Genomic DNA, 72089 nt, shown 5'->3' with positions numbered 1-72089 from the left:
CCTTAAAATGAGTTCCGCATATCATCCGCAAATGGATAGTCAATCAGAGGTTGTGAATAAATGTCTTGAGATGTATTTGCGTTGTTTTGTCTCTGATTTCCCTAATCAATGCGTTTCTTATCTACCTTGGGCTGAATTTTGGTACAATACAGCTTTTCACACTTCCATTGGCATGACCCCATTCAGGGTACTATATGGTCGAGATCCTCTAAGCATCATCCCTCTGTTTGTTAACGATGGTACTCCTTTGGAGATTAGAACTCAGCTCCAATAGCGTGATTTGTTACTTTCCAAACTTAAAAACAATCTTCTCAAGGCCCAAAATCGCATGAAACTATACGCTGATTGCCACTGTACTGCATTTGAGTTTAATGTTGGTGATTTTGTCTTTGTAAAGCTTCAGCCATATTGTCAACATTCCATTCGATTAATGTGCAATCAAAAACTGGGGATGCGTTATTTTGGTCCCTTTAAAGTTTTGTCTCGAATTGGTACAGTTGCTTATCATCTCGAGCTTCCCTCTCATGCCAAAATACATTCTATTTTTCATGTCTCATTGTTGAAGCCTTGTCGAGGTGATCCTACTACTCAAGTCATTTCGATGCCACTAACGGTTCCAGTTGACCTTGCAGACAAGGTCCTACTTGAAGGGGAGGGTAATGTTATGATGGAGGATAGTGGACAACATAATGCGGTTAGCCAGAACAAATGTGTCATTCGGGTTCCTTTGCGGTTTAGGGACATTTAGTAATAATATAGGTGTAGTTAGGAAGAGGTGAGGGGGTGAACAGTTTAGTTTTTCTCTCTGTTGTAGTTTCTCTTTCTCTCTCTGTTACTTTCTAAATCTATACTGCACTTTCTTGTATTTTTCTGGTGTAATTCCTCTCAAACAAGGCTGAAATTTATAATTGAATATAACTAATTGGAGGAATTCTTCCCTTCCCTGTTGATCAAACATTCAATTCTGTCAACAAAATTTGATTTAACAGGAATCGTTACATGCATCCTACTTGTTGTTGTTTAAAGGCTTGACCCTTATATAGTAGCTTTAGAAAAGATGACCATTGTAGCAACGTTGGATTTAAATGTACAGATTTCTTCACAACTTGCTTTATTTGTCTTCCTTACTAATCCTAGAGATTACTGTTGACGCATTTAATGCAAGCATTAAATGCTTATCAGGATGCGTGTACCTCTTATCTGATCTAGGCAACTACATATCACAATTTCCTTCTATATTTCTAAGTGTGGTAATGTAGTGTCAGCACAAAGCAATCTCTACAGTATCTTTTCCATATAATCCGAGATTTTTTCTTTATTTCTTGACACAATGATTTGACATTTCCTTTTTGCGAATTTTCATTTTCTTCAAGGAAACTTTTTCATTCGATTTGTTAAGGAATATAGTATTAATGCTTATTAAAGAAAAACCTAACATTTTAATGAGAAAATAAATGTATCATTAATACAAATCATGCACTTCGTCGTCTGGTACACTTCATCTGAAATAATTTATTGGAAAAAATTGTTTGTTATCATAAAAACTCATAGCTTCTCGTTGTTTGTTATCATAAAGGCTCATAGCTTCTTGAGGGATTCAAGATTATCTTTTGATTTAACAAAATCCCTTTTTGACAAACTCCTTGATTTTACAATTTGAGTAATTGATGGTATAATAAAGTAATGATAAGCTTTAATTGTGATTTTTAACAATTGGTTTGGAGTTTTGGGGTTTTGAGTTTGATTGTGCAATTTTCACATGGTTTGTAGGTTCCTCACAAACTGGTATCATGTTAGGAATTGTTTAATGTTGTTCATGTGAGGTTTGGCCATTTGTGGCCTTCATATGAATTTTAGTCTTGAATGTTATCTTTCCCATGTGGTTAGAATCACTCAAAAAGAAGGTTTAGAACACAATTTATAATCAAAATTGTGAGTGGAGGTCAAACTATTATATTTAGGCAAAAACTTTGCAGTTTGGTAATTTTTAAAATTAGTATATGGTAGAATTAACTCTTGAGATAAACATAGAAATTGTAGATAATTGTCTTAACTTTCTAAAAAAAATTAAGATCAATTTAATAGCATGTATATCTCTAGATATCGTATTTGGACAACCCAAGATTATACAAGATTTAGTTATAGAAATGCAGTTGAGAATGGTGATAAAGAATGGCTTTACCCTTGAAGTGTTCGATCTTATGAATGATTTAAGGTACTATATCAATGTTTAGCAAAGAGAAATCATGAGAAATAACAATTGTAAATAATTTATAATATGAGTTGATTGTTAATAACTTAAGGTATTTTGGTGATAGTGATGCTTAAGGAATTAGTGTGTGGAATCAGTAACGTTGTTAGACTAGTTAAGTTATCATTGCAAATGTTTAGTTTGATGATGATTTCTTAGTGGCTATGGTTGAGGTATTAACATATGATTAGATGATTTAATAATAAGCCTATCTTGAGGTGTATCGAATAAAGTTGTGTAATTGTTGTGGTTGAACTTGAACATATGACTCTTATACTAATTGATATGGATAATTGAGTATGATATGTTGAGTATATATTTATGTTAATGTAAGACATGATTAATGTAAAGGATGTAAATTGGTATTGGTGTTGGCGAATCCTTGTGTGTGAATCCTATGATGACATCATTATGAATATGCATAAAGATAACATAACATTGCATTGAGTCTTGTGTGACATGCATCATATGTACACAAATTGGAAAATTAATACATATTATATTATATTATATATATATATATATATATATATATATATATATATATATATATGTAAGTATGTATGTATATGATTAGCGTCACATGTATATGCAAATCATAATTTGTGTCCATTTCATTTCATGTGTGAATGTGTATTGTGTAATGAGTCATATGAAAAGTGATATGATGAATCGTAGTTGATCTAATTATACCTTGTTAATAATTTAATTGTATTCATAGATGATGATATCTTGTCTTAGGATGACATCATTGTGAATATGCATAGAGATAAACAACATTGCATTAAGTCTTGTGTAACATGCATCATATGTACACAAATTGGAAAATCAATATTTATTATATATATATATATATATATATATATATGTATATGATTAGCGTCACATGCATATGCAAATTGTAGTCTATGTTCATTGCATTTCGTGTGTGAATGTGTATTGAGTAATAAGTGATGTGACAAGTGATCTAATTATACCTTGGTGTTAATAATTTAATTGTATGTATATATGATGATGATATTTTTTTGATGTGTGTTTGGCTAATTGACCTTATTCTACACCGTAAGTTAGAATGAAATGTTTCTCACTTCCCGTTTCCTTTGCTGTCATTGTTATGTATGTTGTTGCAGATGAGATTTATCATGATGTTGATGCTATTGGTAATGAGGCTTAGACCTTGTGTGAGAGTGTTCTAATAGGATGTGATATTAAGGCGTAGTTAGGATTTGTCATTTATGTTGTTTAGTCATATCTTGTTATAGTGTTGGACTTATTTTGTAATGCCTTTATTTAGAGACTATTACAGGAGTAGTGACATGTTTATTTGTTATGTGATATCCTCTTCCAGACTTGATACTATTTAGTTAGTTATTTATGCATGAACTTGGTTTTCAATTAAAACATTTATTTGTTATGTTTATTGTGACATGTAGGGTAGAAGGTGTCACAACTATTAAACCATTCAATAAATTTATATAAAACAAATATTTTGTTGATCCAACCATTGAATTTCAACTTTTTATTACTTTTAAAATATATGTCAAATTTTGTTAAAATCGAGCAATAATAAGAAAACAATCAAATTATTCATATTTTAGTATATTTTGAAATGTATAAGTTACGTCGATTTTGATCTATATAAATGTTTTATCAAAAAGAATTAGATTAATATAAAAGTTTGTAAATATGATCTATAAAAAAATAAATAAAAAAACTTTCAATCGAATGGTAACTTTTGAAAAAAAAAATCAATTAAAAGTTATTGAACAATGCAATAATTGGTAATGGTGTAATTTGATTCCTCTCATATATGTGTGTGGAGGGATCAAATTACACTAATGTAACTTTTACAACTATTACATCATTCAATAATATAAAAAAAAAATTTGTTTGTATACCAAATTTTGTTAAAATTGAACAACAATGAGAGGACAATCAAATTGTTTATATTTTAATATATTTTAAAGTGTATATATTATATCGATTTTCATCTATATAAAAACTTTATCAAACAATTTTAGATTAATATAAAATTTCTTTATATGAAATAGGAAAAAGAATCTTTTAATCTAATAGTAAGTTCTAAAAATAACTAATTAATTGAAAGTTATTGAGCGATATAATAACTGATAAAAGTTGCATCGATGTAATTTGATCCTTCCTTATGTGTGTGTTTGTGTGTGGAAAGGCCCTATATATGTGTGCCGAAATCCCCTATATGTGTGTGAAGAGAGATCAAATTATATCGGTATAACATTTACAATTGTTAAATCGTTTAACAACTTTCAATTTGGTGAACTTTTTGTAAAACCCATTGTAAACTTCACTTCACTTACAACATATATACAAAATTTTATGTTAATTGAAAATTAATAAATACCTTATTTATATAGATCAAAATTAACGTAATATATTTTTTTGAAAATATACTAAAATATAAATAGTTTGATTACATTCTTATTGTTATTCAATTTTAACAAAATTTGACATACACATTCTAGGCAATACAAAGATTCAATTTACCAGTGTGTTTTTAGAAATAATAATTGAATTAAAAGTTATTGAATGTTGTAATAGTTGTAAAAGTTACACCGATATAATTTGAACCCTTCATAGATATGTGTGTATGTGTGTGTGTGTGTGTGTGTGTATATATATATATATATATATAAAGGGGGATTCACTTATTCTAAGAGTAACACTACAAGAAAAATGCTGATTTTCGACGGAAACAAGTAAATTTTTGACATTTTTTTTCGATGGATTTAAATCCATCAGAAAAAGTGATGTCGAAAAAAAAATCCGTCAAAAATAATTTAATCCGTCAAAAATTTCCAACGGCAAATTTCGTCGAAAATTTCTGACAGAAATATCTGTCAAAAAATTCTGTCAGAAATTTCTGACAAAAAATTCTGTCAAAAATTTCCAACGAAAATATCCGTTTGAAAATTTTGACGAAATTTTCCGTCAAAAATTATAATTTTTTAATTTTAATAAATTTATTAATGTAACAAGCCTCATATTTGGCCTCTCAAGAGTTCTATTTCACGACATTTTACTGTTTAGCGTGTTTAATCCTTACTTGCGCAATTTCTGGGAAACTTCCTGGAAGGTCACCCATCCCTGTCAAGCATGCTAAACAGGTCAAGCACGCTTAACTGTGAAGTTCTGATGAGTAAGCTACCAAAATATATATATATGTTATCAGTATAACTTGTACAAATTAATTCATTTTAAGTCATCCTCAAATATACAATCTCATACTTTTACTATAATAATAATATATAATAAATTTATAATACTAATAATAATAATAATAATAATAATATATTTAATTATTCTTTATTTATATGTACTTACTTTTATAATTAACATCTACTTATTTCTATTTAAAATTATAATTTAAATTATTTAATTTTATAATTTATAATGATAATATAATTTATAAAATTATAAATATTTATTTATTACATATTTATAAATTAAATTTTAACATTTTAAATAAATTATTAATTAAATTAATATATTTATTTACCTTAAATCAAACATATAAAATTCAAAAAATATATTTATCCTTGTATTATTTTCTAATTATCAACCATTAATAAAATATTAACTTAAAATCTTATCTAATTATATCATAATATTCTCATATCAAATTTAAAACCAGATATTAGTTATACAAAAATATTAAGATCATATAGTAAATTGTCAATAAGATTTTAGTTAAATAATTTCAAATAATTAATGTTTCAATTATATTATTAATTAGCAAATAATTTATTTCAAATCTAATTATTTTTTTATATTAATTATTAGTAAAATTTAATAACTTTTAATTTAACAATTAATTGGATCGATGAAATTCAACACACACCATGAGTTATTGAGCGGAATAACTTTACCAAAAGTTATTTTGTCAGTTATCTTAAATCAAACATAATAAATTCAAAAGTATTTATCCTTGTTTTGTTTTTTAATTATCAACCATTAATAAAATACTAACTTAAAATCTTATCTAATTATATTATAATATTTTCATATCAAATATAAAACCAGTTCTTACATTTTCGAGAAATATAAATTTGTCTGAAATATTCCATCAATAATATAGCTTTTCCAACAAAATTTTTCTCATTGAAAATATAAATTTTCCAACAGATTTAATTTTTTTTATAAGAAATCATCTTTGATTAATATAACATTTTGTATATATGATTTAAGAGTAAAGAATTTTCAATTTAACGGTTGGATTTACAAAATTCACATTTAATATAAAGTTATTAAGCAGTGTAATACTTAGTAAAATTTACACCGGTATAATTATAACCCCCCTCATATATATATATATATATATATATATATATATATATATATATATATATATATATATATATATATATATATATATATATATTAAATGTGACTTTTACTAAGTATTACACCGCTCAATAACTTTATATTAAATGTGAATTTGGTAAATTCAACCGTTAGATTGAAAGTTCATATCTATTAGATTATATATACAAAATTTTATAATAATCCACGATGATTTGATACTTCATTTTTATAAAACAAAATTAATGTAATATATTCATTTCAAAATACACTAAAATATGAACACTTTGATTACCTTCCAGTTGTTGTTCCATTTTAACAAAATTTGATATACACGTATAAAGTGATATGAACTTTCAATTTAACGGTTGGATTTACAAAATTCACATTTAATATAAAGTTATTGAGCGGCGTAATACTTAGTAAAGTTACACCGGTATATTTATAACCCCCTATATTATATATATATGTATGTAATTTTAAGTTTATTAATTCTAGAAAATAAAAAAAAAATTCTTCTAAAATATAAAACTACTATTTATGTTAAATAAACTAATATATGCACTAATTATTTAATAGAAAACTCACGAAATACACAAATATGAAAATATTCACACTTGAACTTGCTTACTATAATTTTAAAGACAATATACTAACATCTCTAAGTAGTTTATAAATATTTAAAAATAAATATTATTTATTTAAAGTAATTGTTAAGATCGAAATTATTAATTTTAGAAGGTTTAAATATATTTTAGTCCCTATAAGATGGGTGATTTTAATTTTGGTCTTTGTAAGAATTAAAAATAAGAAATTTTTGACGGATTTATATTTCCGTCGAAAATTTCTGACAGAAAATTTTCGTCAAAAATTTTTCATAAAAAATTTGCATTTTTCTTGTAGTGTAAGTCTACTTAGACTTACTCCACTCAATAATTTATGTTTTATATCAAATTTTAACGATCCAATTATTAAATTAGAAGTTTAATGCATAGATCAAATCTATAAAATTTTTAAAAACTTGAAAACTATTTAATACTCAATTTCATTAAGTCAAATTGACAAATAATCGTAAAAGTATTTTATACATAGATTTAAATATATATAAAAAAATATCATATGATTTTCAAAAAATGTCAAAAAAAAATATAAACATCAACCACAACCTACTTAATCAACTTATAATATCAAATAATATCAAAGTTATTACATAAAATATTGATAGATGATATCAAAGTTGTTACATAAAATATTAATAAATAATACAAAATTAAAACTAATTATCATAATTTACAACTAATATCTACAAAATTTAGTCAATGGTATAAATGTATGATCACATAAATAACATTTGAGAATCTACAAAATAAAAATAAAAAATAAAAAAATTATACTAGGTGGTTAACTTGTGAGCCAACTCGATTCATTGCGGGAAAATTAGGAAAAAACAATTAATACATTTTTTGGTCTCATATACAAGTAAAAAAAATTCTCTAATTAAGAAAGTTACATCATTTAGTTTTGCTAATACCATTCAAAAATACTTATTTGCCTAAATTACCCTTTATTGGAACTTGATATTGATAAATATTAAAAGAAAAAAAAAAGAACATTGGAAGTTCAATCTCAGTTAATTGAAGGGATATTTTAGGGAAGCTAGCATTATATGAAGTGAAATTAATTGATATTTTTTTATACTTGAGATTAACAAATACATTTTTTTTGCTTATACAAGAACATAAATTATTTTTATACTCTTTTCAAATGTTAAAATTGAAGTCATTTTGGGAGGATTGAATTAATTGATAATATTAAATTTGTCCTATATTTATATTTTTCCAAAATTACTCTTAACATTGATGAGACTTTTATCCATTAATTACTTATTGAAAATAAATGACTTTAGTTAAGAGTATTTATGTAAAATTTAATAATTACTTCAAGAGACACTTAAGATTGATTTTAATAAAATGTTATAGTTTCAATGGATATAATTTTAAATGAATATTTTATATATAAAAAAAGACCTTTAATGGGAGAACCTCATGCCATTAGACCACATATTGCATAAGAATCACAATCCACAATTTTTTCCTTCCTCCAATTATATAGACACTTTCAATGGTGTGAAGGTCCATCATGTATCACCCCATTTTTAAAAATACTATTATTATTATTATTGTTATTATTATATAGTATTTAGTCAATATTATTTTATTATTATAAGGAAATATTATTTTGTACGTTTTAAATAATCATTTTATATGTATTAAATAAGTATTTTTATTAGTATTTTTAAATAATTATTTACATGTTATAAAGGATAATTTGGGAGTTGATAAATTATATATTTTATTTTAAAATTTAAAAGGTTGATTTATAAGATATTTTAATATTGAAATTATATTATTATATTTTGGGTCAGAAATATATTATTATTATTATAGAGGAAAAATATTTTATATTGTATATGTACTTATTTTATTTAATTATTTTGGGAAAAAAGAAATGGGTCAGAAAAGAAGGAAGATTGTAACAGCCCAATTTTCATAGAATGTACTAGGGCCCAGAAGCTCAATAATGGTAATTTAGTAATTCGCAGGGGTGTTTTAGTAGCCCAGAACGAGCCGTTCCCAAATCGGAACGAGCCGTTCCAAATGACTAAAACGAGAGTGATTTTGTATCCCAGAACGGGCCGTTCCCAAACTAGAACGGGCCGTTCCAAAATACAAAAATCAGCAACAAATTTTAGATGGGAACGGGGCATTCCCAAATTGAGAACAGGCCATTCCAGAGTTGAGAACGGACCGTTCCAAATTATGACCGTTGTGAGTATTAAATGCACCCCAGAACGGGTCGTTCTGGTTTGAGAATTGGTCGCTCTGGATGTGGTTTTTAGTCGTGAGTTAAGGGTCCAGAACGGGTCGTTCCGGATTTGGAACGGGCCGTTCCGACGAAGCCAGATGCCTATAAATAGAGCGCTTTGCCACTCCCAAAAAAGCACACCTCTCATTTTCTGATTTCTTTTCTTCTACTCTCTCTTCTTTCCCTCTACTTTTTACTTCAGATCGAGGGGAACAAAGCGAGGGAGACCAACCAGATCTTGTGTAGGTTCAGCTTCTACATATCAAGGTACGGGGGAAAAAGGAATTATTTATATGTAGAGTTACATGAGGGAATTGGGTAGAGGAAGAACCCTTAAGATTATGAGTAATTTTATAATTATTTCTATTTGGAGAATTATTGATTTTATGTGATTCTGTATGAATTTAGGATTATGAATATATATTTTATTTGTAAAAATGATGCTCTGGGAGAGAGAACGAAATTATAGAAAAGTGCCTGTAAGTTAGGTTTTGGAAAAATTGGATTATTTCTATTTGAGAAATTGATGATCCCATTAGATTCTATATGTGTTGAGGATTAGAAATATATATTTAATTTGTAAGAATGATGATCTGAGAGGGAGAACGAAACTGTAGAAAAGTGCCTGTGAGCTAGGTCTTGGAACAATTGGGGGTTTTACTGTTTGTGTTAAAATTATATTAAATTGATAATTCCATTGATTATTATATTAATTTATGAATGTTATTATTGTATTGATTGATAAGAATTGATGATCTAGATGTGAATTTCTTGAGGGGTGTGTAAACCCTTATTTTGTTGGACTTATCTGTTGTGTATGTGATATGGAATTGTGTATGTGATATGGAATTGTGTATGTGATATGGAATTGAGCTATAAGATGAGATGTGATGAATGTGAATATGATTATGATTGTGGTTCCTCACACTAATGACTAAGGATGGCACGACCCTTGGGTAAGTGATGCTACAAGGAGGGCGTGACCCTGGCATGGTGTGAGATGAGTAAGGCAATTAACACGTATCACTTATGTCAAATATGGCAATCCTGGCATAGGGTTAATTGCGAGAGATTGTGTGGATTGTGATGTGATTGTGGTTCCTCACATCAATGACTAGGGATGGCACGGCCCCTGGGTAAGTGATGCTACAGCGAGGACGTGACCCTGGCATGGTGTGGGATGAGTGAGGCAATTAACCCGTATCACTTGTGTCAGTTGTGGCGTGGCCTTAACATAGTGTTAATTGTAAGATTTGTGTGAATTGTGATGGATTGATGTAATTGTGAATTGAAATGTGAAGACGATGAATGATTGATAAATTATGATATATATATATATATATATATATATATATGTTTGTAAATATTTCATTATGTAATGAGTTATGAAGAGATTATGTTGTGGTGTGTTTGTATGTGCTTTACATATAGATATTTTCTTTTCTCACCGTATAACTTGTGGATGTTTTAGGTGAGGAAGATCCGGCTATGAGTGACATCTAGAATGTCAACCATTGAGTTGTGGGTGTCCTCTGATATTGTGACATTGGGGCAGAGAATTCTAGGCTAAATTTGTATATGTATTTAGAGTTATACCTTCTCTTTTGAAAGCAATTTGTAAACTCTCAAGTTTTACTTTCTAAATTTCATTTTTAATTATTTTGGTTATTTTTGAAGGTTTTATGTGAACCCTTTTACCAACGTTGAACATTTTATTCTTTAGTTTATTTACAAGAATTATTTATATATGTGTTGGGGTAGTAAGGGTGTCACAAAGATGGGTTGGGTTGATCCAGTTCAGTGGATTATTTTAAGAAAGAGGTCAGGCAGAGTTAATTTTATCTGCTTCATTTGCGTTCTAAAGGGTTAGAAAAGAAAGAAAGAAGAAACAAAGAGCTCTAACAAGGAGTACAAAAGAAGATATCAGGAATAAATTCCCCTACAATAGAGTTATTTGGATTTACACAATCAGGTACGGGGGAAGAGGGTTTATTTGCATGCAAAGTTACATGAAGGAATGGGTAGAGAAGGAATTTCACAGGGCTATTGGTAAATTTACAGTTGTTTCTACTTGAAGAATCAATGATTCCATTAAATTTTACGTGTATTAAGGATTAGTAATATGTGAGCAATTAGCGAAGATGGTGATCTGGGAGAGAAAACAAAATTATAGAAAAGTGTTTGTGAGTTCGGTTTTGGAAAAATTAGGGGTTTTACTATTTGAGTTAAGATTCTATAAAATTGATGATTCAATCGGGTTATATATTGATTTATAAATGTGGTTGTTATATTATTTGGTAAAGTTGATGATCCAGATGATAATTGAATTTATTAGGATGTACTCTGTAAATTAGGGTTCTTGTAGATTGATAAACACCCTTAATTATATGAATTAATAATTGGGAGATATTACTTATGGAAGTACCTTAGTATTTTTGTAATATCTTTCTATGTGATTAACCAAATCAATTTTTCTTTCTTTAGTTAGAAAATATACACTTGGGGCTATAATTTAGATTCTAGAATCCTGTAAAAATGTTAAGAATTGATTGAGTTATGCGAGTTATAAGTTCAGTCTCCATTCACTACAAGAAAAATGATGAATTGCAAAGGATAAATTGCGACGGTTATCCTGAAATCATCGTCACTTTGATATTACAACCTTTCATACGACTGTTTCTCCTAACCGTTGCAAAATTTTTCAACATTGTGACGGTTTCTCCCAAAATCGTCGCAAAATTTTCCAATATTGCGACGGTTTCTCCCAACCGTCGCAAAATTTTTCAACATTGCGATGGTTTCTCTCAAAACCGTCGCAAAATTTTCAAACATTGCGATGGTTTCTCCCAACCGTCGCAAAATTTTCCAACATTGCGATGGTTCTTCCCAACCGTCGCAATTTACAAGACAAAATTGAAATACAAATTCACACAAAGTCATGCACACTCTAAAATTATATAATTTTACTTTCAATAAAAAAATAGAAAAATAAAATCATAATGACATGTAATTACATTTAGAAATGTTAAAAAAGAAAAAATACTTTAATATACTATATTAATTTTATTTCTCTATCTTTTAAATTATTTTAGAATAAAAAAGTTTTATGTTAATCCTAGGAAGTTAAAAATTAAAATATATATATATGTTACATTTTTTTATGTGTTAGTGAAATTAATAATACATCTTAATTGTGGATTAAATCAAGAATATTGAAAAAATAATAAATAATTTATGAAATTTATTATTTCAATAGTTAATTAAATATGAGATATTTGACAAATTAATTATCTTTTCACAAATAATAACTTAAAAATCACTTCTAGGTTTGAATATAATACACACACACACACATATATATATAACCCCTATTTAATTAGAATTTAAAAGTTATTTTTAGTACAAACTAAGTATTATTTTGTTCAAAAATTACGGTAAAATTTGATAAAGTTTAGGATTAAAAGTACATTTAATAGTAGATTAGACCAAAATTAATATTTTCCTTTTGGAAGTATTATATTATCTTAATAAACTTATATTTTATTAACAATTATATATATATATATATTGTTTAATATGAGATACACAATTATCATAAAAAAAATTATATATATATATATATATATAGAGAGAGAGAGAGAGAGAGGAGGAATCAAATGACTCACAAAGTAACTCTTAATAAAGTTACTCTACTCAATAACTCATGGTATAAGTTAAATTTTATCAATCCAATTATTAAATTAAAAGTTATTAAATTTTAATAATAATTAATATAGAAAAAATTGATTAGAAAATAAAACAAGGATAAATACATTTTTTGAATTTTATATCTTAGATTTAAGATGAATAAATAAATTAAGTTAATTAATAATTTATTTAAAATATTAAAATTTAATTTATAAAAATAATATTTTAAAAGAGAAAGGTTATAATAACACCAGTGTAACTTTTACTAAGTATTACACCGCTTAATAACTTTATATTAAATGTGAATTTTATAAATTCAACCGTTAGGTTGAAAGTTTTTTACTCTTAGATCATATATACAAAATTTTATATTAATTCAAGATGATTTGATACTTCATTCTTGTAAAAAAAATTGATGTAATATATACATTTCAAAATATACTAAAATATGAACACTTTGATTACCTTCAAGTTGTTCAATTTTAGCAAAATTTGATATAAACATATAAAGTGATATGAACTTTCAATCCAACGGTTAGATTTACAAAATTCACATTTAATATAAGATTATTAAGCTGTGTAATACTTAGTAAAAGTTACACCGGTGTTATTATAACCTTTCTCATTTTAAAATATATAAATTATTATTTAAACTTTTAAATTTATAATAAATAATTTAAATTATATCATAATATTAATTTTAAATAGAAATAAGTAAATTGTTAATTATAAAAGTAAGTATATATATAAATAAAGATTAATTCAATATAAAATAATTATTATTAGTAGTATAATTATTATATATTTATAACGGTTCGAACACACCGGAATGAGAGAGATCCAAAGATAGTATAAGTATGAGATTGTATAGTTGATAATGACTTAAATGAATTAATTTGTACTACTTATACTGACAACATGTATTTGTTTTTCTGTAGCTTATCTCATCAGAACTCCACAGTTAAGTGTGCTTGACTTGGAGTAATACAGGGATGGTTGACCTTCTGGGAAGTTTTCCAGAAACTGTGTAAGTAAGGACAAAACATGTTAAAAAATGAAGTATTGTGAAATAGAATCCTTGAGAAGAATAGCAACCGAATTTGAGACGTCTAAAAAATTTAATAAAATAAAAAATAAATATTTAGCGACTGATTTAGAGGCAGTTGGTGCGACGGGTGTTGTAAAGGTCGCAATTCCAATTTTGCGACGGTTTGTGTGTAACACCCCGAATTTTTCTACTAATACTACGAATAATTATTATTTATTTTTGTATTTATGAAGATTATTTCCTTAAAATTATTTTGATTAATTAAATGGGTTTGATTGAATTTTAAAAGGTTTTTAATGATAATCATTTATGAAAATTATTTTTTATAATATTATTAATTATGATATTTTGTTATAATTATTATTTGAAGAAAATCATGTTTTAAATTGTATTGATATTTTATTTTAATTTGATAAATATATATATATATATGTTATTTATTTATATATTAATTAGTAATTTGGATTTTCATAGCCCCGGCACGGGCTGTTCCAATTTGGGAACGGGCCGTTCCAACTCGAGCATGCATGGGTAAAATTTCAACCCAGAACGGGCTGTTCCACTTTGGGAACGGGCCATTCCGGATGTGGTTTTAAAGAATAAATTATTGACCCAGAACGGGTAGTTCTGGTTTTGGAACGGGTCGTTCTGGGAGAGGCTTTTCTACATGTTCTATGTGCCCGGGCCGTTCCGGTTTTGGAATGGGTCATTCTGGCCAAATCCTAATGCCCATAAATGCGTTCCAGCACTCCAGAAAAATGCATTTTTTTCACTTTTGACCCTTTTTCTTCTACACTTTCCGGAGACCAAGGGGAACCCGGAGGAGGAGATCCTGCTTCAATTTTAACCCATGTTTATCGAGGTAAGGGGGGAGTGAGAAACCTCGCTCTGGGTGTGGGATTGTATGCTGGGTAGTGGGATTGGTCGCCACTCCTGTGTTTGTTGTATTTTTTGTATGCTCATGTATGAGAGGTTTCTCCCAATTGTATCTGTTTTTCTTTTTATTTTCTTATATGCAATTAGTTGTATGATTTGAGATCTCTATGGATTCCTATGGGAAACCCTATGAGAAACAGGCAAAATATGAATATTTTCTGTTTTGCTATCTGATTGCTCTATTATATTCCTTGTTGAATGTAATGTGTAAATATGTGATTAATTTTGAGAATAAATATGTTTTGATATGATTTAGAGTGCTCTATGGGTTCCTGCGGGAAACCCTATGAGAAATAGGCAAAATATGAATATTTTCTGTTTTGATTTCTGATTGTTCTGTTATATTCCTTGTTTGATGAGATGTAAAAATATGTATTTAATTTTACAAATAGACGAGTTTTGATATAAATTAAAGTGCTCTATAGAGGTTATGTGAATATGATGAGATAATGTGATAATGTGATATGATGATATAATGTGAAATGTGATTGAGTCATGAGATATGAAGATGTGGTAATGTAATATGATGATATGATGAGATGATTGGAAAGTGATAATGAGACATGATAATGTGATATGAGAATGTATAGAGTCTTGATTGACATGCATCATTTGCATAAATGTTTTAAGGGTATGATATGGAATACACCACCAGAGAAGGCCCCCTAGTGTAAAAGCTTTGGGGATTAGTCCTTGGGGATAGCTCGGTTTGGAAGTCCCAGTCTCGCCCATTGTGTGCATGAGATGTATCTTGCGCGGCTTAGCTATCCCGACGAGACTCTAGTAGTATATCCTTCTAGTGAGAGTGCGCAGAGGGTGTGACCCGGCATGTACTCCTAGACTACTCTTCGTGTATTGCTAGCGGCAATATGCCATGTGATGTTTTATTGGCGCCACATGCATGATAATATGTAATCTGTGTCCATGCATGTGCATTCTTATTATTAAATGATGATAAATTACTATTTGTATGACTTGGATGATTGGATAAGCTATTGTTGTTGATTGATCTATGAGGTAACCATATTGTTTGTATTTGGCTATCCGGTGTGCGTTCCTACACCGTGAGCCAGAGTGAGATGTTTCTCACTCCTTTCTTTTGTGTTGTTTTTCTTGTTTGATATACAGGAGACCATTAGCAGCATGAGGCTGAGGATGTGGATGATGGAGCTTAGGCTTCTATGTGGGATTTTTCTCTGATAGGACATGTGACATCGGGACATAGATAGAATTAGAATATTACATTGTTTATGATTTATTAAAGCATATATTTTGGAAAATTTAATTTTTATTCTTTGTAATTTTATTTGCTATTTGGATTAAGGACATGAATGTGAATTCTCTACTCACATGATTATTGGAATTGTCGTTTCATTTTTAAATATTTTTTTTTACCCAATATGATATTTCTTTTTATTATTATTATTATTATTATTATTATTATTATATATGTTGGGGTAGAGGGTGTCACATTAAGTGGTATCAGAGCAGGTCGATCCAATCTACCGTGTGTGTTATGTGCTTATCACGACTCTGTTGTGTACTCTGACTGTGTCTTGTTTGTTGTGTACTATGATGATGTTTTGCTTTGATGATGATGATGTTCTTCTTGTGTTGATATTGTTGAGTTTGATATTGTTATTTTGTAATTAGAAGAATGATAGTCATGTTAGTGTTAGCTAATACCATTATGACCGCTCTTCTTCATTCTTATGATTGCTTATTTGTTTGATACTTCTTGCTTACGTAAGAAGTAGTGGTTGAGTGATATCGCTTGTGTTTCAAGCATATGTGCGAGTAGTGGTAGACGAGATATTGTGCTAATATTGTAGGAACTATTGAGGCCTTAGATTTGGGTAAGAGATTGATTTTTTTGTGTATTAAGAGTTTACGATTGGTGGAATTTTTGAAAGCTATAGTTGTAGCGATTGAATCCAAGGATAATGTATGTTGAGAATTGGAGTTTTGGTATTCTTAAGGAGTGATTGAAGTGTTTATGATTTCTAGAGTTTGATGGTTGTATGTTGACCTTTTATGGTTTAGGTAGCATGTGAATTTTATTTTCTAAGCCTTTTGTACTGAATATGTGAGTTGTTTTGGTTTAGGATTGTAGTGGAAAGCTTGAATATGAAGTTGAGGTGTGAGTTTGGAAGGGTTGAGGTATTTTTGTGGGCTTAGATATATTATATACTATTGCTGTTTGGTGTAGAGGATATTTTCGCTGCAGTTTTGTTGTGCCAGTATGAGTACCATATTGACCGATTTAGATTTTATGGTCTTCACAAAAGTTGTAGCCTTGGATGTTATCTTTACAATGGAACTAGAATCAGGTAAAACGGAGGTCTAGAACTCCAGTTATAGATACTTTAGTAATCAAAGGTCTAGCTGCAAGCGCTGAATATATCTGCTGCGGTTTTTGAAATTTTTAGCTAAGAAGATGATCTTTTTAGAATCTTATGTCTTCGTAGGTGTTGTAGCTTATTCTCTTAGCTTTCTTTTGAGATAGGTTTGAGATCATTTGGATGAGTAGAAATCTCTAGGTATCATTTTCTTTCATCGTTGTTGAAGGGATATGTATGATGTCATGATATTTTTGAATCGTTAGGCAATGCAAGGATAAGAATTGATTTTGTTAAGATATTTTGGGGTGTTTTCATGTGGATTGAGAGGTTGTTTAAGGTTTTATGATGCTATGTGGTAAAGGTTGTTCATGTACATGCTTATGGATGGTATATTTGAAGGTTTAAAGTAGGTATTCTAATATGATTTAATATGCATGTATGTTGATATGTAGATAGATGACCTTAGGGATCAATTGGTGAATGTCGTGTGGTTAGTGAGATTGATCTTAGGGTGTGATATGATCATATTGTAGTTGAGAGTGGAGATATATCCAAGACGGTTGTATGTTAAGTTATCTAAGTATTACTATTTTATTTTATCTTATTTTATTTTATTTTATTATTTTTTTTTATTGTATGAGATAAGTTTTCTAGTTCCTGTAAATTCCAGTTGAGGTAAACATGGATCTGTCTCAGGTAGAAGTTGTGTTTAAGTGGGAGATACCAAAGCCAGTTAGTGAGGATAAGAGTTTTATGAGGTTAGCTTATTATTATTGGAGATTTATTGAAGGAATTTCTAAGATAGCATTGCCATTAACTACATTCACTAGGAGGAGTATTGTTTTTATGTGAGATAGTAAGTATGAGAGTAGTTCCAACTCTTAAGGCAAGATTGACTAGTGTTAATATTATTGGATTTTAGTAAGTCTTTTGTGGTATATAGTAGTACTTATAAGATGAATTTGGATGCATTGTTGATGCAAGAAGGAAAGGTAGTAGCCTATGTTTCTAGGCAATTGAAAATTCATGAGAGGAACTACCTTATCTATGAGTTAGTGGTTATGATATTACATTAAGATTTGGAGACACTACCTATATGATTCTAAGCTTGAGGTATTTAGCGATTGTTAGAGTCTTAAATATCTTTTGACCAAAGGAGATAGTTGGAATTTCTTAAGGACTAGGATTTTTAATCTCAATTGTTATCTAGGTAAAGGCAATGTGGTGACAGATGCCTTGAGTATGGTGATCTTTCATCTATCGTTTTGATGATTTAAAGGTTAAGTTTGATTGAAGAGTTTAGAGATTTAAGCTTGATTTGTGAGCTTACCCTTAGAAGCATTGAATTAAGTATGTCGAAGGTGACTAGTAAATTAATGGATGAGATTAGAGGAGCCTAAGAGTTAGATCCTTTCTTAGTGAACCAAGTGGAGAGGATTGGTAAGGGTATAGATAGCCCTTTTTGAGTGGAAGTTGATGGTGTTTTGTGGTTTCAGGATAAAATCTATGTCTCTAATAATCCGGAATTAAGGAAGATGATCTTAGAAGAAGGCAATAAGAGTACTCTTAGTATTCACTTAGGAGCTATTAGATGGATTAGGACCTTAGGAGGATGTATGAGAGTGGCATAGCGGAAGCGTGGTGGTCTAAGGTGAAGAGAGGAGTAGAGGAAGTTGTGGACTTGTGTGTAGTATTCCAAAAGTCTAAGGTGGAACATTAGAAAGTCTAAGGCAGGAGACATATCCATTTTTATTTGCTTCAGGTAATTTCGGGGACGAAATTTTTAAAAGGAAGGGAGAATTGTAACACCCCGAATTTTTCTACTAATACTACGAATAATTATTATTTATTTTTTTATTTATGAAGATTATTTCCTTATAATTATTTTGATTAATTAAATGGGTTTGATTGAATTTTTAAAGGTTTTTAATGATAATCATTTATGAAAATTATTTTTTATAATATTATTAATTATGATATTTTGTTATAATTATTATTTGAAGAAAATCATGTTTTAAATTATATTGATATTTTATTTTAATTTGATATATATATATATATGTTATTTATTTATTTATTAATTAGTAATTTGGATTTTCATAGCCCTGGAACGGGCCGTTCCAATTTGGGAACGGGCCGTTCCAACTCGAGCATGCATGGGTAAAATTTCAACCCAGAACGGGCTGTTCCACTTTGGGAACGGGCCGTTCAGGATGTGGTTTTAAAGAACAAATTATTGACCCAGAACGGGCCGTTCTGGTTTTGGAACGAGCCGTTCTAGGAGAGGCTTTTCTACATGTTCTATGTGCCTAGAACGGGCCGTTCTGGTTTTGGAACGGGCCGTTCTGGCCAAATCCTGATGCCTATAAATGCGTTCCAGCACTCCAGAAAAATGCATTTTTTTCACTTTTGACCCTTTTTCTTCTACACTTTCTAGAGACCAAGGGGAACCCGGAGGAGGAGATCCTCCTTCAGTTTTAACCCCTGTTTATCGAGGTAAGGGAGAGTGAGAAACCTCGCTCTAGGTGTGGGATTGTATGCTGGGTAGTGGGATTGGCCCCCAATCCTGTGTTTGTTGTATTTTTTGTATGCTCATGTATGAGGGGTTTCTTCTAATTGTATCTGTTTTGCTTATTATATTCTTATATGCAATTAGTTGTATGATTTGAGATCTCTATGGATTCCTATGGGAAACCCTATGAGAAACAGGCAAAATATGAATATTTTCTGTTTTGCTATCTGATTGCTCTATTGTATTCCTTGTTGAATGTAATGTGTAAATATGTGATTAATTTTGAGAATAAATATGTTTTGATATGATTTAGAGTGTTCTATGGGTTCCTGCGGGAAACCCTATGAGAAATAGGCAAAATATGAATATTTTCTGTTTTGATTTCTGATTGTTCTGTTATATTCCTTGTTTGATGAGATTTAAAAATATGTATTTAATTTTACAAATAGACGAGTTTTGATATAAATTAAAGTTCTCTGTAGAGGTTATGTGAATATGATGAGATAATGTGATAATTTGATATGATGATGTAATGTGAAATGTGATTGAGGCATGAGATATGAAGATGTGGTAATGTAATATGATGATATGATGAGATGATGTGAAAGTGATAATGAGACATGATAATGTGATATGAGAATGTATAGAGTCTTGTTTGACATGCATCATTTGCATAAATGTTTTAAGGGTACGATATGGAATACACCGCCAGAGAAGGCCCCCTAGTGTAAAAGCTTTGGGGATTAGTCCTTGGGGATAGCTCAGTTTGGAAGTCCTAGTCTCGCCCATTGTGTGCATGAGATGTATCTTGCGCGGCTTAGCTATCCTGTCGAGACTCTAGTAGTATATCCTTCTAGTGAGAGTGCGCAGAGGGTGTGACCCGGCATGTACTCCTAGACTACTCTTCGTGTATTGCTAGCGGCAATATGCCATGTGATGTTTTACTGGCGCCACATGCATGATAATATGTAATCTGTGTCCATGCATGTGCATTCTTATTATTAAATGATGATAAATTACTATTTGTATGACTTGGATGATTGGATAAGCTATTATTGTTGATTGATCTATGAGGTAACTGTATTGTTTGTATTTGGCTATCCGGTGTGCGTTCCTACACCGTGAGCCAGAGTGAGATGTTTCTCACTCCCTTCTTTTGTATTGTTTCTCTTGTTTGATATATAGGAGACCATTAGCAGCATGAGGCTGAGGATGTGGATGATGGAGCTTAGACTTCTATGTGGGATTTTGCTCTGATATAGGACATGTGACATCGGGACATAGATAGAATTAGAATATGACATTGTTTATGATTTATTAAAGTATATATTTTGGAAAATTTGATTTTTATTCTTTGTAATTTTATTTGCTATTTGGATTAAGGACATGAATGTGAATTCTCTACTCACATGATTATTGGAATTGTCGTTTCATTTTAAAAAAAATTTTTTACCCAATAAGATATTTCTTATTATTATTATTATTATATATATATATATATATATATATATATATATATGTTGGGATAAAGGGTGTCACATTGTGCAATGGTTCTAGTAACCGTCGCAAAATTCACTCGTGACGGACATTTTTGCGACGGTTGGTGAACCGTCGCAATGGTGTCTTTGCGGCAGTTCTAACCGTCGTAATGTAGACCATATAACTGTCGCAAAATCGTCATTTTCTTGTAGTGATTTTAGTGTGTGAAATATTAAGTTTTTTGTTTTCAGGCATGCGAGGTGACCTTATCAACGTTTTTAGGCTTCGTGTTATACACAAAATTTGTAGCTTTTGGTGTTAGCTTTCTAATGGCTTTGGAATCACTCAAAAAGAATGTGTATAACTCAAGTTATGGTCAAAATAGTGAGTAGAGGTCAAGATGTCAAGATTTACGGTGCCCGATGCGGGTATTCTATTTTAGTTTGCGTTTTTGACGTTTTGGGACCCCCTTTTTGGTATGTTTGTGATACTTTATGATTTCTTAGTGATGCTTATAATACTTATGATATGATTTAATGAGTTTGAGGTGGGACTGTGAATATGGTATTATATTAATGGATTTTGATGATGAGTGTAAATCGTATGATGTTTAGTAATGACTATTGTATAAAGAGATATAAATGGTGTGCTTGCTAGATGGAATGTAAATTAATTGTGAATTAAAGATTGATGTGTATGAGGAGGTTGTGCAAGATATGTGTATAACTTATTATTTTATGTGAAAATGTTAGTTGTTCATGTGATGTGGAATTGAATTGTGAATTGTGGTGTGATGATTAGGCACAATTATATGTGTGACACTGGGCCATAAGGGCGTACACACGATACGGTGCTATTTATGGGTTGTTATGGGCATGGTCGTATGTGTGATATGATACTAGATGTGTGATGTGTCAAGTATAGTCGTATGCGTGATATCAGTGCTAGCTAGTAGTGAAATGCATTAGCATAGTCGAGTGTGTAACACGATGTTAGATGTATTATGCATCAGCAGGGGTGTGTACGTGATCTGGTGTTGGATGTTTGACATGGTTGTAGACATCTAATTTTGTTCGAACCTGCAAACAAAGAAATGGACTTCTATTATGAAGAAAAGGAGCTCCCGAAAGCCTAGAAACGACTCAATATGACATCAGAAGACCCAAAGCCCAATAAGGGTGATTTAGTAGCCTGGAGTGGGCCGTTTCCAATCTGGAATGGGTCATTCCAAACTACTAAAAAGGCCTAGAAACCCTGGTTGGGAATGAGCGTTCCCATCCCAGAACGGGTTGTTCCAACACAAGTTGTTATGAGTTAAATTCAAATCCAGAACGGGCCGTTCTAACACTAGAACAGACCGTTCCAGATTCAAAATTTACTCTTAGCAAACTGATCTAGAACGGGTCGTTCCAAAATCGGAACAGGCCATTCTGGTCAATTCTGACGTCTATAAATAGTAGACTTAGACACTGCTCCCAGGGCCGAAAAAATTTGTCTAAGAAGTCTCATATAGCTCAAAACTTATTCCTCTCTCTCCTTTTGTATTTCTTGAGATTTGTGAGACATTTGTGTACTATGTAAGGCAGCCAAAAAGCGCCTCAAGTCTCCCACACTTGAAGAATATTAATAAAGCTTGCTACGAGGTATTATTCATTAATCTCTTTCTCCATCTTCCACTTCTTTTATTTTAAATATTGTTATAATAAAAGCTATCATGTAGACGTCTTAGGATCAATGGAATAATTTAAATTTAAATATGTAAATACCCATTCATAAAAGGGACTAAATATCTAAGCTATTAATTCTTATCACACTATCTTCATGGGTACCAATTTAGGATGTTGTAGGGGTGTTTAATACCTTCTCTATATGTAACTGACCCCCGAACTCAATTTTGGTTATTTAGGTCATTATTGGATTTTCGAAAATATTTTCTTTTTCCAATGTTTTGGGCAAAATATTGGTGGTAACTCCATAAACTTATTTTCAAAATCATTAATTAGGGATTAGTCTAGTCTTCAGGCATTCTTTAATTAATGAGATTTTTCAAAATGGTAGTCCAAACCATTAGTCGTAAGATTGGAATTTTTCGGGTTATGACAACGGTGTATATGTGCAATTTTTTTATATGTACATATGTGGATTGTGATGAAATGATGGAATATGTGGATTGTGATGAGATGATGGAAAATGCGGATTTGAGAAATGATGTTGAACATGTTTGAATGATCAATGTTGTGTTTATGGATTATATTGCTTTGAGATTGTTTTGTGGAATTTTGTGATATGTTTTTCTATATAAATATCTTCTTTTCTCATCGTACGTTTCTGGTTTTTTTTCAGGTGAAGAAGATGTGGACACGAGTGGCATTCAAGGTGTCAATAATTGAGTCATGGGAGTGCTCTGATAGTGTGACATTAGGGCAAGGGTCTTCTAGGACTTTAATTTTTATTATAATTAGAGATTTTACATTTCCTTTGAAACTATTTACGAACTTATTTTCTTTTTAAACTTTATTTTAAATTGATCGGATATTGGAAATGTATTTTCTTTTGGAGATGTGAACCATTTTACCCGTGGTGGAGTAACATTTCTTTATATTGTTTTATACATGTATTGGGGTAGAATGGGTGTCACATGAAACTAGTTGTATACATCATGTTAACTAATTTAATGGCTTAGGATAGTTGAAAGTTACCCTCAAAGACTTTTGATGATTTTAGAACTTCATTGAAGTCACCAATAGCTATCCATGAACTAGATATTTGAGAATTCAAGGTACCCATGTATTCCTAGAAGGATTCTCGTACTTGGGGGTGTTGGAAGGGCATATATTGCTGAACTTGTCCATGATATGTTTCTTTTTGATATAGAGAAGGTGATTGCTTGGTTCATTGTGTCAATAAGTGAGAAGTTGATATCTATTGTGCATCGAAGGATTCACATATACAAATGTCATCATATTGATAAAATATTATCCATTTTGACCTAAATTGTTATTATTTTGCTTTTAGTCATCATTCAAAAGGCCTTCTACCAATAGAAACTTTATGTGTATAACTCTATGTATATCCTAGTGTTTGCACAATGTTGTGGGACTTTGATTATATCCCTAAATTCCTTCCTTCAAACAAAAAACCATGGTTTACCCCCTTGAAATAGAAGCTACAAGTCTACGAATATATCTAATGGTGACCCAAAGAACTTAGTCATTATATAGACCCACCATTAGGAAGTCTTTTGATATAAGGGACCTTGAGCTCGGATCCACCTACCAATTCCATCATAGTTGTCTAGTCGATCACACCATTGACTCTAATACCAATTGTTGTGCACCAAAGGGTTCGTGCCCACACATCTCTTGTGACATCTTCTATTCTTCATACCAAAATACACAAATAAATAAAACTGAATAGAAAACATTATCATAAATAAATCTCCAATGTTGAACTTAGAAGGTATCACATTTTAACTTAAACAAAGGCCAATTCAAATCTAATTGGAATTACAATGAAAATGAAAATTTGTATTAAAACATAACATCAAGAAAATTCTTACCTATTGTAGACCCCTAAAATTGTCCGGGTCGCAAATAAAACTCAAAGACTCTCGAAGACCGAAGGAAAGTCAGCCGGAATGACTCCTGGAAGACCCTAGGATGATTCTTTGTAGGTCTAGAAGTCTTAGAGTAGCTTAGAATAAGGGTGTGCGAGGATTGGAGCTCAATACACCCTCCTGGAGGTTCAGTACGGCCGTACTGGGCCATTTGAACTACAATACGGCCGTAGTGAAATCAATACGGCCGTACTGAAGTTTTTGAACTTCAGTACGGCCGTACCAAATTCAATACGGCCGTATTGTAGTTCAAAAACTCAGTACGGGCCGTAGTGAAATCAATACGGCCGTATTGAAGTTTTTGAACTTCAGTACGGCCGTACCAAATTCAATACGGCCGTACTGTAGTTCAAAAACCCAGTACGGGCCGTATTGACCTCCCAGGCCGTATTGCGCCTCAATCCTATAAATAGGACGTCATTGGCACGTCCTCCCACACTTTTTCCAGACTTCTGGACCCTCGTGCTGAGTATTCTTGGGTTTTTGAGCTATTCTCTGCCCTAGAAGTCTCTCCGAGAGCCAATCCGACGAAGTTCTTGAGTCATGAGCCATTAGCTTGAGACTCGAACAAGTCGAAGGGAAATCTCTTTGATTTCCATAGTAAACATTATTTTTAGGGAAAGGAGCGAGCGAACGTGTAGTGGGAAGGAGCACCAAAAAGCCTCCTAATTCCTTTTTGAATCTATAAAAGCACGCTTCAAAGGTTTCTTTCCAAATCCTTTCTTTTACCGCTTTCATTTACCGCTTTTTGATTGTTGCATTGCACGTTTAAGCTTTCATCATGTAAATATTTTACTCATAATCGTTTCTAATAAATAGGGGTAATTTAGTAACTTTACACTATTATTTATGAAATAATCCGTCATAGGGAACCCGAAAGGGGCGTTGTGGGGTGCTAACACCTTCCTCGCACGTAACCGACTCCCTTACCCGACTCTGGTTGTAATGGCCAAAGTTGATTTGTGAAAATCAATTGCCTTATATCTTTTTCCAATTTTTTGAGTAAAACATTGGTGGCGACTCCAAGAACCCCTTCTTTTTGCGAAAACCACTAATCCATGGAGGGTCCCGCTTGGGATTAACATGGATTGGTGAGAGTCATTTAAACAAAATTGTTAGCTCGATGAGGTCTCAGTTTGAGAATAAGTCGTTCTAACGATCCATCATTTTTTTCAAAACTTAAAAAGAGTCCAACCATCGTCGCGAATGCCAAGGTCCGTTTCGGCGGGTGGCGACACCTATGTCACGATGTCAAATTCTATCAGAGTATAATTGTTAAGTCAAAAGACGATCTTGGATCCCTCAAGCTTTAGAGTTTTAATGTTAATAAAGGAAATTTTTTTATATGAGAAAATGTCTTTTAAAATGTCTTTGAAAACATCTTCAAAAATGCTTATTAGACGAAGTGTAAGACATAGATCGTTTGTAAAACAATGTGAATTATATGTAACATACAATTTGTCTCATTAATTAAATATTCATTATTTATTGAGATGACAAAAATCATTTTGAATGTCTTATTCATTAATAGATTGAACTAGAAAATCATCTTGGAACTCACAAATTTGATAAAAAGAACAAGATCATACTTTTTGTCAAGACTAAGGATGAAGATCCCTAAAATCACAAAGAAAAACATATAAAGTCATTGTTGCTGCTACATTATGCTGACATTGCTTCTACAAGCTCTATTTGGTATGGAAAGATGATAAGTAGCTCCATTGATCAAATAAGAGGTACCATTTTGTGAAATGCATTTAATGCCCTATTAAATAAGTTAATGGTTATCTCCCATCTCAAGGAAAGACGTTGAAGATAAACAAAGCAAACTTGTGAGTTAGACTTAAAGTGATGCAACGGGCATTTTCTCCAAGCTTCTATATAAAAAGATTTGAAGCTCAAGAAAGTAGAAAAGACTTATTGATGGAAGACCGTCAGAGAAGAGCTCACATTTGAATACCATTGGGCCTTTAACTAGGTCCGTGGTTAGGAGACTAGAGGAGGCTTCTACAGAGGAGGTATTTTTTAGACCTATGCTCTTCATGAGCATTGAGTATGATTCCTCTTATTAGTCTCTTAGTTTCCATTGTATATACAATGTATAGTTCTTGTACATAGTAGCTACTTGTATATGTGTATTTTTTCTTTGTATTTATAAGGCACCTTTTTCTTTCCTTATAGGTCATACCCTTAGGATTCTAGGGTATGTTACTTGGAGAATTTTTCACTATTTGACCTTTATTAAGGATCATTGCTTTATCACTTTTAATAGTAGAAGTGGGGTGACAAATAGTAAAGTATGTAGGTGAAGCTAGTAATTGGGCATTTGGTGGGCCTAGGCAAAACTTTACATATTAGGCATGTTTTCCTCCTTTTTTTTTTTCAAGGAATTGATTTATCTAGGTCTCACAACCATTTGGTGAACCTAACTAAACCAATTCCAAAATTTTTGGATTGGATTAAGTGAAGGAAACAAGCTATGGCCGCTTAGCTCCCTCCTTGGCCGAATTCTACTTGGCTTCTCCGACACACTTGCTTCTAGTTAGCCTAAGGGACAAGATGACATATGGCATCTATTGATTGGCTCTTCTAGATCTAAGTGTCTCCTCCTTGTCTCCTCTATAGACAAGGTGACACTTGGCAAGCTAGGATGGGCCAATCTAGATCTAATGTCTCTACCTTGTCTCTTCTAGCTTGTTCTACAAGCTACTCCGCTACTTGTAAAAAACACTTTTATATGATATATGAGAGCATTGCCGAGTTCTTTCTTTGAATTCTCTCTCCCTAAAAGTCCTAATTCTCTTTGATCTTGATCCAATTCTCTTATCATCTTCATAAAGAGTGTGATGAAAATTAAAGTGGTTCATCTTCCTCCAAGGAGTGGCACCATTTGAAGAGTGTCCTTCACCTTCTAAGGTGAACACCGAAGCTTCCTAAACCATTGGAGGCTTAGGAGAAGCTTAAAAAGTATCAAGAAGCCAAAGGTCTAGGGAGGAACTTGAAGGATAAGCCAACACCAATTTAGATTCTCTAGAAGGTTTCCATCATTTGTACAAAAACATATACAAAGAAATACTCTTTGTAAATTACACTTGTGTATAATTCTCATTATTTCTTGTAAAAGCTCACTACTCTATATTGGTTATATAACGTCTAAGTGAGACGAACAGAACATCTCTATAACCTTCATAACCATTGTTAATAAGATTGAGCCTAGAGAAGTTTGTTTATAAAGCAATACTTGTTTGAGCCTGGAGAGGCTTGGTTGAAAAGAATACTTGGTTTTTAAGCCTAAAGAGACTTGTTGTTAAAAGAATACTTAGGTAGTTGCTTGAAGAGGCAGGTCAAATAATACCTAGGGTTGAGCTAGAAGTGGCTTGTTGTAAGAATACTTGTATTTTTGTTGAAAGATAGTGGAACTCAATCTAGTTAGATTGGGAACTATATATAGTCTCAATGGTTAAGGCGAATCAACATAAAAATACCCAGTGTTCTATCTGACTTTTTTTTGCACTCCATTTGACTAGTGTTACTACTTTACTACGTAAAAAGTATGAGTTTTTGATATACACTATTCAATTCTCTTCTGATGTTTATCTTTTCTCCTCAATAACATATTTATAAGGACCAAGCCTCGTTACCAGTATCATCAACATCCTAATGATTCCCATCTATATGAATACACATATATGTTAAGTCAAAAGACGATCTTGGATCCCTCAAGCTCTCAAGTTTTAATGATAACAAACGAAACATTTTTCTTTAAGAGAAAATGTTTTTATGAAATACTTATCAAATGAAACATAAGATGCAATTTTCTAGTGAGATAATGTTTCATTAGACAAAACATACAATTTGTCTTTATAAAGTCTTATTATTTATAATGACTAATGAATACTTTTTGCATGTTTGAGTGATTCTTTAAAAGATCGAACCAAGAAAGTTATTTGGAACTCAAAAATTTGTTAAAGAGAATGAAACCATGCCTTGAGCCAAAATCAAGGACAAAAAAATCCCTAAAACCACGAAGAAAGTCAACAAATGTTGATGTAGAACCTATTCCTCGCTGACACCGACTATAGATAGTTCGTTTGATATCCTAAAGATGATGAGTGACCTCCTTGATCAAATAAAAAGTGACAATTTGGTGAAATGCATTTAATGCATCAATGAACTCTTCTTACCTCAAGGAACCTATAATGAAGATAAACAAAGCAAGTTTGTGAGAAACCCTCAAGGTTTTGCAACAATCATCTTCATTTAGGCTACTATATAAGAAGTTTCATGATCAGAAAGAAATATACATACAACAAGAGAGGAAAACCTTTTTTTGCAAGCATTTGCAATGAACGCATTCCTTCATTATTTTTTTGTTATACTTAATTTGTTGTATCATATCTTGATAGGAAAACAAATTAACTTTGTAAACCTTAATAACTCTAAGTTATTGGGTTTAAGTCGGGAAAAACTTGTATGTAAAAGAATACTTATTGTTTGAGCCTAAAGTGGCTTGTCTATAAAAGAATACTTGTTGTTTGAGCCTTGAGAGGCTTGTCTATAAAAGAATACTTATTGTTTAAGCCTGGAGAGGCTTGACTGTAAAAGAATACTTGGTGTTGAAGCCTAAGAGGCTTTGTGTGAAAAAATATTTGGATAGATTGCTTGAAGAAACAATTCAAAGAACACTTAGGTTTAAGTAAGAAGTGTCTTGTTGAAAGAATACATGTATCTTGTTTAAGACAGTGAAGCTAAATCCAGTTGGATTAAGAATTGAATGTAGTCTTAGTGATTGAGATGAACTAGTATAAAAATATTGTGTTTCTATCCATTCTCTCTTTAGTACTCTTAATTGTTAACGTTACGACTTCACTACTAGAAAAAGTGCGAGTTTTCGACTGAAACTATTTAATGTCTATATTTTTTCTACAATATAGAAACAATACAAAAAAAAACAAGGAGTGAGAAACATCTCACTCTAGCTCACAAAATAGAATAAAAGACAGATAGCTAAACACACTCAAGGATAACATAACATCATATATATATATATATATGAACACAATCAACTCAATAATAATAAAGTACGATGGAATCATCCATAATTAACAATGTTATTCATTACATAACTCATCACACAAATTACATTTGTGTGCATGATGTAATGGACACGAACTACGATATGCATATGCATGTGGCATCATTCAAATATATGTACAAGCATAAATGTATCAATTTTTTTGATTTTTCGATTTACATATGACCCTCACAAGATCCACACCCAATGATTTGTCAATATGCACATGATGCATGTTCACATAAGACTCAATACAATATAATGTTACCAATTTGCATACTCACAACAATTTGTCATTTACAACGATTTGCCAATATCACAATGACTTATCGACATCATTCCATTTGCAACATTCATTCATCATAACATCATAATTTCATATTCAATCATCACACTCAATCATATCCATCGTATAGCACAAGAGTCATTCCTTGGACAAGATAAACAACATACACACAACACATTGTATCACACAAGAGTCACATGTTCACTATTCAAACAAACATTTACATAATTTCACTCGATACACCTCAAGATAGAGTATCTAACCAAATACTAATACCTTAGCCATAGCTACTAAGAGATCATCATCAGATTAAGCATTTACATTAATAACTTAACTAGTCTAATAACGTTATTGATACCACACATCGATTCCTTATGCATTGTTATCACCAAAGCACCTCAAGTCATTAACCATCAACTCACATAACTTATTCACAATTATTCTCTCTCATGATTCTCTTTCTTAAACACTAATATATGTAGCTAAAAAACCATTCACTAACACTATGAATCATAATCCCAAGCCATGTTACTAAAATACCTCAATTATAATCATTATAAGAACATTCGTCATCACTATATCATTTGAACATTAACTCAATTACTTCTTTATCATTACTAGATCATATCCTCAAGCTAATCATCCTCAAGTTATCTCAAACTCATAAGTACAACTCATCTTAAGCAATAGAGGTGATAAAAGAGAGAAAAGATAAAAAATAATGAGAAAAATTAGCAACAACATGAGTCATAACCATGACTCATAAATCATAGTCGTGGCTTCAATCATACCCATGACTTGCCAATCATGCTCGTGACTAGCTCGATGAAAATCGAAGAGGGGTCAAGATCAGAACCTGTCACAATCATGACTCATTAGTCATGCTTGTGACATTGGTCATGCCAGTGACTCTTTAGTCATGCTTGTGACTGACCAATCACACCCATGACAAAATCTGAGATATGTAAATTTGGATTCTTTGAACCTCATAACTCATCTCATCATCAAAATTCATTAAGATTGACCATCAATCGATGAAATCATATATTAAAAGCCTAAAATCACTTTGTTAAGCCATTTATTACATAAATTCACATGCTTACACCATCTCCTTATACAAACACAAAAATGTATTTCCTTAGGGTTCACACGAGAACCCACGGGCAATCCAAAATTCACAATTATCGAATCAAATACTAAATTGAATACATATACATATCAATAACATCAAATAGAACATCAAAAAATCACAAAGAAGAAAAAGACACATTTTTGGGAAAACCCACACATACAAAACATGCAACAAAGATAGGATTGGGCCAAGCCTACTACCTATCATACATTTCACTTCTAGAGCGAGAGTACTCACTCCCCCCTCACCTCGATGAACAGGGCATGGATCTAGAGCGAGAGTACTCTTAGTAGTTAAAACTAAACATAAAAACAGAACAAAGATCAATCTTCATCCTTCGGTATGCCAAGGTGAGTCTTGAGCAGCTTCACCCCATGATCAAGCTCATCAAACCTCTCAAGAATACCAGAAAACAAAGATTCATGTCTTCTCGACATTTCCATCACCGCATCCAGTTTGTTTATCATGATTTTCTCAAAAGGTGAAAACGGTTTTGGCTCCGCTTAAGTTTCCCTGCCAGGTTCAGCTTCCACCTGTGGCGGCTGATCCTCATCGTGTGACGGAGTTGCCGGTTCAGGAGTTGGGGGTACATCGCCTTTGAACACCCATTTGTCTTCCTGTTTAAGCATTCCCATATGATGCAAATAAGACTTCTCTATCTTGTTCAAAGCATGTAAAACAATTTTTCTTTCTCCTGTTAAATCTACACCAGCATTTTCAAAAATCTTGGACAACAAAAGAGCATAAGGAATTGGGCCATCTTCCTTCCGCCTAGCCTTCCACATACAGTCATTGACGACCGATACCCAATCAATTTTGATTTTCTTTTTAATAACATGCATAAGTAAAATGTCATCCCTTGACATTTGAGCATGATTATGTAACCAAAGTTTTAACATCCAGGCAATAATGAAAGAAATCAAACGGGAATTCTTTTTCATACCTCCCGCTAGGAACTTCTCATAGTTGGTGTTCACCGGGTTTCTTTGACAGTCCCGAAAGGTAGTCAGCTCTTCAAAATCCCCAAAATTGAAAGGTTGGGGTTTCTCCCGTCCAGTGCCGCTTAGCCCCGCAGCAGCCTTCAACGTTGGCCCATCCAACTTAATCATTTTTCCTTTCACCACAGATTGCATGATGCCCTCATTGCTTGTGGCAAAACAGAGAAATAACCTGATCAGCTCAGGGTAATAAGGGCCCTCCATTTCCAAAAAATTGCTCAGTTCTTGGTGCTCTAGAAGGGTTGGGAAACTGAAACCCTCATTCTTAAACCATTCAAGCTTAAGAGTCTTCGGAGGAATGATTCTCCGCCCGGCGTACCACTCAAAGTAGTATTCTTGAGTCTTCTCATCTGGAAACCACTTTGAAATCAGTTGCCCAGAGGGTAGAGGACGTTTTCTCCCCCTCACTTCAAGCTTCTTTGGTCTTTTTGATGAAGATGCCATTTGTGGGTATTGAAGAAGATGAAGAAAATGAGAGATTTGAGAGGGTTTGAGAGAGTTAGGGTTTGTGTGTTGAGAGAAAATGAGAGAAAATGAGAGAATAGAAGTTATGAGAAATGTTTTATGCCCTAGCAGTTCTGAGTGGGTAGTTTTAAGAGTAATGGGTGGTTTTAAGAGTTGGCGCATAGATAACCGTTCAAACGCTTCAGGAATTTCAAAAACCGCCCAGATAATCGATTATTTATGCAAATAATCGATTATTTGCATCAGCAAAAACTTTTAAAAACGGAATCTGATATGGATAATCGATTAATTTCAATATAATCGATTATTACAGAGAGTAATGTCTCCTAACACAGCCCAGATAATCGATTATTTTCAGAATAATCGATTATTCCAGTGACTTCTCAGATTCCACTTCTCAGATAATCGATTATTTCCCAAGATAATCGATTATTACAGTGACTCTTTAGATTCTTCTTGCCAGATAATCGATTATTCCCCAAATAATCGATTATTCCAGTGGCTCTTGGAATTCTTCATGTTCCAGATAATCGATTATTACCCAAATAATCAATTATTATCATGGGTTTACTTAAGATAATCGATTATATTTTAAGATAATCGATTATTCCAGAGAAGTTTTGCTTCTCAGAAATTTTAACCTCTCAAGTTACACCAAGTCTAATTTGCCACTTGAATACTCCCTTCTAAACATCTCTAACTATCACTCTCAAAGCATAATCAATTCAAGCATGATTCATTGATTATCCCTAATTCAATTCTCAATTGGTTGAATCTTTCCCTTGGTAGAGGTTTTGTAAAAATATCAGCTAATTGTTTGCTAGTTTCTACAAACTCTACAACACAATCATTTCTTTGAACATGATCTCTTAAAAAGTGGTGTCTTATCTCAATATGTTTTGTTCTAGAGTGCAAAATTGGATTCTTGGTCAAATTTATTGCACTAGTATTGTCACACCTCAAAGGAATTTTATTCAGCTCAACTCCATAATCTCTTAATTGTTGTTTCATCCAAAGAATTTGAGCACAACAACTTCCAGCAGCTATGTATTCAGCCTTAGTTGTACACAAAGCAACACAAGCTTGCTTTTTGCTATGCCATGAAACAAGTGCACTACCTAGTAAGTGACAACTTCCACTTGTGCTCTTTCTATCTAGTCTACACCCAGCATAGTCTGAATCTGAGTAGCCTATCAGACTTAGTGAGACTCTCTTTGGATACCACAACCCCACATTGGTTGTACCTTTTAAGTACTTCAAAATTCTCTTTACACTCTTCATGTGAAATTCTTTAGGATTAGCCTGAAATCTTGCACATAGGCACATAGCAAACATTATATCAGGCCTACTTGCTGTCAAGTACAAGAGTGATCCAATTATACCTCTATACTTTGAACTATCAACAGCAATTCCTTTCTCATCTAAGTCAAGATTGCAATTGTTTGATATAGGTGTGGCAGCCTCCTTGCACCCTTCCATACCAAACTTTTTCAGAAGTTCATTGCAATACTTGTTTTGACTTATGAATATTCCATCATACATTTGTTTGATTTGCAACCCCAAAAAGAATGTAAGCTCTCCCATCATTGACATTTCAAATTCTCCTTGCATGGTTTTAGCAAATTCTTTACAAAGAGAGGTATTTGTGGATCCAAACACAATATCATCCACATATATTTGTACATACATTGTATCATTTTTAAATTTCTTGACAAACAATGTATTATCCACCTTTCCTCTTTCATAGTCATTCTCAATCAAAAATTTGCTCAACCTGTCATACCATGATCTTGGAGCTTGCTTCAAGCCATAGAGTGCCTTTTTGAGCTTATACACATGATTAGGATTCTTATAGTTCACAAAGCCTGGTGGTTGTTCAACATACACTTCCTCTTGTATCAACCCATTGAGGAAAGCACTTTTCACATCCATTTGATAAAGCTTGAAATTCTTTATAGAGGATTAAGCAAGAAGCAATCTAATGGCCTCTATCCTTGCCACAGGGGCGAAAGTCTCATCATAGTCAATTCCCTCTTCTTGGTTATACCCCTTAGCCACTAGTCTTGCCTTATTTCTTAGAATTATCCCAAATTCATCAAGCTTATTTCTAAAAACCCATTTGGTTCCAATAATTGGATAATCTTTTGGTAATGGCACTAAATCCCATACTTCATTCCTTTCAAACTGATTTAGTTCCTCTTGCATTGCCATTAACCAATGTTCATCTTTTAGTGCTTCATCAATGCTTTTAGGTTCAACTTGTGACACAAATGCCATAGTGTTGCAAATATTTTTAATAGCACTCCTAGTTGAAACTCCCTTACCAATATTTCCAATTATGTTATCCATTGATAAGTCTCTAGAAGTTTTCCATTCCTTGGGTAATTGTTCACATGTTTCCTTTGCTTTTTCATGTGATTCACTCTCCTTAGGCTCTTCATTTGGTTCATTCTCCAATAGGGGTTGATCAAGCAACTCAGTTAAGTCTTCAATTTCAGTTTTCCTTGTCTCTTGTTTATTAGACTCATCAAATACCACATGGACAGATTCTTCTACAACTAGAGTTCTCTTGTTATAAATTCTATAAGCTTTACTATTTGTAGAGTATCCTAGAAAGATTGCCTCATCAGCCTTTGCATCAAACTTTCCAAGTTGCTCTTTCCCATTATTCAGCACATAGCACTTACACCCAAACACTCTAAAGTATGAAATGTTAGGCTTCCTTCCATTGTAAATTTCATAGGGTGTTTTCTTTAATATAGGCCGAATTAGAACTTTGTTTAACACATGACAAGCTGTGTTAATAGTATCAGCCCAAAAATATTTTGGCAAGTTTGTTTCATTCAACATTGTTCTAGCAAGTTCTTCTAAAGACCTATTTTTCCTCTCAACAACCCCATTTTGTTGAGGTGTCCTAGGTGCTGAGAAATTATGGTTTATACCATGTTCCTCGCAGAATTTTTGAAACATTATGTTTTGAAACTCACCTCCATGATCACTTCTTATAGAGGTGATGTTTGAACACTTCTCATTTTGAACAAGCTTGGCGAATCTTCTAAAGGCATTAAAAGCATCATTTTTGTTTGCAAGAAACATAACCCATGTGTATCTTGAGTAGTCATCAACAATCACTAAGCCATAGTAGTTTCCGCCTAAGCTCATGGTTCTTGAAGGACCAAACAAATCCATGTGAATTAATTGCAAAGGTCTAGTTGTGGAAATCTGATTTTTGCTTTTAAAGCTAGCCTTCACTTGCTTGCCCTTTTGACAAGCATCACATAGTTTGTCCTTTCCAAACTTGAGTTTAGGTAAACCAATCACTAATTATTTCCTACTCAACTTATTCAAATGGTCCATATGAATATGTGCAGCTCTCCTATGCCAAATCCATATGTTTTCTTCTTGAGTTATTAAGCACTTAGTGTTTGAAATTGCTATAGAGTGTTCTAAGTCAAGCATGTATATATTGTCAATCCTTTTTCCTATGAATCTGATTTCTTTAGTCTTTTTATCACATATCAAGCAACATGTATTATCAAATTCAATTCTAAAACCTTTATCACTTAGTTGACTTATACTCAGCAAATTATGTTTCAAACCATCAACAAGCAATACATTCTCAATCAATGTTTGAGAGGAGGAATTACCAACATTGCCATAGCCAAGAATTTTACCTTTGTTGTTGTCACCATAGGTAACATACCCTTCATTCTTCAATTTCAGACTTGAGAATTTTGAAGGATCCCCAGTCATATGCCTTGAGCAGCCACTATCAAGATACCAAAGTAGATTTTTGGCCCTCAAGCATTCCTACAACAAAGATTCAAAGAAAAAATTTAGGTACCCATGTGAAGGGTCCTTGTTGGTTAGTTCTCAGCCTTTGACTCTTTTCAACCCAAACCATCTCTCCATTTGGAACTCCATATTTTCTAGAATAGTAGTTCCTAATTGTATGGCCTCTTTTACAGCAATAAAAACAAGTTGTTTGTCTAGAGAAATTGCTTTTAAATTTTCTAAAATTTTGATTTTTCTTAAAAGCTTCTTTCTTTGACTTAAATGGCATGCTCATGCTTGGATTAAAACCAAGTTCACTCCTATCAAAAGTGTTTCTTTGTTTTCCCAAAAGAATGTTTAAGTTTGCATTTCCATTAGTGAACTTTGCAAGAGTGGATTTTAGATCAGCATTTTCTTTCTCAAAGGTCTTGCAATGTTCACAAACATCTTTTGAGGAAGTGGAGTTTTCACAATGAGCTTCACTAAAGTTAAACATAGTTTGAAGATTTTCATGCTCACGCTTTAAATCCTCAAGCTCTTGTTCAGCTTTAATTAAAGCATTTTCATACCATTTCAGCTTGTTTTTCAACTTTGAATTTAAGGCTCCTAATTTGACAGCTTCTTCATGAATTTGTATAAAAGCTTCTTGGAGTTGATCATAATTCGGATTGGATTCAAGGTCAGAATCACTTACAATTGTGTCATGGTCAGCTCCAGCCATCAAGCACAAGTTGTTCTCCTCACATTCGGATTCATCACTTGTTGTGCTTGAGTCATTATCTTCCCAAGCAATGTAGGCTCTCTTCACCTTTCCATTTCTCTTGCTTTTCTTCTCCTCTTGTTGTTTCTTCAAGAGGTTTGGACACTCAGCTTTCATGTTTCCCGGTTTTCCACATTCAAAGCAATTAAAGGAGGATGTGCTTGCTTCCTCTTTCTTGTTTGTCTTTTTATTAAATTTGTAGGGGGAATTTTTCTTTCTTCTCATGAATTTTCTGAACTTCTTCACCAGCAAATTGAAGTTCTCAGTCTCGGAGAGTATGTTTTCTTGATCTCTTTACCATTTTGCATTCTAAACAGCTCATATTCTCTTATGAGAGTATGTTTTCTTGATCTCTTTACATCACTTGTTCCTTCATGAGTGACTTGCAAAGTATCCCACATTTCTTTAGCAGATATGCATTGTGAAATTCTAAAAAATTCATCAATTGGCAATGCAGATGTTATGATGTTTTTAGCTCTCTTATCATGTTGGGCTCTTTTCTTTTCCTCATCACTCCATTCACTCCAATGTTTTTCTTTAAGCTCATCACCATCTTTTTTCATAGGGATATAGGGTCCATTTTTTATAGCATCCCATACAGCAATATCAATAGCTTCAATGAAAATCATCATCCTAATTTTCCAGTAGACATAGTTTTCACCATTGAAAACAGGAGGTCTATGAATAGACACACCCTCACCATAGGGTAGGTTGTTGTTGGCCATTTTTGAAATCTTGAATAACTCTCAAGAACCTTGCTCTAGATACCAATTGTTAGAAAAGAATGGCACAATCCAAGAGGGGGGTGAATTGGATTCTATGACCTTTTAAAAAAAATTTCAGAGTATTTAGGATCTTTATTTCCCTTAAACTTTTCTAAGACTAAATTTTCAAATGAAGCTTCTTTAAAGACTTGTTATGAAAGTATGAATGCAATATGCTTTCTTGATTACAAAACAATGAGGTTGAAATGCAATGCTCTAATTCAGATTAAACCATCAATATTCACACACACATGTTAATCAAGAATTATCTTCTTTAATGTTCAACCAAGAAATTACTCAAAGTAAAAGATAAGGTAGAAGAAGATTGCACAAGTCTTTTATATTGGTTCAGCCACTCCACATGTGACCTACATCCAGTCCTCAATCAGCACCTGATCAAGATTTTGTTCCACTATCTCAAGGAAGAAGGTTTACAAGCACACACATGCATATATTCAACACTAAAGATAACCACTTTCTTGACCCCAAGAAAGCACCCCTTGTAGAAACCTACTACAAGAAACCTTACCACTTGAGAAACCCTTCTCAAGATTTACAAGTATTCACACAGAATAAAGGAACGAATTCACCTGGAATTCCGAAGCAAATCTTAATCTTCCCCTTTCAAGAATATGATGATGATGATGATTCTTTAACAAAGTTTTTCACAAACATTTTTACTCTTGGATTTCACAAAGAAAACTCTCCAAGATAGTCACAAAGACTCCACAAAAACGCTTTTCTCAATTTGATTATCAGTTCTAACTCTTGTCTGAAGTTTCTCAAAGTTCAAACTATTTATAAAAGTCTCAGACCCAGATAATCGATTATTTTAAAGAATAATCGATTATTTTGTTCTTCAGGTTTTCTGGAAACCAACCAAGAACAATATAATCAATTATTTTGCTGGATAATCGATTATTCCAGATAGTTATTCCTAGGATAATCGATTATTTTGGCAAATAATCGATTATTGTAGCAAGGCATCCCATTTTGCCTGTTGCTGGAATAATCAATTATATTTAACGATAATCGATTATTTTGAGTTAGTTTTCAAAACTTTGTTTTAAGCCTCAAAATAACTTTCTAACCTTTTTAACTCATCATCATATACTCTCTACTTAGCTTAGATATCGATTTGCTCATGCACACAGCATACACAACATAAAAGCTCATTCAAAGCATTTTATTTTCTAAACTCTATTACATAGCTCTATTTAATAGCATTTTCTTGACTTTCTCTGACTTTGTTTTTGTGCTTCCAAGTTGTTGTTGTTGTTGTCTCATATCTTGTGATCATCAAAACTCTTTTAAGCTTCAAGCTTCTCTAAGCTCAACAATTCGTTGTTCCCATAATGGAAGTGTAGTTTGACACCATCAAAGAGAATTTCATAGACCAAATTTGAAGTGTTTTGCATTTGGTAGGGGTGACAAAATGAGTCAACTCACCTAAAGTGAAGTAGTTCAACTTGACCAACCAAAAAGACAAGGCAGGCGGGTTGACCCACATAAAAAAAACAAGTTGAAAAATGTAATTTACTCCACTTAGCGATGAGTTGGTAGGTTAACCCATTTTAGGAAATTGAATTAGTGGGTTAAATATAGTAGGTTGACAAGTTAACCTACCTTCGATCTACCCAATTTTTTAAAAAAAATTCTCAATCGAAATATTTTAATATATATTATCACTTTAACTTATAATTTTATTATTTGTAAAATTGATTAGAAGTATTATTTTTTTTATACAAAGGACCAAATTAATATATATCTCTATTAAAAAAGATACTCTAAATAAAAATGCACTAAATAAAATATGTGATTAAAATAATATATTTTTATTTATATTAAATGAAAATAATTACTTAAAAATAGAAATTAAATTATAAAATAAAAATATTAATTCAATATAAATTCATTAAAAATATATCTTTCAATAGCATAAAAAAAATAAATTGATAAGTTGACAATCAAATTAGTGGATTGAATTCACGGGACACTAGTACAAAAGAAGTGTACTATGTCAGATATTTTGAGCTTTTTACGTCAGAAAACATACTGACGTAAAAGCGGGAGACGTAAATTTTACGTCGGACCTGCAAAATCGACGTAAATTTACGTCGGACATTACGAAATCCGACGTAAAAAAGTAGTAAAAAAACAAAAAAAAACATAAGAATGCAAGAACGGCCCGTTCTGCAAGCAGAACAAGCCATTCTGGTTCGGAGAACAACCCAAAAGAAAATGTTCATTACCTATACAAATAGAACAACAAAAAAATCGAATAAAACAGATAGCCACAGTAGTAATGCGAAGTAGAAAAGTGCTAACGAAACCTTGATTCATACTTGAGGAGCAGAAACAATGTGCGAATGAGTAACAAAGAGTTCATCCCTCTGCAAAAGACAAAAAAAACGATTCAGTAACAAAGGAGAGGGAGAGGGTTTATAGAGAAAAAAACGAAAAGTGATGAAGAGTAAATGCGCGCGGTGTGTCTCGCACTCTCTTATTCAAATTTGCGTCCTTTTTTATGTCGGACCTGGTAGGGTCCGACGTAAAAGTTCAAATCTACGTCAGATACAACATATCTCCGACGTAGATTTGACTTTTTATGTCAGACCCTACCAGGTCTGACGTAAAAAAGTTCACAAAAATTACAAAAATGCCATCACGTTTTTTTTACGTCAAATTTTCGTATTTTCGACGTAAAAGGGATGACGTAATATGCTGATTTTCCACTAGTGGGATAAACGAATTAGACAAGTTAATACACTTATTTGTCTAACCCCACGAAAAATAAATAGACGAATTGATTAAGTTTAATCCACATTATTTAGTACCAACTTTAAGTTTATCTCATATAATTGTAGAACCAGAGACATAGTGAAACGCTACTAAATTCATTTTAATAAGAGAAAAAGAAACAAATAAAAGGGTTCGTAAGCCATTTTGAAAAACAATGAACTAGAATAGGGCAAGAACCTCGCAACAACAATAACTTTTCGTATGCGTAACCAACTCATTGTGATCTTTCGTGGTCTGAATACTTTTATATTTCATATGGACATTCCACGTGCCACCGCATTCCAAGCTTGACGTGGGCAAATCCACCAAGTCACTTCTTCAATCGTTGGGGCTTCTAGATCGAGTTAATTTCGATAGTTCAATCAATTTCATGATAATAAAAAATCCAACGAGTAACTATTTTAAATTTTACAAAAATAATGTAAAAAATTAATATACAACTAATGTTTTTAAATAATAATAATTAAATTTTTTAACTTCTTATTTAATTCAATTTTTATTTATATAAAAAAATTATTTATGAATTAGATTTTAATATTTTTAAAATAAATTATAAATAAATAAAAATAATATTTTATTATAATATAATTTATTAGTGTTAAATTTTTTATTTTAAAAAATCATTTATATATTTAAAAATGAATTTATAATAATGAATTTTATTTAAATGATAAAATTAAATTATCTTAATTATTGCGAGATAAAATTAACCTTTATATATTAAAAGTGAACTTTGAGAACATTTGTAATAGTTATTCTTATTGAAAGTATTTTTTAAAAAAGTTTTTTGCTAAAAAGAGATAGTTCAGATAATGTTCTAATTAAAGACTAATTTAATAATCATAAAAATTAAATTTTAAAGTATTAAATTAACCTTGTCGTAAGACAAATCTTACAAATTTTTTAATTTAATATATTATTTATATATTAAAATTTAATATGTTAAAATAAAATGTCAATAATTAAAAAATCTTATATTCTAATATAAATTATTTATTTTAAATTGAAAATATAATTTATATATCTTAAAATATTTATTTATATAAATTTTAAATATAATTTATATTTAAATATAATATCTATTTACATATAATTTATTATAAAATTTTGTTATATATAATAAATATTTAACTTTTAAAAATTTTACGAACTAAAAATATTCATTATTTTAATTATTAAATAATTTATTTAAAAATATTAAATTAAATTTATAAATAAATATATAAATAAAAAAATAAATTAAATAACACATTAAAACAATCCAAAAAATAAAACTCGATCGTTAAAGAAAAATGTTCCCATAAGAGAATTTTTAGAAACATTTTCGCAATTCGTTTTTTTTTTTCAGTACATTAACATGGTACATGCATTGTATTAAAACTCATAATCGAAGAGTTTTTTTTTATATTTATTTTTCACTTGTTGGTTGTACTTGTGTTTAATATATAAAATTAAAAGTCAAAATTTTATTAAAAAATAAATCAAATGTATAAATAATATATTTAACAACATTAATTAATTGGATAAAGGCATTGTTGCCATTTTTGTGCCTTTCTTTCTATTTAATTTATATCCCAAAAGAGAGAAGTTCCTTCACCAACGAAAAAAGAGGCATCCCGAAGCAGAACTCACCGCTTCCCTCGTTTCTTCATTGCCCACATTCCTCTTCTCCTTACCATCTCCTCGTATGTTCCTAATCTTCAAACCTCTATTTCCCCTTCTTTTGCCCCTTTAGTTTGACTGCATCAAATATCCTATGATGTTTCACATGATTTTATTTGGAAGATTCTTACGTTTTAACGTCCAAAACATTTAAATTTTTATTATTTTTGTGTACTTTCTGCACATGCTTCAATCTATCTTCTTCTCTTTTTGTTTTCAGTTTTTTGTTATTGGAAATATGTGTTATTGCTATGTTTTGGAAAATTAGCTTCAAACATTGGCAAATAGTTTCATTTTTATTTTACTCAACGATTTGTAGCATTTCTGGGTACGAACCTAATTTTAAGAGCATTAGTATGAATTGGCGAAAATTAACTGGTGGGGTCAAATTTAACTAGCTTTACACTGCGATGTTGTTTCCTTGGGTGAGTTATGATTTATCAAATTATGGAATATATTTAATTAATTGAGACTTTACATTTTGATTGTACTGTTATGATTTTATGTTCTTACCCTGTGATTGGTTTTGTCTTAGAACCTTATAACTGGAACCACGTGAGAAAGCAGAAGCTAGTATATTTTTATTTTATACAATCAGAAGCTAGTATTTATTGCTGAGGACATGGGTATCGAATGTGAAATTTTACTGATGCAACACGCCACCAAACACACACTTAGAAGAAGCTCATCAAGAAACTGATTGTTAATCAGGGGATTATATTCTTGGACTGTAATCATTTTATAATGTTCCTTAACAAATATTAGCTTTAAATTTCTTGATGCAGTACATGGGATCTATAACTAACAACTATTAACCAATGTTTAAAATTTCTTGATCACAGCCACGGAGACCTCAAAAAGCACAATACTATAGTTGCAGTTGCTGTTCTAGAGCACAATTTAAAACCCTGCAAGTATCAACACCGAGAGAACTATACTTGCTCAAACTTATAATGTTTTGGTTACATTGCTAGTGATTACAGTAGATTGCAGTTTGGCTCTAAAACACTTATCTAGTGGCTACATTCTCAGTGGCAGTAAAAGGAATATTTTGGAAACAAAAGTGTGTTAACTTTATTATTAGCATCATTGTTTATCTATTAGGATGCCGCAGCAGGATATCACTGATACAACCAGTCTCAGTTATTGGTTAAATTGGAGGTTCTACCTGTGTGCAGTTATTGTTTTGCTGTCTATGGTCCTTGCATTTCTTGTAATATGGAAGCATAAAGGTTCAAGGCTATTCAGATCTGTTAAAGGAGAAAATCAGCAAGATGGGACTTTGTCCGGTGATGAAGCATGGAAACCATGCCTTAAAGAAATTCACCCAGTTTGTTTGCTAGCTTTTCGTGTTATTGCATTCTCTTCTCTTTTGGCAACATTAATCGCCAAAATTCATATTAATAGTGGCTCCATATTTTTTTATTACACTCAGTAAGTATTCCCTTTCTCTTGACTTTTCTCTATATTTACTTGATTTGAGTCTTGAAACATACACTTAGAGTGGTGTGGAATTGGTTGCTACTACCTTGTTTTTCTAGTTGGTGATTTAGAGCTATACTAGAAAATAAGTTCAGCAATAAGCTTTATAAATGAATTTGAAGCCAGTTATGGGTGTTTAACCATCTTAGTTTTTTCTCAGTTTCATTTCAATGTTTTCCATGTCTTTACCATTAGCTTTGAACTCTTTTGATGATGGTTATTTTCAATTTCTTGCAGGTGGACCTTCACTCTAGTTACGATTTATTTTGGGGTATGGCTCGTAATATTTCTTAGAGGCCTTTAATGGAATTATTCCTGTTCATCTATCTTATTATGCCACTTTATGATGATACTTTTTATGCTAAAAATACAGTACTTAGGAAAAAGCTTTCACGGGTAGTGGTCTCTAAAGTCTTTTAGAATATTTGATCTCACAATCTGAAATTTCTTTTTTTGTAGTGTGCATCTGTGCTATCAATGTATGGGTGTTATCAGCATAAAAAATCAAGCACCGTCATTAATGTTAATATTGCTAGAATGGATGCAGAGCATGGGCCATACATGCCTCTCTTACACCAGGATTCTACAAACCTGTCTAGAATGGAAGACCTTGTTGATCCCCATGCTGAAATACACAAGAATCAAGTTGCACCAATCTGGAGTTATATTTTTCAAATTTTATTCCAGGTATAAACTAGAACTCAACAACTTTAGGTTTATAGAGAAATGGAAACCCATGTTTGTTGTCCAATGAAAATCAAAGTCAAAAGTTAATTATTTGTTTTCCTTTATATACATTTGTTTAGTTCATATGTTTCTGTGCTCTCTTTACCATTTTGATGTCTTTTTAAGTGTGACATCTATTATTATTTTTTTCTTCTCTTTCATTTTTATTTCGCATTTTTTTGTATTTTGTTTTCTCCTTCAAATGCATTGTGTAACTATAGATTCTATATGCATAATATGCTAATTTGTTAGGTTGGCAATGGATGCAAACTAATTCTGGCAGTTTTTGACCTTATTGAATGAAAAACTTAAGATCACTTTGACTTCATATTGTTTATGACATTCAACTAGATACGACAAAACTTAGGCATCATTTTAACAATGTCTAGAATTTAACTTCTCCATGTTAACTACAATGTCACATTAGTTTCCCCTGATTTTAATGTGTTTAGTATTGTCTTTAAACAGATGAATGCAGGGGCGGTGATGCTTACAGATTCCGTTTATTGGTTCATTATATTTCCATTTCTTACTTTGAGGGATTACGATTTTAACTTCGTGAGTAACCTTCTGAAGATTCCTATACTTCGTACTTTCTTCTTTCTTGATTTGTGCTAAATTGATTGTTTATTAACTTTCTTTACTTTTTGCTAACCTAATGGGTGGATGTGGCACTGGCCTGTTATAGAGTTTTCAGCTTGGTGCTCGTGGTGAGCCAGTTGATATGATTTTTTTATCCTTTTCAAAACATATTTAGCTTGAGCAATTACTAGATTATAAAGGAGTTTCTTGTAATTCTGTTTTTATATGGGATTTGGAAATTTAGTAAGAATTTGGATACATACATATGGTTGCTAGAATCCAAGAGTTCACCTTCAATTGGCACTTAAAAATGATGATTCATGATGCTCCGTATATTTTTTATCAAAACTTTTTTAATTGTGATATGCTTGTATTCTTGCACATTAGATCTTTTGTGAATCTCAAACCAATATAATATATATTATGTTTTGAGGGGAGAAATCAAAATAATAATAATGGAAGATCATGCTTCCTAACCCTTTCATCAGGTTTCTATAGCCTGAAAATCAATCTTAGATTTAGCAACACACTCTCTAATACAATTCTTCTAGCACATTGTCTTCTATTGGTTAAAATTTATTCAAAATTACAAAATCTTGAGACACTCGTCTAAAAAAGAAGTGCAACCTACAATAAATTGTGATTTGCAATAAGTTTCAACCAATTATAGACGTGTTTAAAAGAGTGTGTTAGAAAATATGTTGCTAATATTAATTATATTAGAATGTCCAAACTACAACAGTGGATATATCTTTTACAAGGATCAGTCATGCATGTCAACTTGATATGATTGGTTGTTGTGATAATGTTTTTTTTTTCTCCCCTTGTCTCCAAATGATTTAATCTGAACATTTCTCCATCTTGTGTAGATGACAGTGAACTTGCATACTCTAAATGTTGTTTTGCTCCTTGGAGATGCAGCTCTAAATTGTCTGGTGAATATTTTCAAATTTTTAAGATCCTTATTTGGTGTTATTGCTTAAGACATGTTGAATTAGTTTAACCTACGTTTCAGAAAATACACTGGTTTGGGATATCTTTCTTTGTGTTATGGACAAGTTTATATGTCATTTTTCAGTGGGCTATTCATGCTTTCATCTGGATTTGGTAAGCTATGCTATACTTTTGCATGAAAATTTTTGCACACAATGGTTTTACTAACAATGGTGATAATTATCATTGCTACAGGTGGCCATACCCATTCCTTGATTTGTCATTACCCTATTCTCCATTGTGGTATGCCATTTCTCTCTTTAGTACACACTTGGGTGTTTTCAAATTAAATGAAAAGTTGGAAAAATTTATTGAATTACACATTCAGGGCTCTCATTTGTATAATGTATAATTTCATTTTTCATGCAAAACTAGTGCCTTTTATGTGAGGTTTTACAATAGAGTTTTTAATTCAAATGACCTTTAGAATCGCAAAAGAGAATGACAAGTTTGGATAGAATCAAATTTGAGGCCATTGGCTTTGCATGTGACACATAGCATTTGTACCATGATATCCAAGATTATCTCCAAGTCTGTTTTTCCCTTCTCCCCATGAATTCCTAATCCAATATGTTTTTTATGACTTGTAGGTACTTTTTGGTTGCATTGTTACATATTCCATGTTATGGCTTGTTTAAGCTGATTGTAGAAATGAAATATTATTTCTTGTCGAAATGGTTCCCTTCCTCTTGTCAGTTCTAAAAATTGAGTAGTATCTGAGTTGGATCCCTCGAGAGCCAGAAGCAGTTTGGGAACGGAAACTGCATTCAGCTCTCCCAGCTGCATAGTGGATGGTTGAGCTTGGTTACATGCTCATGGCTCAAACAAATTACTTGTACTAAGCCAATGTGGTAATTTGAAGCTTCATGAACTGAGTTTAATTCTGCTACCATTCAACTGCTTCCCAGACCAAAAGGGGAAGCAGGGTTTATGTAGGAACAAATAGAGGAAGGAGGTGTTTGTTTTATGGTACTATTGTTCTATTCCTCAATATAGTTGGAATCAAGTTTTCTGTGGGATTATCAGAGTACCCAGCAACCTATGGAGTTACAGGTGTGGATTTGTGTTCTTGATCACGAGTCTGACGAGATGATGTATTCCCATTCTTGCTGAAGAACATTGGGACATCTTTGTATTGTTTATTTCTCATTTGAGGAAGTTAATATTAGCTGAACTGAAAATGCGTTCATTTTTTTAGAACTGCTCATCTGCAGCAATAACATGGTAAGTTCACTGATGTACAGAGTACACTTGTTAGCTTTTCACTCACATGCTTGTGGCCACTTTACCGAACTTGATGGGAACAAGTTTTGGCAATCTCCGATGGAAGCAACTCATTTGAGTTGTTTCATGCATTAAAAAATGAGTGGTCTTTAGTGTGTCATATCAGCATCAAGTAACTCAAGCATAAATTTATTCCAATGATAAGAAATTTTAAGAAATTCAATTTTTAGAATTTTTTTTCTAATCATTTATGAACCAAATTTAAATTTTTATTAAAAAGGATAATTACACTACAATAAAAGAAAATAAATTACAGAAAAAAATATACAATAAGTAGATATTAAAAATAAAATAAAGTAATAGTAAATACATAAATATTATATGAAATTAATTTTCATCATTATTATTTTCGAAACGTTCTTAAATATGTTCATTAAGATCTGCTTGAAATCTGGTAAGGAACAGTTGCTCGAGGAAGTAACTCTCTTCTTCAAGTAACTCATGTTGCCACGTCAGAGTTTTCTAATGGTAAGAAATCAGGACTTGAGTTATTTCATGGGACAAGCAACTTTCATTAGAGTTGTTCTTATATCCGTTGTTTCTTGCTGCATAATCAAAGGGAAACTGAAAATACAAATGGATTAATATTTTCATCAATGCTATTTTGTTGACTCGAACATTAGACATGATATTTAAAAATGTGAAATAATTTATTATTGTATCGCCATGGTGAGTTTGCTTGTTCAAATATTATTATCATTCATGAAATTATGAATGAGATATATATATGGAAAGAATAAATAAAGTAATAAATGAAATACTAAAAAGAGTGAATGAAAGAATGTGATACTAGTATTACTCTTTTAAATTCATGTATCTCACTTTTTTAAAAGTGAATACGAATAAAGTAAATGATTTTAGTCATTGATGGAAAAAGTTAACAAGTAATCTTTTCAACGTGTTTACAATTGTCATGCATGTGAGTGTAATATCAATAATTAATTTTCTCCTATACTTAAAATTACTATATATTTTAAATACTAGTTTAGTTTTTTATTTTATTTTATTGATGTGTTAAGAGAGTTGATAACACTTGCACATCCTATATAACTTAACGAGTTAGACCTTGAATAATTACTAGTTCAGATAGGGCTTACATAAACACGGTGAAAGCATAGATTCAATAGTGTGCATGAATAGAGTTTTAAGCTAGGAATTTAATTGTTAAGTTGATTTAAAATATTATACATCAAAATAACTTGTATATATATAATTTAAAGAACTTTCAAAATGATACAAATTTTATTGACAATGTTTTTCAAGTAAAATGAAATTTTAAATAACACTTCAAATGATTAATTTTTTTGAAAATCCATTATGTTTTTTTTTTAAATATCACTAACACTGCTTTTACCTTTAAATTAAATTTATTGAAAAATTTAAATTTTTGTGGGTCTCAGTTTCAATTAACGAGTCTCTATCTCTTGATTTAGAAGTGAGTCTCACCAAAATTTGTGATTTTTAATCAATTTAGTCAATAGTAGAAAATATTAGAGAAAATGTTATTAACATTTCTCATTCTATAATTATTGTTTAAAAAATGAGTGGTTTAATTTATTTAATTTTATCAAGTTTAATGGTTAAAAAAAATTTTAATTGCAAATTCCAATCTAATTACTTGAAGGAAATTATTCATGTTTTTATCATGCGGTATTGCTAGAAAACTAAAATACGTTAAATATAGTGCACACATGTGAAATCCTAGTTCTATTGATTTGAAAACAGCTAGCTATGTCGTCTTTTCTCTTAATCATAGTTTGATGAGGAGGCTGCTCGCATGGTCTTCATCAAGGTTCAACATCTTCTAATAGAGTGCATGATTTACCAACACAAGAGGTATATATATATATATATGTATTCACACAATTTTATGTTCTTTCGTGTAGATTTAGTGATGAGAAACTTTTCACCTCATTTCCTAACATCATGAGCACAAGGGTCTTTTTGTCATTTTAGATTTAATTAAGGACATAAAAGTAATTTCACTCAATTTATTTCAAAATAATTTATATTTTTTAAAATAATTTCACAAAAATTATTCTATACTAAAAATATATAATTTATATGAGCTCATGCTTTATAGAGAATATAAAATTTTCAAGAAATTTGCATCTTGCTTTTTCTTTATGTAATACTCCACAAAAAACGAGTTTTCTAAGAAATCTTAGACAATTCTCCTACTAACCTATTTTTTTTTTTAATTTTGAAATATGTTTCATATTGATACGTGCAAACATTTTTTATATCAAATCTATCTTTTATCTTCTCTAGAAACTAAAAAAGTTACATTTTATTTGTCCATATCATCCAGATTAATATCCTAGAGATTATTTTTTAGTAGTAAAAAGTGTAAACTTGTTATTTCATTTGACTATGAATAAATCTTTGCCAAAGGATACGGTATATTCATTGTCACAAAATTAACTTGCTAAGCAAATTATGCTTTAATCCTTCAACATAAAGCACATTTTCAACTATAAGCATATAATTTTTACTAATCTTACCTATCCTCCAATTTTTCCTTTTCCACTTCCCCTAAAGGAGACTATTTCATCATGTGATTGGGGGTCTAAAAACATAAACCTTTCTCCCACCATGTGTCATGAGCAACCGCTATTCAGGTAGCACTACGAATCCTTCCCTTTTCGCACTAAGGATATCCTATCTATTAAGTGGAGATAATTTTCCTAATTACAATAATTAAGGATATTTGAGACATATCCATGCAAAGATATTATTGTTAGTCGCTAGGAGTTAGCCACCTAAAATTTCATTTTACATGACTAGACTAGAGGTATAGTATTTGGCCAGTAGGAAGAGTCCAACTTGGTTAGATCAAGTTGGGTAATACAATTATTATTGAATAAGATCACATATCATAAATATCTCAATTTGATAAAATGTTAAACACTTAAATTAAATTGAAAATTTTTTCTTGAAACAAAATTAAATTCAATTTATTGTATATTTATCAAATAGCAAGTAACCTTCACCAAAAATAAACTCCGAATAAGAAAATCTATTTTAATTTAATTACATATCACATATTAAAAAAAATTCAAGGTCTTTAGAACATACTCAGAATTTCAAAACTAAATTCACTAAAGTGAGGAAACTATCACTTGTTTTCCACAATGCTGTCTTTGAATTTGAAGTTCAATTGATGTAGACCCATGTGCGTAAACCTTAGTCTTAATTTTTATAAACGAGGTGATGTTGTCATTTCTATTTAATTTAGAGTAATGTTGTTGACGTTTTATACATGGCACACAAAAAAAATGACACATAACATCATGCGTATTTTAAAAAATTATCTTTGTTAATTTAAATTAGACAAAAATTATAATATTATATGGTTTTAAAAAAAAAAACAAAAGATTAAATTAAACCTTTTAAAAATAAATGCACCAAATTGAACAAATTAAACAAAAGGGAAAAAATTATTTAACCAGCTTTACATGATCGAAACGAATGACCTCTTGAGAGTATTTCTATATACATTCTTATCTTGTGGTGTCGTGTTTTTTTTTTTAAAGCTCTTGTGATCTAGCTTGGTGACCACTAAATCAACCATTTGTATAAACCTTGGTCTACTTTACCTATCGTTTTTCGTCCTCTCTTTTATATAATAAAGAAAGAAAGTACGTCTTTCATTTTTACACAATTTTCCTACTCAAATTAGGAATATTTTATATATTTTTATAATTTTTTTATTTATTTAACAAATTATATTAATTACTATGGATACTTTATTTTTCTTTTTTTTTTTCCACAAAATATAATTTATGTAATATTTAAAAATTGATAACTAATGACTAATTTATATTTATAAAATGAAACTTACTTACGAAACATTATTTTTTTTTTTTTGGATAATTATGTTATGAGTTTAAAGTATTTCGAATACAAGCACATCCAACACATGTATTCTCCCTGACATATTTTTATTTCATATCCAAAATTGATATTCAAACTTTAAATATTTTAATTAAAAGATACGTATCACTTTTACTTGTTTCAACCTAAATAGATTAGGAATAGTATTTTAACACACTTCAAGAATATATACCATAAACACCAAATCAGCTTCCATGTCCTAAAACATTACATTAAAATCCCACTTCCAGATAAACCTAGTGTCACTCACAATAACAGTGACAAGCTAACAAACTAATTCGTGCGTTGTGATGTAAACGACATGGAGAAGTCTTTTATCGATTAAGTTTGCCGATTTCCAGCCCTTACAGAAAAAAAATTCCAAAATAAAATGACATTGTTGTACAATTCTACAAGAATTTAATATTGCTTCCTCTACGTTGCATAGTGGGAGTCGTAAAAGGAAGAATTTGAGAATCTTTGAAACTGGAATGTAAACAAGAAGATAAATAAATTTGAAATCAAACTTCAATTTGACAAATCTGAGTCCAAGAGAAACTTTTGTCAAAAAATAAACCAGAATAAAATACTGCAGAAGTTGTAAATATCTTAGTATAATGGGAGGAGAGATCAGAAATATTTAAAAAGTGAACTACCAAAAGAAATAGTAAAACAAGTCTGCGGAAATTGTCTTTGAGGATGTGGCCCAGGATCAGAGTTTGAACTACCTATACCCACTTTGAGTTGCCGATTTCAAAGTAACTCTTTCCCTTGACCAAAAATAAAAATAAAAACGTAGTTCCTTCAAAAGGATAAAAGATAATCCACATCTACCAAACCGTCGAATGGTGGAGTGCCACCGCAAAAACAAACATAAAAATAATTGAAATCAAATTTATAGTAGAACTGGTTCTCCTTAAGCAAAATTAGTTTAAAAACTCAACCTGAAATGCAAACTTGAGAAATTGAACTGAGACCAGACTCTCCCCACTTAACAGTTCCATCACAGTAGTAAAATCCCATTGACAAATCCATCGTATTTGGTATATTCAAACACGTCCTTCCAGTAAAAAAATTAACTAGCACTAATCATCAGCACACTATTGGCTTGTATGAAAAAGAAAGCTCTTGGAAAAATACTGTGTAACTATGAAAAGATATCTGTTGTGAACAACTATAACTTCATTCAGCAATAGACTTGTTTGACAGAGATTTAGTCTTTAATAAAGAGAATCACACAGGAATCAATAAACACAGTAGCTTCTGGGACTTGAATTACAACCAATCCAATTACATGGGATTTTTATTATGCTAGTTAACTACATAACCCAGAAATCAAGCTCCTTTAAGCAGTTGATTTGGCAACAGCTCCTGTGGATTCCAGCAAAGGTAACAGCTTCCCCTGATTGTGCAAGGCAGTAGTTGCTGCATAGAAGCACAAGAAATTTAACCATGTAAAATGAAATCTAATAATTCTTAAACTTGTGTAGATCTATAAAAAAGATATAATTCTTACAGTCACAGCCACCAATGTGCTTTCCGCCAATAAACACATTTGGCACAGTTCGCTGACCAGTCCACTCTTTTAATGCTGTTTGGATCTCACTTCCATCAGCTGCACAATGTCCAACCAAGAAATCATTAGGTTAAATTTGTCACTCGGAAGACATGGAGGCTAAATTACATGTCTTTGGTTCCAACAATCTCCAACACCCTTAAAGAAGGGGAGATTGTTGCAAAGACATGTAATCATGAAGTTAAAATTGTCAGAGAGACTCCTCATCAAAAAAGGGAGATTGTCGGAACCAAAGACATAGAAGTCTTTATCCCATAAGGTTTTTATGATAACTCGGGTTTCATGTAGAACCCATTTGTCACATGGGGTCCTACTTGTATCCTGAGTTCTTTTCTCTCCTTTCTGTACGTGCCATTGTTTGTGAGACCCAGGGGCAAAATCACACAAAGAAGGAAATCCAAATACTGAATTCCATACATTTTGTGAAAAGTTATTAGCTTCCCACACGACTAAATTACAACAACATATGCTACGAAAACAAGGAACTGTAATTTCTTGTGACTAAATAACATCATTTTGTGGTAGTGTGTACAACTCTTAAAGAACCAATACCTCTCTAACCTTCTATCAGTCAGTTACCTTAATACAAAATCTACAAATAAATCATTGCCTGTTAAACATAAGGCAGTTTAGGCACATGTATATCTATACTGAAATACACAACAAAACCTTGTAATATTGAGAGAGGACCACACAATGCTAAAATTCACCCTTACCAATAACAAAACACCAACCAAAACCATTTAACATCCATTTCAAATAGTACATTGTGCAAGTACAGTTTCACCCCAATCATTAACAGCCAAGGTGAAATTCTGGACAACAAGACATCCCAAGAACTGAACAAACAACAAAATCATCACTCTAATTGCAAGAGAAATCAACCGATTTCAAATGATTGTCTTTATTTCTCAAACACGTGAAATTGAAGTTGGAACTAGCAAAATCACGCATGATTAATAGAGCAGAATAGAACAAAAGGAAAATACAAATAGGGTCACCATAACACGCTTCATATTCAAAATTGAAAAACCTAAGCGGGTGTAACGAATCGAAAACAACGATTCCTTAAAAAAAATAATCTCGGTGGTATACACCTTCACAATATTTTATCTTTTGTTCAGAGAGAAACCCAAAATGGTTAAGCGAAAAGATTAAAAATTGAAAAAGCACGAACCTTCAGTGTCGAGTTCGACGACCTTGTAAGTGGCACCGAGGTTACCGAAGAGATTCTTCACTTCAACGCAGAAAGGGCAATAAGTTTTGCTGCAAACGCAATCATAAACCGCCGTTTTCAGAAGAGAAAAAAAAATGGAGTTGGTTGTGATATTTGTGAGCATCATTCAAATTCACATAACAGAAAAGAGAGAGAGAGACCTGAAAACGACGACGGAATTGGCCGACACGATCTCCTTTGCTTTGGGCAGAGCCATCTTGATATCTAATTTCCCTTCTTGCGTAGTTTCGAAATCTAAAACCTTGTACGATGCTTCACGTCACGTGTGGTGTTTAAATAGTAAGAAAAAAGAAACAAAAAATTAAAGAAAAAACAAAAACCACGTCATCGACCACGTACCATAAACTATAAACTACGTCATCGACTACGTCCACTTGTTTAATTTAAATTAGGTTTAATTGCATTTTTGATCCTTTAAGTATTGTAATTGTATAATTTTAATCTTCAAAGTTTTAATTGGGTAATTTTAATTCTTAAAAAATTGCAATTATACAATTTTGGTCATTTAATTTTTAATTGAACACTTTTAGTCCCTCAAACATCATAATTGTACAATTTTAGTCCATAAAATATCATAATTATGAAATTTTAGTCTCTCTTATTACAAATTTAATAATTTTAATATAAAATTAAAAGTTACTAACAATAACTTTTATACTGGTTTGATATATATTTATATTTTTGTAAAAGGATATTAATATATACTAAGTTATATTTATCAAATTATTAATTTATCTATAAATATACTAATAATATTATTGATATTAATTTATCAGTAATATTATAAAAATAATAATATATAAATTTTATTTATTTAGTAATAATAATAAATATATATTATTTGATACATTAACGAAAATTATAATATACATTAACTTGAATAGATAAATAATTATATATTTTTAAAATATTGTATATATATATATTATAATTATTAAATTTGTAATGAGAGAGATTAAAATTGCACAATTATGATATTTGAAGGACTAAAATTGCACAATTATGATATTTGAGGGACTAAAATTGTTCAATTAAAAATTAAAGGACCAAAATTGCACAATTGCAATTCTTTAAGGACTAAAGTTACCTAATTAAAACCTTGAGGATCAAAATTGCACAATTGTAATACTTGAGGGATCAAAAATGCAATTAAGCCTTTAAATTACCTTTGAAAATTTCACTTTCTTAACCTTTAAGTTATTGTTAGGATGAAAAAAAATAATTCGGATCCTTTCCTATAACATTCTCTCCAACAAAATTAATAACCATTGAATATATTTAATTATTTAAATTTAATCTTATAATTAATGTAATTTCTTAAATAATTTTTATAAGATTAAATTTGAGTCATTAGATATATCCAATAGTTATTAATATTGTTAGAAAGAGGCTAGAGAGAGAATATTGTAGGAGATGATCCAAATTCGAAAAAAAGAAGGAAAAAAAAGGTTAAATAAATTTCTATGTTATTTAGTTTAAGAAAATAAGAAGAGCATTGAATTAGAATTTTATAAGATTTTTTATGGTAGTGATTAATATTTTATATAAAATGATAATCAAGATTTTTTTTAAAGAGTATGTAAAAATTTGATAGTATTTAATTGAATTTTTTTAAATTAAAAAATGTCTTTTGATGAATTATGTAAGACTTTTTAATAGAATTTATGAATAACATATTCATGTGACAATCCTACTCAAATTTCTCTAATCTCGTTCTTCTCTATATTTTTCCTTTTTCTCTCTATTATTCTTCAATCTTTCTTTTATATATCAGTATTGGTTTAAATTTTAAAAAATACTTCTTCTTTTGAATTAATAAATATTATATATTATTAAAAATTTTAAATTATTAAATATTTAAAATTTGACTAATTTTATTTTTGATAAAAATTAATATTAAAGTTTTAAAAAATTTAAATAATATTAAAGAAACACATTTTGTATATGGTAAAATTTAAATTTCCTTGTCTAAATTAATAAAATTTAAATAAATCATCTTATTAAAAAAAATTATAGAAAGGTTTAAATATGTATCTAATACCTATAAAATTGATGGTTTTGATTTTTGTCCCTCTAAAATGGTTAGTAAACATTTTAATAAATAAAAAGTAGTTAAAAAATGATCACATAAAAATAGGGACTAAAAACTATAGTTTTAATTTTATAAAGATGAAAAACAAAGGAAAAGTTTTACAGGGACTAAAATCAAAACTTGTTAATTTTATAGAGACTAAAAATATATTTAACTCTTATAAAAATAAAGAAAAATCAAAAAAAAGTATTTTAAATTTTAAAATTTCTTGTCTAAACATAACTTAAGAATTTTTTTGGGTTATTTATAAAATTTATTATATGAAATAAACCTTTAAAAGAGATAAAAGATAGAATGTAATAAGAGTGTGGCTAAAAGAGTGAAAGTTTCACTCTTTAGGTTATAAGTAATGTCAATTTGAAAATAATTAAATTATTTGCATATATATATATATATATATTAATTATTGTGGTAATATTGTTAGCAAAAATTTTATAAAATTTCACAAGATTTTGCAAGATAATGACTCGTCATGAAAATGAATTGTTTAATCTTCATCACATGTCATTAAGAAAATGTGATTTAGAAAATATTTGGTATTTTTAAATTATACTTTATAATTTTTAAGTCAACGTTTTTATTTTTATTTAAGATATGGGTTGAACTTATGTTAGTAAGTGTAACATTATAATTTTATTAACAAAAAGTATCATTTTGATGGATTTTTTTTATTGTACTAGCAAACGAATCTTTATTTTCAATATTACCCATTAATGAATATCATAATTTTGAAGTTATTATTTGTTGAACCAAAGACATTTATGTACATCCAACACCCTAGTTTTGATGATAATAAAACAATGACCTTGAGACAGATAATTGTCAAAGTCATTTAAGGAAGCATGCATTCCATAATGTAGAAGGAATGAAGAACAAAATTTATTTTGTTAAATAACATCTACAATTACACAAAATTGAGACAAGTGTAACATGTAGTAAATAGGTTAGTTGGCATTTGCATCCAACGCACTATGACAAACATCTGCGTTCTATAGGTGTTCATGAGTTCAAAGTTTGTTTTGAACATTTCGCACCTTAAACATATATATTCAAACATTCAAAAAGCATATATGATAACCGCGCCAATAATCAATGGATGTTAAATGTTATATTGTTTTATTTCCTCTTTTGTGATTTTGCATAGATTGGTACAATACGTCTTAACCAAGTGCAACATCTAGAAAAGGAAAGTCTGTACACTACAAGAAATTTTGAAATTACAGACGACCAAAATCTACGGGTGATCCAAAAAATCCGTGGATAACACTATATTTTCGACGGATTACAGACAGAAAATAATTCGTCGGTAAATTGCTCGTCTGAAACATTTACCGATGAATTATAATCTGCGGGTAACTTTCCGACACAATTACCCACGGATAAAATCTGTGGGTATTTTTTGAAAGAAGAGATATGCTAATGCATCACTATGTAGGCAAGAGATCCTAAGTAGGTTAACACCTCAGCCCACACCATTTATCTGCAGCATATCAAAAGGAGCTAAAATATAAAGGAATATAAAAGTACAAGTACAAGTGGGGGGACCAGACCTGTGGGTATTGTTAATAAAAATTTTAAAAGATCATTTTTCAATTATATTAAATAACACCCTTATTTAGTGCAACATCTCTCATATCTGACCTTTCAGCAACTCCACTCCACGACATTTCACGCAACTCCTTGTTAGTCAGAACCCTTCACCGATCAGAACCCTCATTGGGTAACCCTTTTTTTTTAGATATTTGTCTGCTTTTAGGATCAAAGATTGACCCCATAAATCAATACAATACTTTTCAGCATATCTTGTCATCACTCGCACATTTTTCTGGAAAACTTCCCAAAAGGTCACCCATCCCTAAATTACTCCATGTTAAGTATGCTTAACTGTGAAGTTCTTAAGGAATAAACTACCAAAAAGTAGATGCATCTCATTAGTACAGTTAGTACAAATTAATTCCTTTAAGTCATCATCAACTATACAATCTCAAACTTGTACAATCTTTGGATCCCTCTCATTCTAGTATATTTCTCAAATTATAATATAATATAATACTATAATTTTTGCACAAAGGGTCTTTTACGTCGGAAAAGGTTCCGACGTTAATACGGGAGACGTAAATTTACGTCGCCTCTGAAACGCGACGTAAATTTACGTCGGATATTATCCCAGCCCGACGTAAAAAGGGACAAAAAACATGCCATAATTTTACGTCGGACATGGCTTTGTCCAACGTAAATTTATGTCGGCCATTGCAAGGCCCGACGTAAATTTATGTCGGACAAAACCATGTCCGACGTAAATTATGGTTTTTTTTTAAAACGTTTATAAATTTTTGATATACTAAACACCTGCATATATATAGTCTAGAATACCAAATCTAAACCAGGCAGTCTAGAATAGAAATTCAAATTATATTTTAAAATTGAATGACAAAAAGAAAATAATATATAAATCTTAAAAAGCATAAATTATGACAATGTGAATCCTATTATCCTAAAAAAGCTATAAAACATATGTTTGTTAATGCTATCTAACTAACTAAACTAACTAACTATCAAACTATAAACATAATATCTAACTAACTAAACTTAGAAATCTAACTATTATATACTTTGAAGAAAAAAAGTTGCCCATTGTTCTCTTATCTTGAGCATCTCATCTTCGGGCAATGGAGATGGATCTTGAAAGACCTGAAACATTAATTTAAGTGTCATTAATATGCAATGTTAATTATCCTAAAGGTAAATATACTTAAATAAATTTTGATATGAATTACTTGCGCCCAAGAATCAATAATACCCGCAGAAACTATGGCTCTCATCCAATACATGATATAATAGCCACATTCAAACGAGTCTTGTTGCTTATTACACTAAAATGAGAAACAAATAACTATTATTTTCAAAGTCAATAAATTTAAATATTATTGACTATATGAATTAATTTGCTAACCTTAGGGTATATGAAATGCAATGACTTTGATGATCTGGCTCTTCCACTTAAAATATTAGCTCCAGACACGATTCTAATTAATTGAAATAAAAACAAATGTTAGCCAATATATATAATTACAGTTTTAAAACATAATGAAAAAATTTAGTTACCCTTGTAATTGGCATTTAATTTCGTGGCTTGGTTTTCGATGTAGTGAACAAAACCACACTACGGTGTATTCCTTAGGAATGATTACCATTAACTGCCAATGGGGCCTACATTGTATGACAAACAAATTAGTTATAAAATTACCATGATTAAAAAACCAATTAAAAAACTAACCCGTCAATGTATGGAGCCATGTATATATCTCTTCTTGAGTCACTCATCCATGTTTGCATATATTGCTAGATCTGGACCTGAGTGTTTCCTGATTTTTGGATGGATTGAGGCTCAATAAATCCATATACTTCTGCTTGTGCTTGCTCCACACTCAATTTGTCCAGGTACCTAACACAAATAATTATTATAAGTTAAATGTAATTATTGTAAATTTAGACTCATAAAAGAAAATATGACTTACATGGCCCACAGCTGTATGATAGAAATATTTAACATGGAGTTTCCCCCAACAATCTCTAATGCATCAGGCATAGATATGTATAGTGGAACATCAGCGCTATCAACTCCAAAAACTCTAATGTCCCACTACAATTGAATTGGCTTCTTCTTTAATCGTGGTAATATGATTAGAAGCTTAGATATGGGATCATCCTCAGCTGTTGCGATATTAGCATCATCAACATGAGGTTCTCTCATGACCTCCTTACCACGATTAATAAAATCCTAAAGAAATAATCACAATTAGTTAAACAATAATAGGATTATAAGAATATAAAAGAGCAATAATATAATTACCTTTTTCCGTGCTGAAAGCGGCATGACCAAACGTTTTGGCCAAGCTAAGAATGTGTCGGTTGCCTGCCCCACTAGTTGAACCTCTGTATTGGGCAAAGGCACTGGAGCAGCAACATCTTGAACTTGGTCAACCACAACCCGTGTCTAGTCTGGCTGTAGAGGGACACCATGGATGGTTGAGCCACCCTCAAATACTCGGCCAATAGCCACTAATCGTGGGGGGTCATCCTCAACATATAACTCACACTGGTTTGGTACATCAGTGTGAGTCTGATCCGGTGAGGGATCTGGAGCAGCACAACTCCCTTTAGTGCTGACTCGAACACCATCATGAGCAACTGCAGTCTGTTGCTGAGAACGAGCCAAAAGTTCAAACTTCTGTTCAAACTCTTTTTGAATATTCTTCAATTTCTCTTCAAACTGCATCTCTAATCTCTGCTCCATTCTCTGCATAACCTCTTGACTGCAAGAGTCAACAGTGCTCCTCGATGATCGGGCACCAAAGAAATCTCGGTGGCTCCAAGAACCACCAACACCACGCACACGACCTCCGTGCTCTGGCCTTCCTATGGCCGTTGTGAGGATATCATCCCGACCATGGGAAACAAAAGAGCCCTGGGTGCTCTGCTCAACTAAACCCTCCTGCAACATATTAACAATAAGTATACCCTAAACTACACTTATGAATTAAATGAGTTGAAATGAAGAGTCTTAGTTTGTATATTTTTACTTACTATTTTATTAGCAACGACCTTTGCAGACTCAGAAGTCATTTGCCCATCTGATTTTGTCCGGGTTGCTATCCACATCTCATGGCAGGGAGGTGACTCCACACGGTCAGCAGACTCAACCCCTGCTGCCTCTGCCCTAACCTTCTTCCTTTCCTTTTTTTTTCTTTCATATCCCCCTCTTGACAATAGATGAGGTGCATCATTCTTGGTCTGTCGTTCTTGGGCAACTATTCTTTTAGCCTGCAATAATACAAAAAAGAAAATGAGATTAATTAAAATATATCTTAAGTATTTGTGTCAATGTAAGAGTTATTAATAACTAACCTGCCACGAAGGGTCCAATCGAGTGGCACGAAATTGCATCCACTCCTCATCAGTGATCTGGTACTTTAGACAGAGAGTCTCATTTTGTCACTCTCCAAATACATACTCTCGTGTCAAGAAAGTCTTGAAGTCTCTCCACCTGGTGGCAAGGGCAGATAACATCTTCCTCCTCATGACCTCAGTGTTGGGAATGTCAAAATTTTGCTATGAAAATAACAACAAATAATAAATGATGTATTTAAGTTATATAATATTGAAGGGATGTGAAAGTATATACCTGAATATCCTGCCACATGAGGTTCTTGTCAACCTCCTGAACGTCATCCCATGATGGAATGATAATAGAAACATGTCGTCGAGCTAGGACTCTCAAATAGCTCTTAAACTTGGCAGCATTTGGGCCTAATGCTTTGCCAAAACGAGGATCCACCTCAACCGGTATCCTCTCCTTGGCAATGCGTCCAGCTGTCAACCCAGACAATCAGGTGACAGATCTACCTTCCCTCCTTCCACTGCCAGACCCAGAATCCTCCATAATCCTGAAAAAATTAAACTCTCATTATTAAAACAATGAATTAATTGAATAAACAAATAAAGTAAAAAAGATAATGACAATATAGTAACAAAATAACTAATAAAAAAACAAATAATACACAAACAGAAACCTATTAGGTTGGAATGTTTTCCCATATTCCTTCATCATGATCACTTCGAATAGCATGTATTTCGTCCACTTCATTGTCCGCAATAGGACCAAATGATCTGCTTGAAAAAGACGGTGTCTCATGCATATCTAGAGACTTATCTTCGTGAGTTCCATGCATGGTTCTTCCTTCGAGGACCACTGACCATTTCTCATTACATGGATCCTTGATATAAAAAACTTGTCTTGCTTGATATGCCATAATAAAAGGTTCATCCTTATAGCCGACCTTATTCAAATCAACCAAAGTAAATCCTAAATCATCTGTCCGCACACCCGTATTGCCATCAACTCATTTACACTTGAACACAGGCACTCTAAACGTAACATAATCAATTTCCCATATGTCTTGTATGACTCCGAAATAACTCATGGATGCTGTAATGAGATTTTTATCTTTTGAACTAGCAAAGTGCACAGCCTCAGCCTGAATTGTAACCCCACTATTTTGTACTCTACTTTTGTCATCTTCTGTCTTTGTATAGAAACAATATTTGTTAATGTCATACCCACCAAATGTAATGACATCATTGTTAGGCCCACGCGCGAGTCTCAAAAGTGTATCAGAAGCATTAACCTCACCATAAACCTTTTTCTTAAACCAAGCTAAGAAACTCTTGTTATGTTCATTCAATACCCATTTCTCATTCATCCTGGGGTGTGCTATCTTGATTTCATCTATGTGTTCAGATATGTAAGGAATTACTTCATCAGTGTTGTTCAATATGTACAAATGTGCTTGGTCAACTTCTGTTCGACTCACAGTTCTAATCTTTAAACTTCGAGTACCCTTACCAAATTGTTTCCCATCATGTCGAGTCTTGGGAATTCCTATTGGTTCTGATTTCGACATGTACCCTGAACAAAACTCAATGGCTTCTTCTGCAATGTACCTCTCCACAATAGAGGCTTCTGGGCGGTATTGATTCTTGACATATCCTTTTAAGATCTTCATATATCTCTCAACAGGGTACATCCATCTAAGATAAACCGGGCCACACAATCGAATCTCCCTAACCAAATGAACTATCAAATGCACCATGATATCAAAAAATGAAGGTGAAAAATACATTTCCAATTGACACAAGATTGTGATTGCTTCATTTTCTAACTCATCTAACTTTACAAGGTCAATTACTTTGTTACAAATGGCATTGAAGAATAAACACAATCGAGTAATAGCAACTCTAACAGAAGATGGTAAAATGTTACGAATAGCCACAGGAAAAAGTTGTTGCATTAACACATGACAATCGTGAGATTTTAAACCAATCAACTTCAAATCTTGCATAGACACCAGACTCTTAACATTTGAGGAGTACCCTTGTGGAACCTTCACACTGCTTAAGTACTCACAAAAGCTTTTTCTTTCTTTCTTTGATAGAGTATGACAAGCTGGAGGCAAGTAAGTGCGTCTTCCAATAGACTAAAGATGTAACTCAGAACATATACCCATGTCCACCAAATCTTGTCGTGCTTTCACTCCATCTTTAGTCTTTCCTTTGATGTTTAGCAATGTCCCAATTACACTATCACAGATATTTTTCTCCACATGCATCACATCTATGCAGTGTCTAACATCTAGCTTGCATTAGTAAGGAAGATTAAAGAATATTGATCGTTTCTTCCAGATATTTCTCTCAGTTGACTTCTTTTGCGTCTTTCCGAACACAATGTTAATGTTCTTCACCTGTTGATATACTTCTTCACCATTGCGCGATGTCAAGGCAATTTCATCCTCCTGACATCCATTGAATGCTTTCTTCAATCTACGGTATGGATGACTACGAACAAGAAACTTACGATGCCTAGTGTACGCAGTCTTTTGCCCATGTTTCAATTGGGTATAACTTGTGTTTTCTTCACATATAGGACATGCATAATGACCCTTCACACTATACCCACTCAAGTTACCATATGCTGGAAAATCATTTATTGTGCAAAATAACATTGCACGCATGGTAAATTTTTCTTCACGATATGCATCAAAGACCTCCACTCCTGTGTCCCACAAAATTTTCAAGTCATCAATCAATGGACTAAGATACACATCTATGTCATTTCCTGGTTGTCGGGGACCTGATATCATCATAGACAACATAATATATTTTCTCTTCATGCATAGCCAAGGAGGCAAATTGTAAATGACCAACAAAACTGGCCATGAACTGTGTTTACTACTTAAGTTCCCATAAGGATTCATGCCATCTGTAGCTAGACCAAGTCTCAAGTTTCTTGACTCTGCACCAAATTCTGGAAATGTTTCATCAATCCTCTTCCATTGCGGAGAATCAGCTGGATGTCGAAGAAAATTGTCACATTTTCTACCATTTTCATGCCATGTGAGGTTTTTTGCATCCTCTTTAATGACAAACAATCTTTTAAACCTAGGTATTATTGGAAAATACCATAAGACCTTAGCAGGGGGACCCTCTATTTCTTCCTCACCACTACTTCCATTAGTTTTCTTTTTGAACCGCGACAATCCACATGTGGGACACACTTTCAGTGTAGCAAAATCATTTGTATACAATATGCAATCATTAGGGCATGCATGTATCTTCTTATACTCCAAACCCATTGGACATAGTATCTTTTTTGCCTCATAGTTGCGATTAGGTAACGTGTTATCTTCTGGAAGCATCTCCTTCAATAACTCCAACAATTTTGTGAAGCTTTTATCAGTCCAACCATTTCTTGCTTTTAAACTAAACAATTTTAAAGTTGTTGATAATCTTGTAAACATACTGTATCCTGGGTACAATGGTTGCTCAAAATCAAACTTTAAAGTATCATACACATGTGCTCTTTCAAAATTTTCTTCACCAACATCACATATCATCTCTTCTAAATTATCGTCCATCCCTTCAAAATTTTCAGTTGTTGACACTGTTGGAATGTCTAATATTTCTCCGTGCCATGTCCATACTGTATAACTCTTCACAATACCATATATAAACAGGTGATCACGTATTTCTCCAACTTCTTGACGTATCTGATTCAAACAACGAACACATGGACAATAATATGCCCCTTTGATGGGTTTCCCATTTTCTCTTGCAAATTCCAAGAACTCTTCAACTCCATTTCTGTACTCTTGACTAATGCGACTTGCATTCATCCAACTTCGATTCATTATCTATATATTAACACAAATTAACTATTGACTGAGTTATTCATAATTTTTCTAACCTAAACTACAACCTTAAAATATCGATAGTAATTTCGGATAAAATCCATAAATATTTCTACTAATAACATGGTAAACTAAAGGTCAATGCCTAAAAAAGTCTTTCTTTAATGCATCTGGAACGACCCTTACTGAAACCAGAACGGGCCGTTCCAGATCAACAACTTACTAAACCAAAAATTTAAGTAGAACGGCCCGTTCTGCAAGGAGAACGGCCCGTTCTGCTTGCAGAACGGCCCGTTCCAGATGAACAAATAACAGAAATTAAAAAAACAAATTGCGTAGAGAACAAAATTACCTCAAATGTGTAATGTGCAGACTTAGGGACTTAGAGACGTGCAATGTGGAATCAAATGCAGTTGGAGACTTAGAGAGAATATAAGAGAAGAAGTATATTTTTCGTAAACAATGGGAGGCCTGGGAAGGGAAAAGGAAATGTTGGGGTTTTTGCGGGGAAATTTACGTCGGACATAATTTACGTCGGACAGGTAAGAAGCTGACATAAATTATCTAATTTACGTCGGACCCATCTGTGTCCGACGTAAATTTCCTCCTCTTTATTTACGGAACTGCCACTGCGTTTTTACAACGTTGGGTGTGCTAGTTTCCGACGTAAATGAGGAGACGTAGTAGCTCCTTTTTCCACTAGTGACAAGACTTTTCAGCATATCTTGTCATCACTCGCACATTTTTCTGGAAAACTTCCCAAAAGGTCACCCATCCCTAAATTACTCCATGTTAAGTATGCTTAATTATGAAGTTCTTAAGGAATAAACTACCAAAAAGTAGATGCATCTCATTAGTACAGCTAATACAAATTAATTCCTTTAAGTCATCCTCAACTATACAATCTCATACTTGTACAATCTTTGGATCCCTCTCATTCTAGTATATTTCTCAAATTATAATATAATATAATACTATAATTTTTATGTAAATTAAAAATACTAATATTTTAGTCTATGTATTTCACAAGTTACATTTTTATTATGTATAATTAAAATTTATAATAAATTATATATAAAAATAAATATTATAGTTAAATGAATAAATCATATTTAAATTTTGTATAAATATATATTAAATTAAAATTAGTAACTAATTAAAGAATAATTAACTTCTATATATAAAACACAAATGTCTTTCTTGTGCCATAACGTTTTTAGAGTCTTTTCTTTAACTAGAAGAATTTTATATATTTTAAAAAAAAATTATCTAATTTGGTTTTTATTTATCATTATTGCTTATAAATTAATTTTATTAATTTTAACATAAATTATTAATAAAAAAATAATTACCCACGAATTTATCCGTCGGTAATTACCCATGAATAAATCCATCGGTAATTTGATAGACGAGCATGGACCAAAGGTCCAATCACTAGAGCTATGGCCACAAGATTACTTGAAGATTTGACTACTTCAGAGCTTGGTGGGCTCAATGGGCTTGGTGGGCCTAGGGTACTCTTCACATGGGTTTTACATTGACCACCATGTTATTTTCTCTGTTGAGTAGTGTAGGAATTACATTTCTTTGTCTTGTATTTTGGACCACTTAGAATAGGATTTTGGGCCTTAGGCTTCATGGCCTAGTTTTGGGATTTATGAGCCTTTGAGTTTTTGGTACCCAATATTGGGCTCATTTTGTTTCTATTTATTTATTATTTTCTAATGTTTGTATTTGGTTGGTCATTGTATTTAGGCCTTTAGACTATAGGAAAATTGAAGGATTACTTAAATAGGCTAATTAGGCAAAACTAGGTTTCATTTGGAAGTCATTTAAGTTGCATTTGAGTCACATATTTTTAACCATGAGTGGTTGAACATGTGCACACTCAAATCAACCCTAAATGCTTGCCAAATGAAACATAAATGCATGATAGCACCATGATTCACGACCAAGCACATGGGAGCTGAAAATTTGAATTCAAATTCACATTTGAATTCAAATTTAGGCGCTAAATGTGAGCTTTGTACCTTGGCGCCATCTAGCATTCATTCGTGCCTATATAAGCCTCCTCCATCATTCATGTATTCACTTTTGATCATTTGAGAAATTTGAAAACTTTATTCAGCAAATTCTCTCCCAAAAGTCTCTGTCGAACCTTGCTTAGCCTTAAGAATTCTTAGTACTTCTAGGTGAATCCATGAGCAATCCTTTTGCTCTCTTAGGCTAGGGTTCTTCCATCTTGATTTGGTTCAGACCAAATCTGGTTCTCTACTTGTCTTCCTTCTCCGAAATTGCGTTAAAGGACAAGACCTTGTGAGGACCAAGGCAAGGGAGGTTCATCATTCCATCTTACCTACCTAGTTCCATCATAATTACCCACAGATGAATCTGTTGGTAATTAGCAACAGATAAATCCGTCAGTAATTACCCATGGATACATTTGTGGGTAATTTTGTGGGTAATTATCTAATTTAATTTTTATTTATCATAATTACTTATGAATTAATTTTATTATTTTTAAAATAAATTATTAATAAAAAATAATTACCATGGATACATCTGTCAGTAATAACAATTCTGTGGGTATTGTTGATAATATTTTTAAAAAATTATTTTAAAATTGTATTAAATAACAATATTTTTTTTATTAAAAATAATATAGTTCAAAATTGGTAAAATTATTATAAATGTTAAGAAATTATCATTTAATTTTAGACTACCATGCATCAATATCGTTTCACTAATTATATATTTCTCAAATTAAATAAAATTAACTATATAATATTAAAATATATATTGATAGTAAATTATTATTTTATACTATCATTTAATTATAAATTTTATATATAAAATAGTTGGTATGGTAAATTCATTAGCATGAGAAAATTAGTTAAGTATTTAAGAATTTAGTTTGTTAATCTTTTATCATTAAATTTTTTTAAGTTATCAACAAACTTTTTTGCATTTTCTATAAGCAATGTTTTAAACAAATAATCCGTGGGAAATATCTATCTTATATAGCATAATTTTCCCACAGAAAAAATCCGTGGGTAACATCCATCTAAAATTTCAGACGGAAAAAATCTGTGGGTAATCTGTCGGAATCGTTTATGTTTCAGATGGACACATATTCGTCGAAAAAATCCATCAGTAATGTCATTTTTCAGACGGATATTTATCCGTGGGAAAAAGTCTGTCAGTAATGAGAGTTTTTTTTTGTAGTGGTAACAAAGAGAATTATTAGTGCATGCAACACTACATTTAGAAGTCTTTGCTCTCTACTTCATTCTCTTACCATGCCAAAGCATTTATAAGGCTTTGGAACATCTAAACAAGTGTTGAATAACGACCATATTAAGAAGATCAAAGATCTATTTACAAATGACCAAATTTCAAGGCTTATCACCAACAGATATATCTTTTAAGCCTATAAATACAAGAAGTCTTGAAGAGGAGAGTAGAACAATCCTTGTGAATATAAACGGTTTCAAGTTGTGTAGGAACTTGTGAAACTCTCTCTAAGTCTAATCGTCTTATATTATATCATCATTTAGTGGACAATCAAAGAAAAGTTTTAAGTTTAATTATCCTTACCTGATGGAATCATTCCTAGGAAGGCAAGGGGTGACACATTGAAGGAGCCAAGAGGAATTAGCTAGACATGAAGGTTTGGGCCAGTCAAGGCCCAATGGGCCCGATGGGCATGGAAGGCCCAATTTGAGCTTCACATGGACCATCTCTTAATAAATCCATTTTTCTTATATTTTGTACATATTATATTAGTATAGGTTTCACATATTTTGGTCTTGTATTTTGGACCACATAGAGTAGCATTTTTGGGCCATAGGCTTATTGGGCTTAGTTTTGGGCTTCATGGGCCTTTGGGCTTTTGGTACCCAATATTGGGCTCATTTTCATTCTTGTAATTTTTCCTATTCATTGTATTTGATTGACCATTGTATTTAGGTCATTAGATTAGGATTTAAGGAGGATTATTAGTTTAAGTGAATTAGGAAAAACTAGGTTTAATTTAGCATGCATTTAAGTTGCATTTTGAGTCACATGGATGGTGCCACCTTGGCTGAACATGTGTGACTCAAATTCAACCCTAAATGCACACTAAATCAAACCTAAATATACCTAGCATCAATGTGAACCGGACTTGCACATGTGAGTTAAGTTTTGAATTCAAAATTCAAAACTAGGTTTAATTTAGCATGCATTTAAGTTGCATTTTGAGTCACATGGATGGTGCCACCTTGGCTGAACATGTGTGACTCAAATTCAACCCTAAATGCACACTAAATCAAACCTAAATACACCTAGCATCAATGTGAATCGGACTTGCACATGTGAGTTAAGTTTTGAATTTAAATTCAAAATTTGAATTCAAAATTTGGCGCCACATGTGAAGCCTCCACATTGGCGCCAAGTGTCCCTAATTCCGGATCCATTTAAGCTTCCTCCTTCACTCATTGTATTCACTTTTGACATATATGAAATTTGAGAGCTTACTTCAGCCAAATTTCGTCCAAAAGTCACCAAGAGAGAGCCATCACTTTTTTGAAACCCTAGCTAGGTTTTCTACCTTTTGAAGTGAGCTTTCCTTTGTTCCTTAAGCTTGGATGCTTCCATCCATAGCCTAGGAAACCTTAGATCCGAAAATATTCACTCCTTTAAGTGTCTTACATTCGGATTTCAAGCTCCATTGAAGAGGTCCAAGCATTGGTGAATCCGAGGAGAAGAACACCTATCACTTCTCCTAGTTTTTGCCATCATTTTTGGTATCAAGAGCAAGGTCTTCAAGGAGATAAGTTGCTTCAATTTTTGTGTCCGTGTCTTGTGTTGTTCTTGTGTGTTCTTGTGTCTTAATTTGAGTTTCATTTTCGGATCTATATTGTTTTGGTGTTCTTGTGTTTCATAGATCCATTATTGATTGTTTTGATTTTCTTCCACAATCAATGTTTAGGACTTATTTGCTTGTGCTTATTTTTTCTTTTATTTGAGTCTCTCCATTTCCTTGTATGTGTCCGTGATTGGACCTCATTCATTGCATTAGAATTTTTGTTTTGAATCTTTGTTTTGTCTTAGAAGTTTGTGTTTAGTCCTTATATGTTGCAAATTCCTTGAATAGCATGTTTAACCTAGTTTTATTTTGAATTGTGTGTCTACATTTTGCTTTCGGTTTGTTCTCATTATTGCCTACCTATATGTGCTTTTTCTTTTACCTTATTGTGTTCATAATTTGCTATTAGTTCTAGCAAATTTCTTTAGAGTTAGGTTTCCATTGTGTACTTAAGTTTTCAATTCACTTTCCATTGAAAATTCTTAAAAAAATTTGTGTTACTCAAAATCTCAAGTGTCATCCTACTTCTAGTGCACTACTTTTGTGGATTCAAATTTTAAAATAAAAAAAAAAAGAGTTAAGAGGCTGAAAACAGAGAAAAATACAGAGCCTAAGGTTCAAAAGTTCAAAAGAAAAGAGTACAAAAGGAATCCAAACACAAAACTTAAAAACTAGTGCACTAGCTAGTTTCATCATTTTCACTTGAATTTTTGGTTAACTTGTAGTCTCGGTTTCTATAGCTTGGAATCATAAAAAAATTTGAAACAAAAGGCAAATACCTTCTCTGGAATCTTAATTTGAATATAGAAAAAGAAAGAATAAAAAAAAAATAGTTAAAGCAATTTAAATTGAAAAGGCCGAGAGGTGTTCATTGACAAAATTTCATTTGATTCCTTGTTATTGTTTTGACTACTATTTGGTTTATACTTATCCAATTGCTTTCAATTTTTTTTGTGTTGTTCATCTACTCTAGTACCTATCTAGGAACCTTCCTAACTGTGTGCTAGCTTTCTTTGGAGTCTTAATTTTCAGTTTTACTTGTTGATCTTTTTTGAGTCTTGTCATATATACATATTACTCTTCAATTTTGGTATAAGCTTCTTAAATTGTGCTTTTGTTGCTTGTCTTGTTTTCTTTGATTCAAAATTCTGTGCTGGAAGTGGCCTCAAATCCTTGCTTAAGGATCAAACATTGACTCAACAAAAAGTAGGAAAGAATTGGTTACAAAAGACTTTGAAATTTGACCTAATTTAGTGACCAAAACTTTCCTAAACTACCTTCACAAGAGTGATCATTCCCTTAACCTTGTGAGCAGCCTACATTAATCACATTGTTGTGTTATTTGTGCAGGGTCCAGGAGCAAGCAAAAACAAAGATTAGTGGCGGATTGGAACACTTAAACAAGTGTTGGAAAATTTGGACAACAAATCCGTCACTAATTGGTCACTAAAGCCACCACAAATTGTTTCCTAGTGTAGTTTAATTTTTTGCAATTTCTCTTGTATTTTTAATCAATTTGTAAATCTTGGAGGGAGTATTAAGAAGTTGGTCAGGTATATCTAATCCCTTGGTAGCTCACTCACGTGTAGTACTAGTGGAAGTGGCTTGAAAATTTCATATGTTTCAAGCTTCCACTTAGGGCAAAACGACTAGTTGCTTAATCTTGTTTCCTTTAAGTGTTTGATCTTTAATTTTGTTTATTTTGCTGCCTTGATTCGACTAGCCTTGTGTAGAATTACTTGTTCACGTTTAGATAGCTTAAAAACAATTGTGAAAAGCATACTACATAAAAAATCTTTGTGAAAATTTTTGTGGAATTGAAAATACCACAAAGGAGTTTAGTGATTTCCACTT

At 31.6% G+C, this 72089-nt stretch overlaps 3 protein-coding genes across 3 annotated transcripts; 1 reads left to right on the top strand and 2 right to left on the bottom strand.

Moving 5' to 3' along the window:
* The first annotated feature begins 42670 nt into the window (after window positions 1-42670).
* Window positions 42671-47811, top strand: LOC109808359 (uncharacterized). Its single transcript, XM_083072427.1, has 9 exons — window positions 42671-42814; window positions 43970-44225; window positions 44511-44544; window positions 44733-44960; window positions 45468-45557; window positions 46451-46516; window positions 46597-46688; window positions 46770-46817; window positions 47165-47811. The coding sequence occupies exons 2-9, from the start codon at window positions 43987-43989 to the stop codon at window positions 47274-47276; spliced, it is 909 nt and encodes a 302-aa protein (XP_082928553.1). The 5' UTR covers window positions 42671-42814; window positions 43970-43986; the 3' UTR covers window positions 47277-47811.
* Window positions 47812-52896: 5085 nt separating this feature from the next.
* On the bottom strand, window positions 52897-54829 carry GRXC2 (Glutaredoxin family protein). The gene is made up of 4 exons (XM_020371992.3): window positions 54688-54829; window positions 54488-54576; window positions 53251-53349; window positions 52897-53159 (listed from the first exon to the last, which is right to left on the bottom strand). The coding sequence occupies exons 1-4, from the start codon at window positions 54741-54743 to the stop codon at window positions 53080-53082; spliced, it is 324 nt and encodes a 107-aa protein (XP_020227581.1). The 5' UTR covers window positions 54744-54829; the 3' UTR covers window positions 52897-53079.
* Window positions 54830-61323: 6494 nt separating this feature from the next.
* Window positions 61324-64363, bottom strand: LOC145957048 (uncharacterized). The gene is made up of 2 exons (XM_083073275.1): window positions 62213-64363; window positions 61324-62086 (listed from the first exon to the last, which is right to left on the bottom strand). Exon 1 carries the CDS (start codon window positions 63539-63541, stop codon window positions 62543-62545), a length of 999 nt encoding a protein of 332 aa, XP_082929401.1. The 5' UTR covers window positions 63542-64363; the 3' UTR covers window positions 61324-62086; window positions 62213-62542.
* Between the last annotated feature and the right edge of the window lie 7726 nt (window positions 64364-72089).

Source organism: Cajanus cajan, chromosome 4, assembly GCF_000230855.2.
Source record: "Cajanus cajan strain Asha chromosome 4, NIPB_CcT2T_4, whole genome shotgun sequence".
Classification (NCBI taxonomy): domain Eukaryota; kingdom Viridiplantae; phylum Streptophyta; class Magnoliopsida; order Fabales; family Fabaceae; genus Cajanus; species Cajanus cajan.
The sequence above is the reverse complement of the archived record's forward strand: the minus strand, read 5'-3'. Positions and strand labels throughout refer to the sequence as shown.

Bases quoted from the DNA above. Each gene is read 5' to 3' on its own strand.
- LOC109808359 (XM_083072427.1), top strand. From the start codon at position 43,987: ATGGTCCTTGCATTTCTTGTAATATGGAAGCATAAAGGTTCAAGGCTA. The intron at 44,226-44,510 runs GTAAGTATTCCC...AATTTCTTGCAG, and splicing joins ATATTTTTTTATTACACTCA to GTGGACCTTCACTCTAGTTA. The intron at 46,517-46,596 runs GTGAATATTTTC...CCTACGTTTCAG, and splicing joins ATGCAGCTCTAAATTGTCTG to AAAATACACTGGTTTGGGAT.
- GRXC2 (XM_020371992.3), bottom strand. From the start codon at position 54,743: ATGGCTCTGCCCAAAGCAAAGGAGATCGTGTCGGCCAATTCCGTCGTC. The intron at 53,350-54,487 runs GTTCGTGCTTTT...GACATTGTGCAG, and splicing joins CGTCGAACTCGACACTGAAG to CTGATGGAAGTGAGATCCAA. The intron at 53,160-53,250 runs GTAAGAATTATA...GCTTCTATGCAG, and splicing joins GCACATTGGTGGCTGTGACT to CAACTACTGCCTTGCACAAT.
- LOC145957048 (XM_083073275.1), bottom strand. From the start codon at position 63,541: ATGCAAGATTTGAAGTTGATTGGTTTAAAATCTCACGATTGTCATGTG.